Source organism: Natrix helvetica, assembly GCF_964273705.1.
Source record: "Natrix helvetica genome assembly, chromosome: 3".
Lineage (NCBI taxonomy): Eukaryota > Metazoa > Chordata > Lepidosauria > Squamata > Natricidae > Natrix > Natrix helvetica.
In genome coordinates, this window is record NC_138549.1 from 89,874,834 (window position 1) to 89,925,710 (window position 50,877).

The 50,877-nt window shown below is 38.9% G+C and overlaps 1 protein-coding gene across 3 annotated transcripts; it reads right to left on the reverse strand.

Annotated features, from left to right (window-relative positions):
* Nucleotides 1–18,657: 18,657 nt before the first annotated feature.
* LRRC8C (leucine rich repeat containing 8 VRAC subunit C) lies at nucleotides 18,658–50,631 on the reverse strand. 3 transcript variants are annotated; one of them, XM_081946080.1, is made up of 3 exons: nucleotides 50,347–50,631; nucleotides 28,200–28,341; nucleotides 18,658–23,991 (listed from the first exon to the last, which is right to left on the reverse strand). In XM_081946080.1, the coding sequence occupies exons 2-3, from the start codon at nucleotides 28,335–28,337 to the stop codon at nucleotides 21,724–21,726; spliced, it is 2,406 nt and encodes an 801-aa protein (XP_081802206.1). In that variant the 5' UTR covers nucleotides 28,338–28,341; nucleotides 50,347–50,631; the 3' UTR covers nucleotides 18,658–21,723. The 3 variants fall into 3 exon arrangements, with proteins under 3 accessions (XP_081802206.1, XP_081802205.1, XP_081802204.1); XM_081946079.1 differs by lacking the exon at nucleotides 50,347–50,631 and adding an exon at nucleotides 49,333–49,720; XM_081946078.1 differs by lacking the exon at nucleotides 50,347–50,631 and adding an exon at nucleotides 29,967–30,101.
* Nucleotides 50,632–50,877: the final 246 nt, after the last annotated feature.

Sequence of the window (50,877 nt, forward strand, 5' to 3'; positions counted from 1 at the left end):
GTAATTTTGTAATTGTACTAATATTTGCTACAAAGGAAATTTGAAATTCTTTCTTTTGCCTTTTATTAGTTTACATTAATTTTAATGTTTAGTAAAACTTCAAAAGAAAAAAAGAACCTCTCCTCTCAGTTCTATTCTAGCAGCTTTGTTTATCCTTTAAGTAAGAGAACCAAAGACCTGTAGCTTCCACTTCAAATGTCAGCGACATGATGCCACAGATGCAGTGACACTGTCAAGTAAACAGCATAACTGTGTACTTACATGGGGTGACTGATGCAATTGTGTACATTGTGGCACTGATACCTGAGGGTAGAACAAGAAGCAATGGGTGGAAACTAATCAAGGAGAGAAGAAACTTAGAACTGAGGAGAAACTTCCTGACGGTTAGAACAATTAATCAGTGGAACAGCTTGCCTCCAGAAGTTGTGAATGCCCCAACACTGGAAGTCTTTAAGAAGATGTTAGATAGCCATCTGTCTGAAACGGTATAGGGTTTCCTGCCTAGGCAGGGGGTTGGATTAGAAGACCTCCAAGGTCCCTTCCAACTCTGCTATTGTATTGTATTGTATTGTATTGTATTGTATTGTATTGTATTGTATTGTATTGTATTGCTTACATCACCATATGTATGATATTGTTGCTCTTCCAGCTCCTTGTGAGGAGATCAGCGGATCTCAAGATTAATTGTATTAAAAGCATCAATCTTCCATTGAATTATTTCTCACCAACAACCCAGGAAGTGTTTCTAGATATTCCAGCAACATCTAATGAACTTTCTATTCATCTATATTCTACTGAAACTCTTGAGTCTGTTTGATTGTTTGAAAACTTCACTTGGGCGAAACAGCGCATCCGAGGGCAACAATTTCTGAATCAAAGAACCTCAATAGAGTTATCTTACAGAATGTGTCCGAAGTTTGGGACTCCTATGAGATTGAATTTGGCAAAAAGGGATGGCTGCTTCAATGCTGCTGCATTGTGGCACCACCATGTTGCCATGGTCAGCTTCTATCATGTGATTGTCATTTTCATTGCTCCCTGCCAGTTCCCTAGAAGGAAAGTCAATAAGGAAGTGGCAGGAAGTCGGAAGTCGCTCCTGTTCCCATTGCTTTTTTGCCTACCTAGGATAATTCTGTTTCTCTGTTTAGAAAAAGAAATGTATCTCTCAAACAATGAGCAAATGAATTATTGGTTATCTGGTCAAGGAGAAAAATGAAAATGCTTGAATATACCAAGTTGTTTGTAAGATAGTTGGCAGGAAAGCCAATATTGAAAGCTGTAAAATTACTCTATGTTGTTATGTATGTTCCTTGTTTTGTTTTGTTTTATTGTGTTTTTTCTCCTTGTTGTGTCTTCTTTACTGTTTTTAAAGATTAAAACTTTCAATAAAAATTAATTTTCAAAAAGATAGTTGGTTGTGTTGTGTTGGTTCTGTATGCACACATTTCCATTACTGAAGACTGAATGACTCCTTGCTGGCCTTCAAGATACTGTAACTGAATTAAAAAATAAATCACTTTAAAATTGAGCTCACTCTTTCTTGGAGTCCAGATCATTTAAGACAATATAACTTCCTCTCTGGCCTCAGGATAAACATGTTGTTGCTCTCTCTCCCCCACTTTTTTTCCTTTTGCAATCCATTTCCATTACTGGCACAGTTTCATCTTTAGTCAGACACCCGTCTTATTCAGTTGTTTATGTGAACCTCATCCTGTTTCACTTCATCTCATGCTTTTTAAAAAAACAGAAGATTTTTATTTCCAATTATCTCTCTGTGCATCGGCCTACCTTTTCCTCAACTAAGAAAAAAGATGTAAGCCAAACAACATTATTTCAAGAGTTGAAAGACATCCACTGGAGAAGGGAAATTAGGACAACTGAGGGTGGCTTATTTAAATGTTCACTAAATGTGGGAGTCAGAAATCTGCTGGAAGAATTCAGGCCAGATATAAGCCAAGCCTGGCTGTAAGAGCAAATATGTAAACAAAACTACATAAATAGGAATCTCCAAGTAAATATCTGACATCGGGCTAACCCAAAATGTTGTTTGCTTTTTACATAGTTTGTTGGATGAATCCTAGCTATTGTGGTTTATAAAGCATGGATTATGGCATGTTGTTTTAAACTTGTCATTGTGGCCTCAAAAGCTACCCTATGTGTGCATTATCATTATCCTATTGATTTTCTTTAGTCTCTTCCCTGACTTCTACATTTGATGCCTGTTGGCATTCAAGTTTCATGAGCCACTTAGGGTCTAGCAGTTAAGGCACCACACTAGTGATGAAAGAAATGTCCTTCTGGGTTCGGCTCCAAGTGGGGAAAAAGACACTGGAGACATGGAGGCTGCTTGGAAAGATGGTTTTAATGGTGGACAGGACCACATGGCCTGAGTCCTGAACAGAAAATGTGATCACATGCTTCAATGTTGGTGGAGAAGAAGAGAAGGAAAGACGGAGGGGCTTGCTAGGCTTTTTATAACCTGTTCAGTCCCACCTCTCTGTTTCCTGTTCCTGTGTAAGAAATGTATTCTGATTGGTTGTCAGACTCACATGGGCCCATGCAGGGGCAACCCTCTAGGCTGAGTTTTGAATCCAGGTTTGATTGAGTTCAGATGCCATGTGGTCAGTTGAGTAAAGGCTTATATTATCATGCCTTCATTCCCATCCCCCTGGAACTGAAGGGGAGAACTCTTTGTTATGTAAAGGGACTGCCTTGGCCTTCTTAATGGCCCATTGATAAAGTGAGGATGGCCAGGAAGCTGCAGGAATTTACTTAGTTTTTAAAATGTGTTTCTCCCTTTTTTCACCTCCAGGAAAATATAATATTCTGCCTTATCAATATTTCCTAGGATATTTCATTTTTCTGGGAGAGGGCTAGGTGATAACTTCCTACACTAGAAAGCAGGAGGCTGTGAGTTCAAGTCCCGCCATGAAAGCCAGGTGGATCAGTCACTCATTCTCCCTCAGCCTCGCTCAACTCACAGAGTTGTTTTTTTTGCTGGGAAAATAGGGGAAGGAAGGTATGTTGAATATGTTCATCACCTTTAGTTATTTGTAAATAAAAATACAATGAAGGTTGGAAATAAAATAATCGAAAATAAGTAAAGTAAAAGTAAAGTTATTCAACTTCTTGTGAAGCTTAGGTTCTCTCTCTCTCTCTATATATATATATATATATATCTATATCTCATGGAAAGCATACATTGTAGCCAGTGGTGAAATTCAAATTTTGTTACTACTGGTTCTGTGGGGCTGGCTTGGTGGGCGTTGCAGGGGAAGGATACTGCAAAATCCCCATTCCCACCCCACTCTGGGGCCAGCCAGAGATGGTATTTGCCGGTTCTCCAAACTACTCAAAATGTCTGCTACCGGTTCTGCAGAACCTGTCAGAACCTGCTGAATTTCACCCCGCATTGTAGCCAAGCATAATCAGATATGGCTACTCATACATTTCTAATCCCAGGTATGTATGCCTGTTTTCCTACAAAAAAGAAATGATGATTAAAAATAGATAGGAAGAGTATTCTTTACTGATGCCATATTCTACACCAGGAATGCAACTGGGTGGGGAGATGCTTGAGCTGCATACAACCAATGAAATAAAAGCTGTTATCTGTACAAGCTCTAAAATGTGTTGAAGTGGAAGGACTCCAAAGAACGGGAACATCAGTATGCTGTCTAAACCTAATTATTAAGATATTTCTCCTGTTTGGTCATTAAGATCAGTCCAGGAAGGGTATCTGGAGGACAACCATTTTGGGGAAGGTTGCCTTTTATGGTTATACTGTTGTTATGCAGCTTTTATGTGTTTATTTTATTTAGGTTTATTTTAGAGTAAAATATTAGTACATTGTGGGTGGGTGGGGGGGTACATTGTTGATGATTGGAAGGGATGCATCTTACATGAACCACATGAAGTCCATTTAATAGAAAACAGCAGGCATAAATAGTAGCAGCAGCAACAGTACTTACTGCTACTTCTCTATTTATGTAGTTGTATGGTAGTAGCAGTAGCAGTAATAATAGTAATAATAGATTCTGGCATAGTCTTTATTTTCCTTAATGATTGGTTTAAATCAGTCTGACTTAAGAAGTCAGTTTTATAATGTGCTGATATTCAATTGCTATTTTGTTTTTGATGCATATTATTGTATATTATTTTAATATTTAAAAGCAGGTCTGCAAGGTTTTGGCTAAGAATATATCACAGACACTTTCTATCAGAAAATTAAAATGCCCCTGCCAAATACTGTAAAACAGGTTATACAAGGTTATAATTAAAATGTTATAATCAACATAAGGTTGCATTGTAAATTAAATTTCCCTGGAAAATGACTCAAAGCTATATCATTACAGCAAAGAGCAATTTTTAATGAAGTGCAAGATTGCAATCCTAAAACAGAACAGATGATATGACAGTTAGGACAATTAATCAATGGAACAACTTGCCTCCAGAAGTTGTGAATGCTCCAATAGTGAAAGTTTTTAAGAAGATGTTGGATATCCATTTGTCTGAAGTGGTGTAGGGTTTCCTGCCTAAGAAAGGTGATTAGACTAGAAGACCACCAAGATCCCTTCCAACTCTTGTTATTCTATATTCTACAGTATATCACACACAGTTCTCTGAGCTGCTAAAAAATAGAACCTACCCAACCCCCAACTACTCATTTGGCAATTATTAGGACTTAATTGTCAAGAATGTTACATGAAGCATTATCTTAGTGTATCTTTTAGCAGCTAATACAGCACCCAATCAGTTGGACATGTATTACGTGATGCCTAAATTATTCTGTAAGATAAAACTCAATATTTCAGCTTGTCAAAATTATATGTGGATGATAGATGTCAAATAATAAACTGCAACAAGATAGATAGAAATTCAGCTGCAGAGAATCCATGAGAATTAAATGTGAGCTTTGTAATGAAAAAATAAAATAGAGATATAATAATTTCAGTAAGTGACTTAGAGACATGTTTTGAAAGAGCCAATTGGTTTGGGCCTCAGATTGTTGGTAAACTATGAAAGAGTTTGCTGACTACATTGCTGCTAAAGCAAAATTCCTAGGTTAGGTACATATTTCTTTTCAAGCCATAATATAATTTGTTGGGTTTCAAGATAAATGATAGCTTAAGACTTTATGTGCTATATGATCCCAGCCCATTGTAGTCTATTTACTAAAACATGGTTAAGTGATGTGTGAACTCAGTCAAGAGGATCTAATATATCACCGCAAAAAATACAAAAATATTTATACTGGAGCATTCAAATAATCGATACAACTAATCTAGAGACTTCATCTCTACAACTTGGCTGCAAGATTATGAGAATTGAAGTCTACCATAACTGGAATAAAGTAGGTTGAGAAAGTTTGACTCCCACAATCAGCATTGAGGCTGACAAGTCTCATGCAGCCGCGCCCATCACTTACCAATTCTGCACTGAACTCGGCCTCCCCTGGATAGCTGAGGTGTGCCACATCATCGTTTTATTAAGATGAATGAAAATGGGAAGTTGTTTAAGTGTCATTCTGTTGATCATTGCCTGGCATAAACTTCAGTTTATAATTGCAAGGAACAATATTATAGCAATAGCACTTATATTTATATACCACTTCATGGTGCTTTACAGGCCTCTCTAAGCAGTTTACAGTGTCAACACATTTCCCCCAACAATCTGGGTCCTCATTTTATCACTCTTGGAAGGATGAAAGGCCTGAGTCAACCTTAAGCGGTGAGAATCGAACTGCTGGCAGTCAGCAGAATTAGCCTGCAATACTGCATTCTAACCACTGCGCCACCTTGGCTCTTATGGCACCAGAAAAAAAATCGATTTTTTTAACCTATAGGAGTACGTAAATATTTTAGATGCCACAGTAAAAATGGCTATTATCAGAGTCATCTGTGGGAATGAGGCAAAAAAAGAAGAAGATGGCCATTATAGCCCTGAAACCAAAGCCCAGTTGGGATGTGCACTCAAATGGTGAGGGACTTTTGATTATTCAGGTGTACTTGCCATCTTTTTTTTTTTTAATCACTAACATGGTTGCAGAGGAAGTGAATTTACAGGAATGCAGATTGGTGTAGTGGGAAAGGCACCAGGCTAAAAACCTGGAGACTCTGAATTCTCTTCCCATCTTAGGCACAGAGTTAGCTTGGCGACCTTTGGGCCAGGCTCTTTTTCTGGGGTCCTAAGAAGGAGGTAGAGCAGTTGCCAGGAATCAAAAACTGACTTGAAGTCATAAAAGAAATTAATTAATATACAACATTTAGACATGAGCCATGGTGGCGCAGTGGTTAGGATGCAGTATTGCAGGCTAATTCTGCCGACTGCCAGGAGTTCAATTCTGGCTGGCTCAAGGTTGACTCAGCCTTCCATCCTTCCAAGGTCAGTAAAATGAGGACCTAGATTGTTGGGGGCAATATACTGATTCTATAAAATGCTTAGAGAAGGCTGGAAAGCACTACGGAGTGGTATATGAGTTTAAGTGCTATTGCTATAAGATTTTGCTTTGCTTTATATAGATTTGTCCTGTGACTATGCATCCAACCCAGTGCAAAATGTTCTCTCTCGCCCCTTTGCTTTTGTCCACAGGAGAGGTCCTTGTTGCCCTCTTGCCTCACTGTTCATGGTAATGAAGCTTTTCCAGTTGCAAAGGTGGAATTGCAATGTTCAATAGCTGGGTAGGTACAGATCCTAGGTAAGTTTGGGAAATCTACCACTCTCCCACATTCTGAGACTCTCAATTGGGGCAGCAAGCAGGAAATGCTGGGTGATCCAACCAGGTTCAACAAAGGCAATAAAAAAAGAAACAGCTATCATGTAACAAGCAGAGAGCATCTTAAGAAAAAAAAAACATGTGTTGGATGGAGCTACGAAGTAAGCTGAAGAAGAAATGTTACACAGAGGAGCAATGGGGAAAAAATCTCTTTATATAGAAGTAGCAATAGAAGATGTAAGGGTTCTTGATCATGAACTACCTTGCACTTGATCTCAATGACAATCCCAGTACAACTATTGGGGAGAAAGTGGCCTCAAAGCAGTTATAAAGCCGCTACTGTAATATGTGTAGCACTTTCAGACAATCCTGCATCTTCAAATGAGTACAACATATATAGGCTTTTGCTCAATTGCTCGATGGAATTACTGTTTTCTGTTAGATGGGAGAAAGATCTTGCTGTTCAGGTCAACTTTTCTAGCAAACAAAAGGTTACACGGGAACAGTTGTTGTTTATGGAAAACAAGGCAGGAAGACAAGCCTCTGAACACAGCTGTGTGTAAAAGATTTGGATACCTGCAGCCATTGCATCTATCAAGAGTCTCCTTACCCTCTTTGCCTGAGAAGGAGATAAAAATAAAGAATTGGAAGGGAGTACTAAGCTTACTTCTATTGTAGCATTAGGAAAAACAGCTATAGACTGATAAAAAGCCACATAACTGTAAAAAGCATATAAGCTGAATAAACAATGTCTCCAATAGTCAGAAAACTATTCATGATAGGGATTTAGTTAGTTATGTATGTATGTATGTATGTATGTATGTAGCCAGCCCATGAGGGATTGGAAGCCTGAGCATAAATTATCTATGAATTCTGGCTAACCTTTTGCTGTTATTAGCAACAAATTAGCACTTGACCTGGAATTGTCACTGTAAGCGGTTGGTCAGTTGTTTTATTATAATACCCTGCGAATTGGATGTGTAAATTGGCCGTTTAGAAGGTCAGGCAAATGAAACATAAATCTCTGTGTATAATGGCATGATCTTCTATTACCCCTTTGATTTACTCCCTTCTGTTGAAATTAATTATACAACTAGGATTTTAAAAACATTTGAGAAGTAGATAATTGAACATCCCTTTAAGTCCGTAAGCAGCTTTTGCGTGCCAAATGATTTTTAAAAATCATCTTAAACAGCATTTTATATTACTATAGGGCAGATTCTATTATTTGGGCCTTACAAGGTAGTAACAATGTGAAGGACGTACTTCTGATAATTCTATTAACCAGCTGAACTCACAAATTAGGTTCTCTCCCTGATTGACAGCTATTTTTTTATCATCACTGCTTAATTGGTAGTTGAAAAAAATTATTTTGCTTTTCTTTAAATGATCAGTTTGTTGTGTCTTTTTAAAAAAATATTGTCAGGCTCCAAAATCTGAGAAATCTTGCGACATCTTGTGAGTAGATTTCAAGTAGATTTCTTCCAAGTAGATTTCTTTCCTGTTCCTTACCTACAGACATAATCTTGCCAAACTAAAGCAAACTATCACTCCCATAAAGCATATTGGGAACTGTTAAGGTGGAGACATTGTCACCCCTTTTTCCTCACACAAGTCTGAATTGTCTCTTGTTTCTTTGGAATGCAGCCCCTCCTTCTGTGAATCCGGATTAAATGCCATCATAATTATAAATCTAAAATCAAGTAGACAAAGAAAGCAAGGATCCCGCTCTTTTCATTGTAGCGACTACAGCTTCTCAAGGAAGCTGGAGAATATACAGAAAGTTTTGCTGTGACTTCATCTACTCCTGACTTACAAATGATAACTACAAAAGAAAATATGTGGAGTTGCTTATCACTTGAAAAGTCATTTTCCATTATTTATAATTGTTTAGAGTGACTGACTTTGCATATTATGTGATCAGATCTTTGTGTAACTGAGGCAGAGACTTGATGCCCTCTCTTGGAAAATGGTGAAATTAGAAACCTTGTTCGCTGATTCACACAAGACAAGAATTATTCCGTTTGAAAATTCAGATTGACAATGTCCACCAATGCTGAAATACTGTTGAAAATAAATACAAGTGTAAAGGGTAAAGTGACCTATTTACAGAGTCTATTTCATGGAAATATGAAATATGATATATAAACATCTCTTACAATGGTATATTGTAAAACTATTCCACCTAAATCTAATACCTACCCATGGAAATCCTATGAGCTTATACATTGGAGTGCAATTTGATGTATATTTAGTATTTTTAAATCCTTCACAGCAAGCTTTTTTTGTTCAATTCCATATTGCATATTTGAATGACCGTTTAATATTTTAACCCTTAGTTAAAAGGATAGATAGATGTAATACAAATGCTATTGCAATATCAGATTTTGCTCCAGCAGAATTAAGTCTAAAAAAAGTGGTCTTATTTTTCTCATGAAAGGTTCAAATACATATTTTTTAAAGATCTGCATTCTACAAAACAAATGAGAGTTGAATTTGAACACACAGGCATTTTAATACACAGGCATTTTGCCGACATAATGTTTGTTTGGGAAGTTTTAAGGAATGATTTGTTCCCATGTTATTGTATGTACTTCATCAGAAAAGAAAAACAAATCCATATTAAATTCCTTAGAAAAAGCACAAGAGACGAAATTCTGGGTGTACAAAGGGGGTAAGCACTGACATACCACGACAGGGAAATAACCATCCTGAAGCAGATCCCCAAGAAAATTAGGGAAAAAAGGAAAAATTATTCGCAATTGGCGAATAAATTATACCAGAAGGGGGTGTGGTTTAGATGGTTGATGCCTGAAGGTATGCTGATATTCTGGGAGGAGACAAGAATTAGAATCAATACACCCATAGAGGCACAGGCCTTTATGGAGAAAAACAAAATAAACCTAGAAAAAACAGAAGACTCTACAACGGTTATGCAGGACACGGGAGGGGCCGGAGCTCTGTCAGCGGGGGGAGAAGGGGCAATACCAAGAAAGCTCAGATCACAAAAATGAATAAGAAAATCACATTGTTATAAACAGACCGAAAGTAGTAATGAAATTATATGTAGATTATATATTACAATATATAAACTGAGTGAAAATATTTCTAGAATTAATATGCTGATTTTATATGATTATGTATTAATGTTTTATACTCAGATGTATTTTATGAGTTTGGAGGGAGGGGGCGCATACCACACTTTGCAACTGCCAAAATTTGTATACCCTTCCATCTACCTTTTTCCCTATAAACGTTAAAAAAACCAATAAAATTCTTTGAAAAAAAAAAAGAAAAGAAGAACAAACAAATCTAGATGAGACAAACTGGGAGGAAAATTGAAAGAATTTTTGAATGGATGTTCCAGGCCGCTTAATAAATCGTTTTATGTCTACTAAATTAGTACAGCATTCCAGCTAAGCACTTCATATAGAATATCCAATGAATTAAATAAAGCAAAGATATTGTCAGAACCTAGATAGATTTGGCAAATTATTGGACTGAAACAACAAAACAAAGTGATCTTTGTATTATTAAGGGTGCTTAGAGAAATAGTATATAATAATATATTTTTTTCAAAGTCAATATTTATTTTTAATTTTTTTTATAATTGGCTTTACAATATTGAATAATATCACTGAGGAAGGAATCAATAACTTAAAAATATATAGTTCTTCTTAAGATTACATATGATAATAAATGCTGTTAATGCTGTTAAAAACAATAAAAAAACTTCCTGATTGTTAGGGATGTAACCCTAGTCTTGGCTTGGCAATGCATATATATAAAGCTGCCATCTTTCTGTATATCTTGGTGGGAGGGGATGGAGTGCTGGCTTTGTTTCAGTAGGTGGAATGATTGGTTGTGTGGTTGTATCATGATTGGTAGATTGGTGCTGATTGGTGCTGGCTGTGTGTGCATTGTTGTTTTGTATTATAACGGCTTGGGTGGTGGGTGGTGTTCGTTTATTGGCTAGGGATATATATATATATATAGTCATACCAGGGGTTGTAACATACATACATACATACATACATACATACATACATACATACATACATACATACATACATACATATATATATATATATATATATATATATATATAAAATGATATATATGCATAACTCATGTTTGTAACAATGTAACTGTCACTTTAAATGCAAGTGAGATGTAATTGGATGCTGTTGCTTTAAGCAGCCATAAAAGGAAGTAGGATTTATTACTGATTGTTCCTGATTGTTCCTGGTTGTTCCTGGTTGTTCTCTGTACTTGGTATTGGGATTGAATACTGTGTATTGGATGGTGGCTACTCTGTATATTAGTTACCTGTCTACATGGTGAAGTGTGAGTTGAACAACTGTATATCAACGTGTTGTATCGTAGACTGTATATAATTCAAGACTACTTATAGCTTGTTTTTGGAGATTGTTTATCCTATTTTTGTTAACGAAAGTAAAGCTATCCTTGTTTTACCTTCGGTGGCTGTGACTGACTATTCAGAGGCACATTCCTTACTATCTTCTGCTACTCAGCTCTAATCTCCGAAAAGAGATAAACTTAACAATGGTCCTTGTAACTCGGGTAATATAAAACTTACCTTGATTTATTTATATTGTTGAGGAATTATAATGTTGCTTTTTTGGATAACCATTTCCAATTGTAATTTTGAAGGTTGGTAAAGTTTTTGATTTTCACAGCTATCACCTGCCATGCAAGTTCATAAAAATATATCAGGCTTAGATAATATTAAATGACTAACTGATCTTTTAGTTAGCCATTCAAAAAACACTGAAATCATAACTTTCATCCTCCAAATAATGTTTGTTACAGATTAAAGGAGTTTTAACTTTCTAGGAGCGAGGGAGAGAAAATTAATGAGACTGAGAAAGATAATCATCAGGCATATTTTTGACCTCGACATATTTTGACTACTGGAAACATTTATTTATAGAATCCAAATGATCAATTCCAAATTCATTCCAGACACAATTAGAAAGCTATTATATGACCCCTCTTATATCATTATTCTAAATAACTCTTTTTGTAATCATAATTCTATCACATTTCCAGCATTAAAAATGGCAAAGCATTTGGAAGATGTTGGGGTGGAAGTAGAATCCTGATCTTTTTTTCACATGGTAAATTTATACTGTGAGGCAATCTCGGTTTTAAAAATGCAAAATAAATAATTATTGTTAATATTATCTCTATTTAGGCCATTTTATTGCCAATCAAGTTTTCAAACTATCTCAGCTAGTGCAAGAAAACTTTGGATTGGCAGTATAAAAATGCAGAATCACCATCTACCCAACTACAGCAACTGTTGATTTCACAATTTGATCTAGATGAATTAACTGCATCTACAACTCTTAAATTGCAAGTTACTGTCACATTATTCTTGTTGAAATGGGTCCTGAATGTTTTCCAATTTATAGTATTTTTTAAAAAATTGGCAAATAATATTAATGTGAGTCTTTTCTTCCTTTCTTTCTGCATACTAAAGCAATAAAAATATGAAAAGTAAAGAGCTGTGGCCCAATTTGGTTTGGAAAAATTGATATCACTTGGCAAACTCAGGGATCATACACCTTCTAAAAAGACACCCTAGATTTATTAACCAGCACATAATTTAATCTTGTGTTTCCTGTTGAAATGTTTCTGTTGCTCTAGTATTTTTGAAAATCATATTGCAGCAACAAGAAAAAGCAGGCATTTCTTTAATAAATAATAAATAACATAGAAAATGAACATTGCCTGCAATACAGCATCTGAAATAATAGTGATGGACTACGAAGTAACCTTCCACATAAGTTTCTTTCAATAGCAACTTTACTTCCCTTTTCCGTTTTCTTTATTTTTGGAGGAGTCTTAATGGTTCACTTTGGATTGTCTTCACTGTTGTGCACATCTTTTCCACTACTTGTTCAGTAAGAACTCCTTTCCCCTTTTACATGAGCTTCACATAAATGCAGCTGCCATCACTCCAGATCTTTCTGTAACAAGTGGGAAGGTGACCTGCCTATTCTTGAGTTAGCACAACACTAGGTCAGCCTAACATTTCCTTATCTCCACGGCCAATTCCTCTTCTATTGCATCAGTTCCCAGTCACTGCCAGGAGGTTGGTGGCCTGATTTGGCAGAGTGCCACTCTTTTCATGCAAGGTGGTTAGTTTTCTCCTCTCCTTTTCGGGATGTTGCTAGCCAGTGAGGAAGACATCAGGATCCAGGACAATGTCTGGACTCAGCCAATCTTCTTCAGGCTGGTTTGTCTATACTGCCTCCATTTGGGCATCTTCCAAATTAAAACCGTGCTAAATATGGAAAAATTACAGAGTAGAAAGCCCCAGGGAGGAAGGTGGCGGTCTCCACCATGATTGCAAGTCGGTCCTGCAGAGCAGCAGAACTGAAACTGACAAGATGCTGGCAAGCACTTTAAGGGGAAGAAAATGAAAACTGACAAACAAGCAACAATGACTCATGATCAGAGGGCAAGGGATGGACAAAGGCCGCCAAACATTCCCAAAACATGTATCTGATTAACCCACAACAGGTTAGTTCCATGATAGCGAACCTATGGCATGCGTGCCACAGGTGGCACATGGAGCCATATTTGCTGGCCATCAGCTCTAGTGCGCTTGCGCACACCGGCCAACTGATTTTTCATCCTTCCAGAGGGACGGGGGAAGCCATTATTGCCCTCCCCAAGTTTCAGGAAAGACTTCAGAGGCTGGGGAGGGTGAAAAATGGCCCCAGTGGCCAAACGGAAGTGGCATGCATGTGTGAAATTTTGGCACACCATAAGAAAAAGGTTCGCCATCACTAGGCTAGCTGATCTCACCAGATGCCAGATGTTGGAATAAAAGGGTAAAATGCTACTTTTATGTGTCCTTCTCATGGGCTGGAGATGAGATAAAGGCAACCTCATGGAGAAAGTGAACATTATTCTCCGAGTATGATTGTGCCATCTTCAAGGACAAATGGGGACAGAGCCTGCATCTATTTTACTTCCTTGTTCCAATGTTAGACACATTATAAAAATGTTTTAGGTACCTGTTTCCCCGAAAATAAGACCTCCCCGGATAATAAGCCCAATCGAGCTTTTGAGTGCATGCGCTAAAATAAACCCTCCCCCGAAAATATTGCAACACAGCAGCAGCCATGAGGTGACCACGCTCGCCGCCACCTGAACCTCAAAAATAATAAGACCTCCCTGAAAATAAGGCCAAGTGCTTATTTCGGGGGTCAAAAGAAAATAAGTCCCTGTCTTCTCTTGCATAGATTTGAGTTTACCCTCTGCATTCAAAATTTCACCATATCTAACCGTTTGTTCCTTTTTGTATATTATTTGATAATGACAAAAATGGAAAAAAATGACATCAGAAAAAAAATGCAGTGATAAATGCTCTAAAGCTTCACATTTAACAGAACCAATTTTATCCAGTTTTCCCTCCCTAGTCTTAATTCTATTCTGTTCCAGATTGGCCTAATTCCATTAAAAGACAATTCTTCCACACTATTCAATTATCAAATCAAATCTTTATAGCATTATATTATCTGGTGGAACTACCATTCTATAACACTTTTGCTGCGTTTGAACTGAATTTAGCTCTGTATTAAAAATACAGAAAGCGGAGTTCAAAAGAAAATAATGGTTGCATTTGCTTAAGAATGGTCCATTGGCAATTTTCAAATAACAGCTATGACAGTGATCACATATTAATCACCCAAAAGCCATTCTTACATTTACCTAACATCTTTGACCTAACATCTCAATTAAGGAAACTCTTAATTATGGAGTTATTATTTTATGAAAATAAAAAGGACCTAATTTTATAACAGATACAAATTTTGAAATCTCCAGTAGAGCAATATATTTATGAAGCACTCAAGACTGCCCAAATTGCAATCTTAATCAAAGAGCAAGTGGACAGTTTTGATTTGACTCTGAAGTCATGCATGGTTATCTGTCTATATGGTGGAAATCATAAAATAGAGTTAAGATGACTACAGATACTCAAATTAGATTCCACCACAACATGGTGATGGCTTCAAATCTTCAAGACTGTTGAGATGAAGAAGCAAACAACAGTTGGGATTGACAAGAGCTGTAATGAAACAGGTTTGGAAGGTACTAAGTTAGGAAAGTTGTTCTCCACCTTTCAGAAGATAAGATACCAGTGGTATCATGTTACAACTCAATTACAACTTAATATCTTTGCATTACTCATGCGCTGGTGACGTCCCGCCTGGATTACTGCAACGCTCTCTACATGGGGCTGCCCTTGGGACGCGCCCGGAGACTGCAGTTAGTTCAGAATGCAGCCGCGCGGGCTGTGATGGGGAGTACGAGGTACTCCCACGTAACACCTCTCCTGCGCGAGCTGCATTGGCTACCTGTGGTTTTCCAGGTGCGTTTCAAGGTGCTGATTACCATCTTTAAAGCGCTCCATGGCACGGGACCTAGTTACTTGCGGGATCGCATCCTCCCACATACATCCCTGCGGCCAATACGCTCACACAGGGAGGGACTTCTCCTGGTGCCATCCACTGGACAATGCCGGCGGGCGACACCGAGGAGTAGGGCCTTCTCTGTGATGGGCCCAACCCTCTGGAATGACCTCCCCCCCGACATTAGAACCACTTCTGACCTCCGCTCCTTCCGGCAAAAACTGAAGACTCACCTGTTCCGATTAGCAGGCCTGGCATAATTCAACTGTCCCTCCTGGCAAACGTACTATATCTGGTTATTTTAGGGGTTTTTTAATTTACTGTATTTGTTTTTAGGGGTTTGAATTTATTTTATATCTGCTTTGTACAGTTCTTTTAACGGCATTTTAACCTCCTCCATGTCAACTGTCAACTGTACATATTTAATTTTATTGTATCTTGTTATATTTTGTATGAACTGTACACCGCCCCGAGTCCCTTTCGGGAGAGGGGGCGGTCTAGAAGCATTAAATTAAAAAATTAAAAAAAAATTATCTTTCTATTCTATTTCAGTTAGATCTCATTATTTGCTCATTATTTACTCTCATAATATGGAACTTGTTATAAAAATTGCAGTTATACTTAATTAGGATGGAGAAAAAGGAAGAATCTGATAGGACTGACAACATCCTGACCACCAGTAATGAATTCCAGATTGTGTTCCTATGCATTAAGGTAAGATATAGCATAATTACTATCATTTGAACCAATTCTAATACTGCTGAATAATAGGAAGAAAAACTGATTCAGACTAAATGGACATAATTTGCTGTATTGTTTAAATAGTTGATTAAATGCAGATTTATGTAATGTGATAGTGACTTCTTCACTGGTGTCATTTGCCGATATGGGTAGCATTTGGAAAAGTTACCACTTTTGAGCAAGCATGTTTTTTTTAAGTATATTTAGATAATATGACTTTGCACAAAAATAATTCTAAACTGAAGTTCAGTAGTCAATTTTCTTAAGCTTGTTTCATGAATATTACGCATCACTGTTAAAAATTATACATTTAAAATATTACAGATTTTTTTTTAAAAAACTTTTTCAACGTCACTTGCTATTTGAATAAAAAAAATGCTTGCAATATGCAATACAGTTTTAGAAATGACAAAGGTTTTAAATACATCAAGAGGATTTTTTTAAGCAAGCATGCGCTCCTTTGATTACTTGTTTTGAAGGAATCCTGGTCTTAATGAAGCACAGTGGCCCAAAGTCCTGTTGCTCAGTGGTCCAAAGTCCTCTTTTCTGAGGAGAGCAACTTTTGCATCTCATTTGGAAACCAAGGACCCAGAAGTATGGAAGAAGAATGGAGAGGCCAATCAAGCACAGTAATTCCACGTCATTGAACCAGGTTTTGGTGCTTTTGACAAAAGTTGCTCTCATCAGAAAAGAGGACTTTGGACCACTGAGCAACAGGACTTTGGACCACTGTGCTTCATTAAGATCAGGGTCAACGCAGCCGTCTACCAGGAGATTTTGGAGCATTTCATGCTTCCTTCTGCAGACGAGCTTTGTGGGGATGCTGACTTCATTTTCCAGCTGCCCACACTGCCAAAAGCACCAAAACCTGGTTCAATGACTGTGGGATTACGGTGCTTGATTGGCCAGCAAACTCGCCTGACCTGAACCCCATAGAGAATCTATGGGGCATTGCCAAGAGAAAGATGAGAGACATGAGACCGAACAATGCAGAAGAGCTGAAGGCTGCTATTGAAGCATCCTGGTCTTCCATAACACCTCAGCAGTGCCACAGGCTGATAGCTTCCATGCCATGCCGCATTGAGGCAGTAATTGCTGCAAAAGGGGCCCAAACCAAGTACTGAGTACATATGCATGCTTATACTTTTCAGAGGTCTGATATTGTTCTATGTACAATCCTTGTTTTATTGATTGCATGTAATATTCTAATTTTCTGAGATGGTGGATTTGGGGTTTTCATGAGCTGTAAGCCATAATCATCACAATTATGACAAATCACAGTTTGAACTATCTTGCTTTGCATGTAATGAGTCTTATCTCATATATTAGTTTCACCTTTTAAGTTGCATTATTGAAATAAATGAACTTTTGCACGATCTTCTAATTTTTCGAGTTTCACCTGTACAGCAGAGATGGGTTGCTATCGGTTCTCACCGATTCAGGGAAACCGGTAGTGGAAACTGTGACCGGGTAGGGATGGCAGGCTTGCCACACCCCCGATCCAGTTCCCTGGTTCCCCATGCCATTGCCTGCATGGTTTTTTGTCATTTTTTAATGTTCTGCACATGTGCAGAACAATTTAATACAATACAATACAATAGGAGATTTGGAAGGGGACCTTGGAGGTCTTAAAGGCAACTGTGCACATACACGCAGCAAACCGGCAATAATGCCAGCAACAACCTTCCCCTGGTATACAGTATATTCTATATGCACAATGAATCATAAGACAATAGCCTCTTCTGGCCCTCACCCTGCAAATACCAGTAGTCCTCAACTTACGACCACAATTGAGCCCAAAATTTGTTAAGTGAGACACTTGAGTTTTGCCCCATTTTATGACCTCTCTTGCCACAGTTGTTAAGCGAATCAGTGCAGGTTTTAAATCTGGCTTCCCCATTGACTTTGCTTGTCAGAAGGTCGCAGAAGGTGATCACATGACCCTGGGAGACTGCAACGGTCATAAATATGGGTCAGTTGCCAAGCATCTAAATTTTGATCCCTTGGTCATGGAGATGCTGCAACGGTCATAAGTGGGGAAAAAACAGCCACTATTTTCAGTGCCATGGTAACTCTGGTCACTAAATGAACTGTTGTAAATCAAGGACTACCTGTATAGAAAACATATCCCAGCATAAATGCCCAATTTACAATCTCTGATCAGTAATATATAATATTGTAAGAAATTGCAATTACGGATGTGCATAGCTATATATGTGCCCTTTCATCTTATTACTCTGGATAGGAATAATGCATACCACACCCTTTCAGCAGATGTTATATCTTGTGCAATTACAGAAATGGCACCCTCCCCCTATAGGTGATAAACCACCCCTTGTAATATGCCCTTGCAGCAAAAGTAGACCTTCACCAGATTATAAGGTTAGGGCTGTATCAGTTCTGCTCTTGAGTGTAAGACAAGACTTCAGTTCTATAATAGATCTCTAAAGAAAGTCACCAGTTGTACTGACAACTTAAAATAGTTTGTTTATTAGCAACATCAGCACTTTGGTTTATAGAATAGATTTAAGACTCTGAAAAGAACATTTCTCCTCTTCGTGTCCTGGAAAATCTCAGCAATGTAGAGAATGGACTGCTTGTAAGACTCTTTTAGGTTGGGATGTTTCACTTCAAACCTTGACTTGTTTATACTTTTAAGCAAAGAATGAAGATGAGAGACAAATCAGAGTGTGAGATGCAGGGCCTGCATTTCCCATCTTAGCATAAGGATTTGCCTTAACAATAATGTAGTTTTCCATTAAGTAGAAGTTTATTGTTTAATAGCATCAAGGCCTGGGATTCCCAGCTTCATACAAAAACACTAGGAAATACTGCATAACCTAGGCTCTAGGCTATTAATTGTAGTTCTAACAGAATTGCATTTCAGAGTCTCTAGCAAACATCATTTCTCAAAGTTCATGACAGTTAAGCCACTATAAAACTGAGAACTGCTTGTAATACAGACAAGTCTTCTGAATGGAGGAAAAACCTCTTCAAGACTGTTGCTGAAAGATTAAGAAACAGTTTCTGTTGGTGGAGGTTGTTTCTGTTTTACAATGATGAGATCATGTCTGAACGGAGCAATGTAACCCTAAAGAACCCCAAAGGCGGCTTGAATAATTCAGTGGTTCCGATTCCAACATAAACGTGTGCAAAATTGAGCTGTGCCAAACAAACATACATACATAATCAACAAAATTGGAATGTATCAGTATGTATTTTTTTTAAAGACAACTGATGGAACTGACAATCAAGTGGTACCGATAAGGGGATCAGATAAATTGGAAAATAAATCAGCAACATGCCTTGAGTACCAATTGAAGGGTAACAACAATGGAAGGGCCTTCTGTCCTCCTGCTCTGGTGGTGATTATACTGAATATCACCCTAGGACAGAGGTCTTCAAACTTGGCGACTTGTGGATTGGATAGCTGGCTGGAGAATTCTGGGAGTTGAAGTCCAAAGTCTTAAAGTTGCCAAGTTTGGGGACCCCTACCCTAGGAAAAGAACATGGGTTTTGACAGGTCTGATCCTGGAGGCTTCCGCCTTTTAAGAAAAAGAGCACATGAGATTGCAACACGTATAATGAGGAAGCTGGTTTTTTTTTTTTACTAAATAACTAGTTTGATGAAGATTTCATTTGTTGTCTTAGACCGGATGCTTAGTTTGGTTAATCTACCAAGAAAGACCAATCTTGACACTCGGCAAACACTAAGTGTACTGTTTTCAAGTCAGATTCTTTGTGAAGGTGCTTGTAAAATAGTGGGAGCAGAAACCTTGTCATTGGCTCCATGGGATACGACAAAGCAGGTAGAATCAAGTCCACTCCATACTTAGTTTAGCTATACTTAATATTCATTTGTTCAGTAACCATTTGAAGGTATGACTGCACAATTTGTGACCTTTTCTCAAAGTTTCAACCGTTAGCAGTTCCCTCAAGTGAACAAAATTTGGGCCCACCTCATTTTTTATAACCTCATCTGCTGCCACCAGCTTTTATATCACCCAGCCCTGCCCGCAGCCATTCATGCTGCACCATGCCCCATTTCTACATTGTCTGAGGGCTTCTTTTGTGCCAGTTCAGCCGGGGCTTCTTCACATGCCACAGTCTCCATTCATGTCCTGCACACGGCCTCTATTTGTATAACAGCCAGGGCCTATCTGTGCCTCACGCTGGACCTCCATTCCTACCCACCCAGGATCTATTTGTGCCCTGCCCAAAGCATCTAACTGGGGGGTTTTTCACATGTCAGGCTTCTTTTACAACTTTTGGCTATGATGGAAAAGGAGATCAAGGTATATAAATCTGAGCCTATTCTTCTTTCTCATTACAATACACCAAAGACTCACTATGCTTGACTGCAGTCACAAGCAATTAGTTGTGAACACCTTGCATACCTCAAATATTAATCCACCCAGGATTTGGTGATAAGATGTTCAAGTGCAAATTACATCTGCAATGACTACATTCAGAGAAGACTTCTTCCTCTGGTAGACATATTTCTGGAATATTCTCTACAGTACAGAGCTCTGTTTACATTTTCTTTGTAACATACTGGAAATAAATCCTTCTGAACAGAATTATTTCTCTCCAACCAAGCATGAGTTTTTTTTATAAACTAGAAATTCCTTATTTCTTGACTTGCATGACTGTTTACTATCAAAATAATTGATTTGCATGCTACATTTTCATGGAAAACCAAGTCCAAAATATTTCACAACCACACATTTGTCACTTCATGGGAATCCAGGATGCTGTACTTTCTTAACAGTTAGAGAATCGGAGGAAATAATTAATAGAATTTTTAACCCTCCCACTCATTAAATTCCTATAATTCTTTGTGGGAAACCAGGATGAAGGGGAAAAATCCCTTATTATTAAAACAGCATAAATTTGATCTTTCCCTCTCTTTGTAGATAATTATGAAGGTATTCATGAAAGAAAGATTCATGATAGAAACTACTTCATGCAAAATTGTATCTGGTTGCAATTTGCAAAGACTTACTAATGTAGATTTAGGAATCAGAGTTAACATACAAAAGGAGAGCTGAAAAAAGATTCATAGTGTCAGAACATAATCTCCAGACTCATGTTCTGATTATAACTAAGAATACTAAAGATGGAGTCAAGAGACTCAAAATAAATTTAAATAAAACTGAATCCTAGCTAAAGTGCTATTTTAATTCAGTCTTCTAAAGAACAAGTTCTATTGCCAGCAATAGCAGCATAGGTTTGAGGAGCACAGAACAGTCACCACAAAGAAGTATCTTTTATCAATGATTGGTTGCTGTTTTGCTAGAAAGAAGTCCTAAGGACAGGGCAATCTGACTTGCAGAAGCCATTACCTGCAACTAGGAAACAAACAAGATAAAGAACACTTTTTTCAGTCTGAAAGCATTTAGATGATTTTTGAAAAGCAGAATAGAAAGAATCCCAGTTGCTACAGCAACCATATATTATTCTACTTAAATATGTTACCTAAATTATTTATTTTTAAAGATAATTATTTTCGTTTGAGCTAGGGCATTTTTTTAAGGCAGATGCCAGCAATTTCATCTCAATAAAACAGAGTAAAAAGTAGATACTTTACATACAATATAAGGCTGAAATTTAAAAAAAAATGTAAACATGGAAGTGGGTGGGGTAGAAAGAGAAAGCTTATATAAATATAAATGTTTACATGTAATACATACTGTATATTCCAAAATGATCCATATATAAAATGTCAAAATACATCAAAATAAGATAAAGATTTGAAGGCATATTAGTTAATGTACAAGGCATTTGGCAGAAAGTTTGCACTGAGTGCTGAGAATATTATTCAGCCTTCATCTGTTCTCTAACATCCAAAGGCAGAGTTTCAAATAAGGTGTCTTCAACCACAAGTCCACCCTTTTTAAGAGCTCTGCAGTCACCAAGTTCATGGGGAAGAAACTCCAGGTGATTTCCTTTAATGTCCAAGTAAGATAGCAACACTAGATTTCCAATTTTAGGTGAAAGAATAGACAGGTTGTTTTTCCCAATCTTCAATGTCTTGATTTTTTTGCAAAAGTACAGCTCATCTGGCACACTCTCTACTTTGTTGCAAGAAATGGAGAAATACTGTAAACTTTGTAGAACCCCAATTTCAGGGGGGATGAATCGTATGTCATTGTTAGATAAGTCTAAATATCTAATTTTGTTGCATAGGAAAAGGTGGGATGGGAGAACTTCTATCTTGTTGTGACTAAAAGAAAGCCGTTCTAGACTGGTGAGCTTCTTTATGTGCTCAGGGATATAAGTTATACTGTTGTGCCATAACTTAAGGATTGTAAGTTTTCTAAGGTGTTGAAAGCTAACAATTTCCTCTATTGATTTCAGATTGTTTTCCTTAAGATCCAGCTCCTGGAGAGTGTTAAGGCTGAAAACAGCATGAGGAATGCGTTCCAGATCACAGTGCACCAACTCTAATTCGGTCAAGTTGACCATTTTTTTCAGGTTGTTGAGCATTACTAGTTTAGTGCCATCATTATGAATGCACATTTTTTGAAGGTGACTTGAAACATCAACTATTGACTGTGGGACTTTGGACAGGTTGCTTTTAATGTGCAGAACTTTAAGGTTCTTCAGCTCTCGAAAAGACTCCAAAGTTATATTTTTAGAAATGTCGTGGCATAAAGAACCAATTAAGCTTAATTCTTCTAAATTTCTGAGCCCGTACATCCAAGGTGGAAGCTCTCTGAAGTCATCAAACTTGACATTCAAGACTTTCAGGTTTTCTTTTAGAAATGCCAAGGCTGCGCTGTGAATCTTTGCAGAACATTGATATAGGGAGAGCTCTTGGAGATTGTCAAGTTGCACAATGGTAGCCGGTATCATGACATTATTAATAATTTCAAGTTTCAAGGATTGAAGCTCTGTAATTTCGAAGACTGTATCAGGAAGTCCAGACAGCATAAACAGTTGCAGTTCCAAACGGTTATGGGCATTCATTTGCAATCTTTGCCGGAGTTTATCGGCAGTCCATTCATTGTTTAAATTCAGCTGCTTCAGTTTGTTTTCACTGACCTCTGAAAGAAACACAGCAAATCTCTTTGAGTAAAGAGGATCATACTGATCTATCATGTGGAGCATAAAAGCAAAGTCATTCCTGACATCTGGGATATCATCAATTCCAGTCTCTTGCCGGACGTACTCAAACGAATATTCTTTCAGAGAGCGGTAAAAGAGCCAGTACAAAGTGTAAAGGCACGTCAGTCCATAAATACTTACAAAGCATAAGTAGCAGAATGAGAGTTTAGAAAAAAGATGTGCCATTGTATGATTGCAAGAAAAGTGCTTATATCCTGTCATGTCTTGAATATCAACATTGCAATCCACTGTAAACTGAACTTTTGAAACCAGCGCACTGTTATATGCAATAATAATGAGAAACTTGATCACTTTCAGCACTGTTTGGCGAACATACATAGCATGTAGTAGGTCACTTTCCTCAACATGGAGACGGAATTTCTTCACCTTCTCAAATAACGCTTTAGCTTGTTCTCCTTCTTTTTTATCCAAAGCCCCCGGAGTTCCTTTATCCACAATGTATTTTTCAGATATGGATTTTAAGGACTGCGTCCTGACCAAATTGCCTTCTGTGCTAGGCTGGACCGTGTTTGACCGGTTGATATTGTTCTTCCTGTTGTCTTTCCCCTCAGAGTCTTCTCCAGAAACCTCTGACAAAGCCCTTGTAGTCCAAGGAGAGTCAAAACATTTCCCCAGAATGGAAATGAAATGTTCAATTTTTGAGCTGGAGCCTGGGAACTTGAACCAAAAGTTGCTACATAGCATGAAGATCAATGTGTGTATAAGGACAAGGTATGGAAAGTACTTTGCGTACCAATGCAAGGCACGCTCGTAGCACATTTGATTTATAAAGCTGTACTGCTGGAGGTCTAAGTCAGTCTTTAAGCCCTTCATTTCAACAGTGGCAGGAGGTGTGGATGGCTTGGGTGGAAGGAACTGAGCTGCACTGGAATCCATATCTGACATATTAAGGTGAGATATATTCGGAGAAGGCTGGACTCTTTTGGGAAGGCATATGATCTTATCCTGCATCGCCTGAAATGCAGACAAACAAAAATTGCATTTTGAAAATACATTTTGAGGCAAGTTTCTCTTTTAGCAAAGGAAGAAAAGGCCAGGCACCTACAGACTTTGAAACATTTCTACCTATAAAATTTCTAGATTTGGAATATGAACCATGCCACCTCCCTAATCACCAGATGTTCTGCAGACGTCAGTTGTGTGTAAAAATGATAACTAACTATAGTGCTATTATATTCTTCTGGCCACCAACATTTAAACCTGACCATCTGTTTCAAAGGCTATTTATCCTTTTCACTTGGTGTTGATTGTTGAACTAAATAACTGTACAAACAAAGAAAATCACAGTATTATAGATTTTATTGCATGTATATATTTGTTAGCCTGTTCCATTCGTGGCAGGTAATAGATGTTTTCTGTCTCTTGCAATATATATATATATATATATATATATATATATATATATATGTATGTATGTATGTATGTATGTATGTATGTATGTATGTATGTATGTATATGTATATGTATATATATATATATATATATATATATATATATATATATATATATATATATATACATACATACACACACACACACACACACACACACACACACACACACACACATATATATTGCTATCCGAGTTTGCAAGTCTCCATTTCACCACAGCCTGTGGGAAAGGAGACATACAAATATTGTGGTTCAAATATTGAAATATACAGAAATATAGATGCACCTTTTAATAAATTTGGCAGCCTGGGGTTTCAGATTGGAAGCCTGGATGGTTTGAAAGGCATAAGATTTCAAGCCATGGGCAAAAAGTTAATACTTTCTCTAAACCAGGTTTTTCTGCCATGAATGATGTTTTGGAGCATATTTCCAACTGTATTTCCCAAAACTAGAATCAGTTTGGGAGGGCTGACTAATAGCATAGATCAGGGCTTTTCAAATATTTTATATTCCACTATATTCATGCAGAATAAAAATTCCAAACCATGAGCCTCTGTATTTGGGTGGCATGAGTCGCTCAAAGGCCCCCTTTATAAAGTCTAGCATTTCAAAAGGCAGCCGTGTTTACTTCCAACGGAAAAATTGGCCACAGATGATTAAATCTTTACAATGAACAGCAACTTTGCTCCTTTCTCTTCTGTAGCTATATCACTTCCCATCTGGGCATTCCGGCAGCCTGGGGGAAAAAAACGGCATGCAAACTATGTCCTGTAGTTGCTTAGCAACAAGGAAGCAAATCACAGGGCCTTCTCTTTACCATCAAAATGGCCAGATGGGTGTTCCAGACTTTTGTTATGGGCATCCCTTCAACCACCAACAGGGGCATGTAAACCCTACATTTATTCAAAGGAGAGCATGAAGCTAACCCTGGCACCTTAAGGCCACCTTAACTTCAACAACAGGAATGGACTGCCAGGCCAACCTATTAAAAGCAGCTGTAATTACACTTTGCTCTATTGCTCTATGGCACTCTCAAGCCTCATAACAGACAGGACAAATGAGGCAGTCCTGCAGAGGGAAAGGACAAGGAGCTATTCTCCATCAACCTATAGGAAATATGCAAGTCAAAAGGTCCATATAGTGGCTTAAATGTTACCAGTTCCAGTTTTAACAAAAGTTTTGTTTTAGGCCACTTCTACCCCTGCAACCCAAAACACCACTACATTTATCAAAAGAAGGATGATTGTGAATTTAAGTTGACTTCCCACCCCAAAAAGAAAGATACAACATCAATCTGCTTCTAATATTATATTCTCAATAGAAGATAGCTCACACATTTTAAGGGGAAAATATTAGGGTGGGGGAAGTTTTAGTTTTCTTTTTAGGTAAACAGAGAACAACAATGCCCAATTACAGAATGTTTGAATATATACAAGTGTTTTCAAATTCTTTGTTGTGGACCACAATACTTGGCAGAAAATAATTCTTTATATTAAACAATTAGTCCCATGATTAGTAATAAGAATACCGCAAATGACGCATTCGTCTGAATTTCTGATATGATCTGAATAATCAGAGTTTTGTGCCAGCAAAGCAGCTCTGTTTGCAGAAGAGGAAATGAGCAGCAGTATAAATTCAAACATTTGCTTTCTTACTTGCTATTTTCCGGAGTTTTACTCATTAGCACACTGTAGCTCAATGGTCCCCAACCTCTCTAGCTCCACGGACTGGTGGCAGGGAAGGAAAAGGGGATGGTCTTGCACATGCATGCTGCTTGCACTAATACAGCTTCAAACACACACTTGCCCACTGTTTGCATGGCCCGGTTCCTAATGGGCATATATATATAATTTTGTGTTGTATTTGTACTGATAAATAAATAAAGGGAGACTAGTATAGATCTATTTCGAGCTAATACTAGTCTCCCTTTATTTATTTATCAGTACAAATACAACACAAATATAAAAAGGCAACATTAAAAATAAAAATATGGTTTTCTGCCTGCATGGTCTTCTGTGATGAGCCAAAAGGACAGAAAGAGGGAGTGGTGACCTTCCTCCCATATTTAGGCATACCAGGGGTTGTAACACAAATACATATATAATTTTATATATATAAATTTGTGGGACAGTATTTGAAGGAATTAAAGATCAAGATTTTCAATATGTTGTTGTTTCTGGTAGCTTTTAATGAAATGTTTCTTAAGTCTGAATGACAAGGCTTTAAGGATTTGTTTATAGCAATGAGATATGATATGGGAAGGGACTTTTGTTGTTGCATTTTTATAGAAAATTATAAATCACTGGATTGATTAGGAAAGGAAATAAGTTGGTTTACTTGTTTAAGATTGTGTGTATATGTATTGGTAACTGAATGGATTTTTGCTCATTGATTAATGAGTATTATCTGCTAATCGATAAAAGATGAGAATGGATGAAGAAATTTTTGTACAAAATGTTAAAGAGATTAAAATGCTAAACTCTTGTGCAATTATCTTCATATCTGTTCCAATCTAAAGCGACTTATAAGAATAACAGTGGAATGTGTTTTTTCTTCGTAAACTCCTACATCATAACTGCTTATTTTGTAAATCTTTAATACAATCTTTTCTCTTCTTGTCTTCAAATTATTTTTTTTCTCATTCTTTAAATTTAAAAAGTTATGTTCCCCTCCCCTTCCCAAATTAGCACATACCAAGAGCATGAATCTTATTAGTTTTGATCTAAACATTTAGATCAAAAGGAAGCTATAGGGACAAACAAAATTGTATTTAATGAAATTAAATCAAAACAAAAGTAAATATTTACTACCTATGTATTCATTAAGTACCTTTTTTGTTAGCTGGATGTAATCATGTAGCAAGTTTTAGAGTTGTTGGGATTGCATACAAAGCCTGGAGCTGCAATCAACTCTGACCTCAAGCCGTACACTTGAGAATCTTTTCAATGTACTACAAATGTGTGGGCGCAGGTTATGAGAATGCTCCATTTGGACACATATAATTGTGCCAAAGATGCGTCATATAAAGGAGAAGAGCAGGAAAAGCCGGGGGGGGGGGGAGAGTTATACATGACACCAGTTTAGAGTCCTTGTGTCAGCACAAGAGATCCAACTCCACCTTCCTATGAATTCTATTGACCCTTATCTAGTACCACTTAGTGCTGACTGTTAGTTGACTAGATACTTGTGTATAGGCTTCAATACATTGGTTAATCTGCAATCTACACAATGGTCCTGGTACTTTGTGCCTGACTTGAATAGGCTCAAGTTTATATAGATCTATAATTTAAAACAGATGTTAACCTGGAACTATCAGCTGTCAAGTGTAGAGTAGGACAACCAGACCTTATATTAATATGATAGCTAAATAAAAAGGATTTTTGTCAAAGCAAAGAATCAGGACCATTCATAAAGTTGCAGCATAGATTTATACAAACCTATGCACAAGAATCCAGCACTAAATTGATCCTAGATAAGAATTAAAAGATTCTAAACTGATGACATTTTTAACTCCACCCACCAGCTCTGCTTGCTTTTCTCCTATATCATATTACTTAAATGACCACGTTATTCTGGAGCCCACTACTTCAAAACCTGAATAACACTACTGCAAATTGGTCTGCTATGTTACTTGAGCAGATGAACAAAAAACTCTTAATATCCATGATCTTAAAATCTTTTTTTAAAAAACAGCATTTAGAATCTGAGACACATCACAGTCCTGCTTCTATGATATTATTCATTTTTAACTTGGAGTTCTATTTATTTACCTGTAACGTGCAACCAAACACACCAACCATCAACATGGCAACAGAAAGATAGTCTGTAAATACATCCCACCATGGCTTCAAAACACGGAAGGCTGGCTGTTGTTCAGAGAATTGGCGGAATTCAGTGACAGGAATCATTGCTCTGAAAAAGAACAAAAGAGAGAATGTGTGAAATGGTTACTTTTTAATATGAAAAATGTTACTGTTTCATTCAGTGCAACCCTAACGTGCATGCATGCCAGTGGTGGGTTGCAGGAGGTACGCCACAGTATGGGTGTACCGGATCCTGCCCGGAGCACCGGGAATCGTTCCAGTACGGTGCTCCAGAGGGCCCGCCCTCCTTACCCGTGCTTTAAGCTTCTGGCGCTTCCGCACACGCGCATGGTGCATACAGCACCTGCGCGATGCTCCGCTGAGCAGCTGGAGGGTTGCGAAAGCGTCATTTGGTGCTACAACAGGCGTGCATGTAGGTGACTCCGGGGCCACTCCAACCATATCGGTTGGAACGGAATCTGGAACCCACCACTGATGCATGCATACATACATAGAGAGACTCAGTCAGTCTAAACATTTCCTAAAACTTGGCATCTTCCAGATGTGTGAATTTCAATTCCCCTGATTCTTAGCAGTGGTGATATTGGGGGATTCTGTGCATGGAACACTATACAAAAAAAGAGATGCCAGGGTAGGAAACAATAGTCTAGAAGTGATGATGGAATTTGAAGAACTATGGAAGTATTAATGTTTCCAAAGTTTCTTATTGATCACATGATCTCCTAGGGAATGATTGGTTGTTCAAAGCCTTTTAAGGACGGAATTCATCAGACACTGCTTCAAACCTGGATGTTCTTTCCATGACAAGTTAAGCAAATCAGTAACCAGAACATCTGTATTCCAATCTGTCTGACTAAGCTTCTACCATCAACCTCTTCTACTCCTTACTTAACTTTTACAAATTCAAAATTCTGTTTTCACTCCACTGATCTGCCTGAAGTACCTCATTTCAGAATCAAGTGCCAGCCCAACTGGAAAGACTTCTATTAGTTATTTTGGTAGCAAGCCAAAAGTAGAAGTAATAAATGCTACATAGATAAGGATCAACAATAGGGCAGCAAATTTGTTTGCTAGTTGTTTTCTGCCAATTCAAAAATGAGTGAATAGCAATTTAATTCAGCAATAGGAAAGCCCCAGACTCTTCTTGCCCAACAGCTATACGGGAAGAAGACACATCAAGAACACACAGGACAGTCAATTAAGTTAGAAAGGAGGGGAGTTTCTTGGAAATATGACTGATGACTTAGCAGGAGCAAAGGGATGGGAGCCAAGAGAATAAAAGCTTGGGACCCATTCTCTTTCTTTAAACATTAAACCACAATTTGAATAAACTACAACTGTCTGTGATCAGACAGAGAACTAAGTCTTAAGTTATGTCTTTGCATTCAAAATGCCAAGCCAATCAGATAAACCACATTATAGGTTAGACCCCATGTGTGGACATTCAAGAGAAAGGAATTCATTTACTCAGAAAGAATTATTCATTTCTTAGTCTCTAATCCCACTTCCCAAAAGTAAATCTTAGACTCCACCCAAGAAATGTAGAAATTATAGTGGTTTATGCTAATCAAGAAACAAACAAGCCTATCATTTCTTCTAGCTTTGCTTTCAGTCTTCCTATATTGCATCCTGAGCTGTTATTTTAAAATCTACCAGCCTAAAAACTTTGGTACAGATAAAATCAGATTATATATAAAACAATGTTTTGCCCACTTGTAAATCTCATCATGTCTTTTTACAGAATAAGCTATATAGGAAAACAGCAGGATCATTTATAGTACAAATGTTGCTTCTGCCCCAATTAACTTGAATCTTCGTATTTTTTCCCCAAGATGACATTAGACTTAAGTCTCCAACTGAGTAAACAGAAGCAGAAACATGGTTAATGTTTGGTAATTAAAGGCCTGGAAGTAGGCTTAAGCCAGGACATAGCACTCAAATGGGGATGAGTAATGAGGAAAACACACACACACACACACACACACACACACACACCTATCTTGATTCTACAACAGTTTAATCTTTGAATTGTTTTTTCCCTAATTGGTCTTCATCACATAAATAAAGTAAAGCTATAAGGTTGGTAGTACAGATAGCATTGCTTGAATAATGAAAGTCTATGTTGAATTCCAAAAGATTGAGAGAGCCTATGCACCAGGATATATTCTAAGTTAATTCGTTTACCTACTGCACACTGGCAACTCAGGAGTCACTCCTGGATGAAGGTTTGAGATTGAAATAGGTTGAGTAGCAGTTAAAAAGTTGATCAGGAAGAACACAGAATAAGAGAAAGCAATTGTATAAAAAAAATATATCTAGCAACAGCACTAAATTCAAGTTAAAGCCTATGCATCCTCAGTTTGCTTCAAACTAACCTGTATTATTAATAATTCCTATATATGTATTTTCTTTTTGTGACCACAGTACTGTTATAGAATTCTTTCAGATGAGTCCAAGCTATCAGGCTCAGCAGTAAATCTCAGGTCTCCAGACACTTAATCCTTAATTCGGCTTTCAACTAGACTTGGCAGAAGACTCGCAGACACAACTTAACTAGACTGGGAGTTTCAGAGTGAAGGCAAGAGTAGCAAACTATAGTTTAGACAATTTTTGATCAACCAAGTTCCCAGTGTTTCTCACATGTATCGCAGTGGTAGTGTGGGCAACCCCACAGAAATTTAAATTCATTTTTCGGCAGTTCTAGCCCAAATAGTATAATGTAGTATAAGAGCAGAGGCTGCAGAGGCAGAAACCAGTGGTTTATGGGGTAGAGATTGTCTCTAATATCTCATCCATCTTTTCAAGCCATTAAACACCTTGTCACTTTAAAAAGGTAGAAAAAGAATCCGAGAGTTTAAATTTGGTCAATAGCTAGCTAGATCTCTGGCTTCTTTGCACTGCAGTATATATACTCATCTATTGTGGTTGATTTTTGTCTGCAGTAAAGAGACTATTCTCATTATGGGGCTTCTCTACATGGGGCTTCCCTTGGGTCGCGCCCGAAGACTGCAGCTAGTCCAGAACGCAGCCGCGCGGGTAGTCATGGGGAGTACTAGGTACTCCCACGTAACACCTCTCCTGCGCGAGCTGCACTGGCTACCTGTGGTCTTTCGGGTGCGGTTCAAGGTTCTGATTACCATCTTTAAAGCGCTCCATGGCATAGGGCCTAGTTACCTGCGGGATCGCATCCTCCCGCACACATCCCTGCGGCCAATCCGCTCTCACAGGGAGGGCCTTCTCCTGGTGCCGTCCACGAGGCAATGCCAACGGGCGACACCGAGGAGTAGGGCCTTCTCTGTGATGGGCCCAACCCTCTGGAATGACCTCCCCCCCGACATTAGAACCACTACTGACCTCCGCTCCTTCCGACAGAAACTGAAGACACACCTGTTCCGACTGGCTGGTTTGGCATAATTTACAACGTCTGCCCCCCTGGCATATACTTTTTACGGGTTTTTAGAGGGATAGTGCATAAATTGTATGATATTTTAAATTCTTATATTGTTTATTTATTAGCTGTACAGTTTTGGCCTATTTTATCCTCCTCCTATGCATACATGTATTTTATTTGGTGTTTTTTAATATGGACTGTACACCGCCCCGAGTCCCTTTCGGGAGAGGGGGCGGTATATAAGTGCTAATAAATGAAATAATAAATGAAATTATATCTGATCTTGCGTGACTGTTGAAATTGGCACAATCCGCTTGTTCTCTTTCTCCTGAGATAACCAAGTTTTCATCAGCTCAAAGTCCTGAAATACTACATCAAGATTTGGAAAGGATTTAGAAGTGGGTTACTTTGCAATCACACCCAATGCAGCTATTGTACAACTAGAGGTAATCCTTGACTTACAACAATTCATTTACTGACTGTTCAAAGTTACAATGGCACTGAATATTTTTACACTTTTCCACACTTACGACTGTTGCAGTTTCCCCATCATCGCATGATCAAAATTCAGGTGCTTGTCAACTGACTTATATTTTCGAAGGCTGCGGTGTCCCATGGTCATGTGATCACCTTTTGCGACCTTCTGACAAGCAAAGTCAATGGGGAAGCCAGATTTATTTAATAACTGTGTTACTAACTTAACTGCAAGGATTCACGTAAAGACTGCAAGAAAGGTTGTAAAAATGGGGCAAAACTCACTTAACAAATATCTCACTTAGCAATATAAATTTTGGGCCTCAACTGTCGACATAAGTCATGTGCCCTATTTTTTTTCAGGAAAATGTAAATTTCGTACAACACACAGAAAAAAAGCATAGCATGGGGACATAATACAAACTGTTAACCACTTCACGAGCAGTCTGTCAAATTTGTGTACCCAGAGCATAGTACAATATTTGTACATAAGGTCTTATAATGCAAGCTTCCCTAAAGGATCTGCAAAGCCATTACTTCTGGCTTAATGCCTGAATTGATTTCAGAAAATCATTTGGGGATAGTTGCTAATTCGATGAAGTGGAAATTTTTGAATCCACACCAAAGTTATGATTCCACATAATATCAGGGGGCATAATTAAACCCATAAATGGAGTACTTTGTTCTTTGGGATTCTGACTCCAGGCAGCAGGTGAGGAGATTACATGACAAAGTGTTCTTTCTTAACAAAGAAACAGAATGTGAAGGAAAAGCTGGGAGATTTTTATTATCTACTTTTTCTGTCTACTGTGTGTGAATCATGATAGGTCCGCATAGAAGCAATATGAAATAGCGTGGTCTGGTAATAGAAACACCACATTATTCATTGTTTCGAAGGACTGGTTGATTATTCTGTGCATTTGAAAGCTAAATGGAGTTAATTACTTTAAAGAGAAATGCAACAACGTCAAATCTTCAACAAATACAAATCTTCTTCAACAGAGCTGAAGAAGCTTCTTGGATGAGAAGCGAAACATTTTCAAAGAAAAACCAGAAAGTCCAGTTGCCTCTTGAAAAAGCACCTTTGGCACAATCATGACCTGGATGACTGAGAATCTCCATAGACATTTAGTGATATACTTTGGGATGAACATGGTTAAAACATTTATTCTTTTTAGTTTACATTACATATAAAAGATAGGTAGGACATACTCCAGCAAAAATAAAATGCCGCTGGAATTTCTAGATTTCCCATTTGTATTAAAACTGTACCGGAAAGTATTTGTGGCAGTTTGCTGCCCAAACACACTTTTAATTGCCTGTCCCAACTCTGCCTTCCCTAACCAAATAATCTCTAACCATTTTAGTATTGCAATCAATCTTACTTTTGAACAGATACATTAATAATCACGTTGTTGGCTAACACAAAGGTCATTTCCACACTAGGGATTTAGAGCGTCTCCCACAATTGTTCACAATTGTGCCAAAACAACAACAGTGAAGCCAGGCTTTATATCACTTCAATGTTTGGGTGGTGCTCTGAACACATTATAAATCACTAGTGTGGAAATGAGCTACATTTCTTAGAAACTTATAGAATCAGATGCTAAAAGGTACATTGCTAGATTACAATTTGAAGTAAACATCTGTGTTGCTTCTTGCGATGTAAGCTTTAGTTTCCACTCAGATCACCTTTGTTCCTCTCTAGGTTTATTTTTAAGGCAAAAAAGAACCATTTGCTGTAATAAGCAAGCAAAGTGATGTTCTGTAATAAAATGTTCATTAAATACTAATACAAATCTTAATTTGTCTCAGCATCTGGTTTATTTTTCAAAAGTTGCATGTCAAATCAAATGTTTGCATTTCTTTCAGGATGCCCTTCAATGCTAAGGCGTCAGGTATAGTACCAACTGTAAGTGCAACAATGAACCAGACAACATAATTATTGTTACACCACAGTACTCCCCTATTTTTTAATTAATACAAAACAAGCTCACTTTATTGTAATGTGCATATTGATTTATAATTCACAGAGTCATCTGGAAAAGTCACTAGGAGTAGCACTCAGAATAGCTTCCTGTATTAGCTTTAACAATCATTTGTCTTAATTATGGAATCCAGAATCTTGTTTTAAAATTTATGGATTTGATCTACTATACAGTAAAACATGCATGACAGCCAAGGATTACAATGTTTCAAGTAAATTTAAAGTGGTAGCACCAATAGCTAATGAGATGACATATAAATCAGGGTTGAGCATTGTAACCTTTTAATTTTATTATTTACTAACTCCAAATAACTACTAGTTATTTATTTGTTAACTATTTTGGCTGGAAAAAGTAAAACCATTATTTCTTTTTCGCAATTACTGTTTACTTCTTGTTTTTAATTGCAATTTCCCCCTGTTGTTAACTATTAATCTAACACAATTTAATTTCTGGATCTGCTTAATTTAGCAAAATGGTCATTATTCTTTTCTCTCTTTAGACATTCTGGCTTCTTTTACAGTAGAGCCAAATAATGCTATCTACTATTATGATTGAAGGAGCTCTGTGGGATGATGAATGTAAGAAACAGTGTTAGGTTTTGCAGTACTTTCTGTTCAGAGCAGGATGATAAACGCTGGCAAGGCCATCTTGTTTTACAGATTTGTATGTTTTTTTGCCAACTTGTCACATATTTGATGAGCAACCCATTTTTGTTGATCATAACTAGAACATTCCAGAGTTTAAAAAGATCAACATTAAATGACAGAGACTATAAATGCTTAAAATATAAAAAATTGTTGGAGAAACTGGAAAGCTTAAAAAAATGTTTAAAGATCAGCTTAATTGAGCTTAATTCCTCAAATTATTCACTTTTAAGCCAACAGGCCAAATTTCTCCCCTCAGAACACCAAAAAGAAACATCTCTAATCTCCGTAGCATCTGAATACTGCAAAGGCTCATGGTACATCACATTTGGCCTGCAGAGCAAAGCGTTCCCCAAGGATTCTAGAATATTCCAATGACATCACATGTTATTTTCACATCAAGTGTTTGAACAATTTTTCAACCAGATCATACCATCAGGGCAATTTGTTAATCTGGATATTTCCTTTTAAACATAAGTATTGCCTTACACAATACAAACATCAGATAAACCTTGCGCATAAAAAATTGGTATGAAAGGCAGAAACATTTAAATACTTGTCAATATTTTGTTTCATTCTCTGCATTAGCCAATGGCATATTCAGGATGCCAGAAATTACAAAGAATCATTTTAGATGATCAAGACTTTTGGAGAAACATATTAAAAAGAAAACAGAACTAGACTAGAATTAAGGAATCCCAAATTCAAATTTGCATTTAAAATCAGACAGGGCATCATCACCTCTCAAAGCTATTATGAACATTACTGGGAGGCAATGGATGTAACATACCATGCATATATTTATTGCCCCTCTGCAATTTTATATAGGTAATTCTAGATAGCCCAGAGAGATTATAGATAGATAGATAGATAGATAGATAGATAGATAGATCGATCGATAGATAGATAGATAGATAGATATAGATGATAGATAGATGATATAAAATACAAATGAAAATAGACATAGTAGGGAAATGAAAGAGAAAGACGAAGAAAGGAAAAGTATAGGGGAAACGGAAAAAATATTAATTTCTATCTTTTTTCAGCTCAGTAGAATACAAAGTAAAATTATAGCCTCTACATTTTACTTTTGCATATTTAGTAAATATTAGCCATTTCCATAGCAACAAACTAATCTAAACAGCAAATCCCAAAATCAAGATTTCATTTTTTCCCCGTCTCGAGTACACATATTGCCCAGCTCCCAGATTACGTTGTCACTGCCACAAGATAAAAAACTAGGTCCAAAGTGTGATACTTCCCCCCAAGTCATTTGTTAGGACACAGGTAACTTTGGGTCAGTTGCATGCTAGCCATGAACTCCTCTGAGGAGGCACTACTCTGTGTCCTACATCCAGGGTCACTAAATAAAGCCAAGTCACTAAATAAAATTTCCATCGACCAAGAGTAATATATAGATTTCTCCAATTGAACTCCTTAAAATTATATCATAATGCCTGCTGATGACAACAAATACCCTAATTAGTTGCAAGCAATGAACTGAATTGGAAATTAAACAGACTATACATCTAGCTGATTTGTTCAAACACTATTCTCTAAAGATGCAATTTAACTGGCATATTTCAAAATCAAAAGGTCTTCTGATCAAGACCTTTCCTTGTAAGAAACGTTAGTTTAAGATTACAGGGAGCTAAGGAGGGGTATGATTGATTTCCTGAGGGTTTTTATATAAAGGATACATTCTACCTTACGTCTGCCCTTTTGCAACTTGCCGGTAGCATTTTTCAAAAGCCCTTTACACACATGGATTAATAAAATATTTCTTCAGGCATCTAATGCATCTTAAACATTTATTTTCTTAAAAGAAATTTGGACTCCAGAGCGTGATCCTATTTGTGCTCAGAAGTAAGTCCAACTGAGTTAGAATGAACTCATGCATAGAAAATGCATAAAGTTGTAGCAAGAGCGAGCATCGTGTTTGTTATGATTTCAGCTTTACAATAACAAATCTAGGAAGTAACTGAGGTGAAAGATGGTAATAGGATCCAAGTTGTTTGGTAAATTCCATAGTTAAGTAGGAATTGAACCTTGGTCTCCTCATTTAATATCTTAACTTTTACACCCAATTTGCTGTTCTCCAAATAAGTTTAAATTACAATGTCTGCAATTATTTACAAGCACTGAAAATTCTAAGACCCTAGTTGCAACCAAACTGCAGATACCAGGCTGGGACAAGAAACAATGGATGGAAACTAATCAAGGAGAGAAGCAACCTGGAATTAAGGAGAAACTTCCTAACAGTGACAACAATTAACCAGTGAAACAGCTTGACTTCAGGAGTTGTGGATGCTTCAACACTGGAGGTTTTAAAGAAAAGACTGGACAGTCACTTGTATGAAATGGTATAGGGTCTCCTGCTTGAGCAAGGGGTTGGACTAGAAGACCTCCAAGGTCCCTTCCAGCTCTATTGGGGTCGGGGACACTATAGAAAAACTCAATCATAGGGCTTCTAATTTAACATTTTTAGGGCACCTTTCTCCAAATGTATTAAGAGGACAACTTTCCCATTGAGCACGACATTTTGGGACAGACTGTTCAAAAAAGCCATCCAATGTAGCAACCGTGCATAGAACTGCTATTTTTTTCACAAATAAACCATCCTTTAATAAAAGCAATTGCTACAATTTTCTCATTCACCTCTTGCTTTCAACTGACATGAGAGTCTGTCCTGTTTCATCTGTGGATCTGCGTTGGAAATCGTTTTTGATTCCTCATGTTTTAACTCTGCAGTACTCCACCTTTTAAGAGTTAAGATAGAGAAACTGGATGAAAGTGGAATCAAACATACATTCCTCATCTGTTGGTTGGATTTTGGCATATCTTGTTCTTTAAAGCCTTTATTGTGGTTGTAAACAATGGTTTATGGCTCACCATGAATCCAGACAATTGTAGCTCGTTACTCAAACCATGATAAATATACTCCACAGAAGCCCTTGTAATATACTATTTCAAATACAAAGCTCTAAAATATTATGAAATATGAAGAAACAAACAATATTGTTATGAATTTAGTGCTAAGTACCTTCAACCTACTACTTTTCTACAATTCAGTATGCAACATCTCATAAAGTTGTAGATAATTAAAACACATACTGGGAATATCTCAAACCAGGCCCAAAGTTATGTTTTATTCTTTTTAATATTATGTATTGTTTACAATAAGCTTATAGGATGTTTTTGTTTTAATATTTTAAACACTAAAACAGAGTGAAAACAAATGCAGGGATAGACCAGAATTATTTTTAAAAATACAAAAAATTAAGACGACTGAAGTTTAGCATACTGCTACAATTTAAAATAGTTTTCTAGCAAGTTGATAGAAAAGGTTAATGTAGATAGACATCATCTTGTTCTGGACACTCTGCCAAGACCAACTGTGTCACAAGGGCCACAGCTGTCAGAAAAAGAGGAAGCCTCATGTGCTAAGCAGAATAACCTATTGTGAGTATCAGTGCTACTGGTTAGCAAAACGCCCTTATTGATTGCACTCCTAAAATGCATTTCCCAAAATATGGTTTCTTAATAGAGTAGCTTACATTTGATCTGGTGGGATTTACTTCCCAGCCCATATAGATAGGAGCGTATTTTTTTAAATTGCTGTAAAAGAAACAGAAAATGAAAACAAAGCAGAAAGACAGCTATAATGCAAATATTAAAACCATACATAAAAGGTGCTTAAAAATGAAAAAAGAAACAAATAATATATATTTATAGCAATTGACAGTTAATAATCTTATCCAATATCAATATTATCCAAGTAGATAGATATTAATTTCCAACACATTTATGTAGCTTCCTTTTTTTTTCTTTAGCCTACCGTACTTAGTATAAATGAGTTCCAAATTTCATTATACCAGTCCATGCAAAATCTGTATCTATAGCCAATTCGCTCGTAGATTGCAATTGTAACCAGGTCTTCAAATCCCTTCAGTGATTGGAGTTATAGATAGGGTTGTATTGTTACAAGGTTATAAGGCTTTTCTCATCATGAAAGAATGCATCACTTCACAAATTTGAAGCTCAAACCTAGAGATCTGTCCTGAGAGAATGCCTCACTGAACCAGGGATGGAGGCTATGTTTCATAGTTACTCATTGGTTTTCGCTGTTAAATGTCTTTTGTAACCTCTGGGCTTCAGAAACTGCAGCAACTGGTTCACTGCCCTGTTGCTGGGTGGGCATGGCCTAGTCAGCCTCCAGCACCACAGTGGGGGACGTTTTTCGTCCTCCCTAGGCTCTGGAGGCTTTTCTTGAGCCTCCGGGGAGGGCGAAAACTGCTTCCCTGGTCTGAGGAAGCCTTCCAGAGGCAGGAAACAGGCATATTTCCTGACTTCCGGAAGTCCTGGTAGGCACATTTTTTGCCCTCCCCAGGCTCCGGAGGTTTACCTAGAGCCTCCGGGAAGGCAAACGTGGTTTCTCCCATTTTCGGACTTCGGGTAGGCCCGTTTTTAGCCATGCAAACCTCCAGCAGCCCAACCCTGGCTTTCATTCCAAGCATCTCATATAATGTAATTCAACAAACAGGAACAGAATGTGGCATACAATCAAGACTACTCTAACTAAGTAGAGGATGAAAACAATATCAATTTAAGCTATTCTTTCCAAAGACGATTGTCAAAATTAATTACTTATGCTGTGTCAAGGGAAAAATTTCACCCTGAAGAAAGTGAGGTTTAGGATCGGGCTGTTTTCCAACAGCATATGCATTAAGATGTGAAGAAAAAATATAAAAGTCTTGGGAAGCATATTCTAGTTAATAAACAAACTTTAATACAAAAATAATAAATGGAAATAAAACAAAACTAACTAATTGTTACATTTTGATAAAAAATGTTCCGTCTGCCAGCTTTCCTGGCAGCTGGACAAAAGTTCAGCAGTAGCTTTCTCTCTCCTTCTCTGGAATGTGTGAAGACATGCGCAAATACATCAATGTCAGATAAGACTTAATGACCTGCGCAATAACTCTTTCTCAGTTTAACTCTTTAGTGTCAGTTCAGTCAGTTCATGTCTAGCAAACTTTTTAACGTAGTGACATGCTGAATGTAAACAGTCTTAAATATTTGTGGGAAAATAGAATTGAAATAGTAAGGTACAAAGGTAGTTAATGCTGGATACTGTCTCTGGTAAAATATTTAACTGTGGAAGATATTCCAGGTAACATTGATTCATAATTTAATAAAATGTATGCATATGTATGCACATATTACACAGACACATACGCCAAACCTAATTTACTTAAATATTACTGAGGAGTTCAGCCCTCTTTTATTAATTCTATTTACATACATTTCAAAACATCATCTGTTACTGAAGATACTTGGCTAAGGGATAGAAATGGAACCTCACTCTGCAAGTCTCTTATGCGTATTTTACTCAGAAGCAACTCACACTGTTCTTTGTATTCTCAGATATATGTACAGATAGTCCTCAACTTACGACCACATTGGTGCCCAAAATTTCTGTTGCTAAGTGAGGGATTTGTTAAGTGAGTTTCTTGCCACAGTTGTTATATGAATCACTGCACTTGTTAAATTGATAAACAGTTGTTAAATGAAACTGGCTTCCCCATTGACTTTGCTTGTCAGAAGACTGCAAAAGGTGATCACAGGACCATGGGACCCTGTAACTATCATAAATATGAATCAGTTGCTAAGGTCTGAATTTTGATCTCAGGACAATGGGGATGCTGCAACGGTCGTAAGTATGAAAACCGGTCATAAGTCACTTTTTCAGTGCTGTTGTAACTTTGAACGGTCACTAAACAAACTGTTGTAAGTCAAGCACTACCTCGATTTACAACAGAATTATACTTCTAACTTTTCTCTGCTTTTTTGTGGAAAGTAAAATGTTTTTTGATCAAGAATAAGAAGCCAGTCAAAATGTAAGGCTTAACCCTCCCAACTCACAACACGGAGAGAAGATTGTCATCCCCACATCCTAATATTGGAACAGAACTGCTTCCTGTAAGAATTTATCTTTATCATGTACTATTTCTTCTAAAATTAAGCTGCTGAAATTCTTGACTTAAAATGATTCACTTTTGTCATTATATGCAAACTTACCACACTAACAAACTCACAAAAGAAGTGGCAATCAATGCCCTTCCAGAATATTATATTACCAGAAGTCATAACCAAAAGCTAAAGATAAGCTACAGAAAGAAGCCTTTTGATGTATCATCATGTACACTTCCAGTGAGAGAAAATTTGATTCCCTGTCTGTTCAGCAAAAAACCAAAATAGTTACTCATACTTGTGATTCAAGTAGAATACTTTGAACTACAGGTAGTGCTTGACTTTCGACTGGTTGCTTAGGTCCAATGGACCCCCAAAAGGTACTTACAACCTATATTTGAAGTTCTGATGGTATCCCCCCCCCCATGCAGTCACATGGTTGAATTTTGGGTGCTCAGGAAACAGCCTGCATTTATAAACATGTTTGTGTGCCTAGAAATGAGGAACTTTCTGACAGTGAGAACCATCAATCCATGGAACAGAAGTTGCCTTCAGAAGTTGTGGGAGCTTCATCACCGGAGGCTTTCAAGAAGAGATTGGACTGCCATTTGTCAAAAATGGTGTAAAGTCTCCTGCTTAAGTGGGGGATTGGACTAGATGACTTACAAGGTCCCTTCCAACTCTTAATTTGTTCTGGTTTCCAGCAAGAAACATCCATTGCAGACAATGGGTTCACTTAACAACCATGGTGTTTGCTTTACAACTGCCACAAAAATGTCATAAAATTGGGTCAGTCAGAGTGCCTTGTCTTACGACAGTCATGACATATGATGAAAATTCTGGACTCCACTGCAATTTTAAGTCAATGATTATCTGCATTTAGGCCAATTCAAATGGTCCAAAGTATCTCCATTCATAGTTCCCACCTAGTTGGCACAATATACTTCTATAATGATTGGCAGAGGTTACATACGGAATGGTCCGTGAAAGCAACGAAGCTTTATGTGCACATGTGCAGCAGTGATGGGATTCAATTTTTTTTACTACCAGTTCTGTGGGCGTGGCTTGGTGGGCATGTCATGTCTTGGTGGGCATGGCAGGGGAAGGATACTATAAAATCCCCATTCCCTCCTGATCAGCTGGGACTTGGGAGGCAGAGAATAGATGGGGGCGGGGCCAGTCAGAGGTGGTATTTACCGGTTCTCTGAACTACTCAAAATTTCTGCTACCGGTTCTCCAGAACTGGTCAGAACCTGCTGAATACTATCTCTGTTGCAGATGTTTACTTTTATTTTAGGTGAGTTTTTTTCCCTGAAGTTCATTATTTTTATGAATAACCTAAGCCTAACTCTATATACTCCTTCCTCCTCCTATTTTCTCCACAACAACCACTCTGTGAGGTGAGTTAGGCTAGGAAAGAGTGATTGACCCAAAACCAATATTTCACACCTAAGTGGGTATCAGAACTCACAATTTTCTGGTTTCTAGTTAAGAACTGGTCAGAACCTGCTGAATACTATCTCTGATATGCAGGGTCTAGGCTGCATGTGAAATCATTTTCCTCTTCCTCCCCTCACCCCCCCCGTCTGTGAGGAAGACAATTTTTCTTCCAAAATCAGTCCCTGGCACCAGAAAGGTTGGGGGCCACTGTCTTAGACAGCCTCAATGGGGGAAAATGTACAAATTTGCCTCTACATTTATGAGATGGGGGTGAAACTAACTATCATCTTTATAGCTTTTGATATCACTGTTGGTAAAACCTCATTACCTTTCACAGTTCCTTTAAAAAAAATTATCCTGGCAATAAACATATACCGTATATACTTGAGTATAAGCCGACTCGAGTATAAGCCGAGACCCCTAATTTTACCCCAAAAAACTGGAAAAAGTTATTGACTCGAGTATAAGCCGAGGCTGGGAAATGCAGCAGCTCACGGTAAATTTCAAAAATAAAAATACTGGTAGATAACAATAAAATTGCTAAAAGTGTGTGTGTGTGTGAGTGAGACAGACAGACAGAGGAACAGAGAGAGGGAGAGAGAGAGAGAATCAGAGAGAGACTGACAGAGACGAATCAGAGACGTACTTTTAACTACCTGGCAGCGGCGTTTTGCCTTGGGGGGCTCCTCAGAACATCCCAAGACTTCGGAGGGAAGTTTACAGCCCTCCCTCGGAACGCTTCGGAGGGAAGCTTCTGCAAAGGCGAGTGACAACAAGTCTCCCAGGCTTTAATTTGCCGAGCTGTGCGCACGCGCCTGTTTTCCACGGCGTGGAGCAGCGGCGAGATTCTGCGCGGCGAGCGATGATTCCAGGGGCCATCCGGGAAGATGAGGAATGCGAGGGGGGACCCTGCCCCCCCCACTGATGGCCCCCGGAATCATCGCTCGCCGCACAGAATCTCGCCGCTGCTCCACGCCGTGGAAAACAGGCGCGCACGTACAGCTCGGCAAATTACAGCCTGGGAGACTTGTCACTCGCCGGGGTTATGCAGAAGCTTCCCTCCGAAGCCCGAGAGGAGGGAGGGAAGCGGGCGCCCGGCACACAGAAGAGCCGCATTAAAATGTTTAAAGAGCCACATTTTTTTTTTTTTGTTCACTGGAGTATAAGCCGAAGTGGATTTTTCAGCCCAAAAAGTGGGCTGAAAAATTCGGCTTATACTCAAGTATATACGGTAGATAGCCAGTTACAGACTCTAATTGGAACTGTTGTGCGATTGCAAAGAGAAAGTCTTGTGACTTTCAACCACAATGTCACACTCAACTACAATGTCACTTCTGCTGTGGTTATTAAGTAAATCACCCATGGACATTCCTTCCAAATTTGGAGCTCACTAAAATTCAACAAATATTTATTCATGGAGCTATCAGCAAAAGCTACATTAGAATCACACTTTCACACCAGTTTTCTCCCCATCCAAGCATAAAATAGGAATAACTTGCAGAAATTCATAGATATCAGGCCACAGCAATAATTTTTCCTCTAAGAATGAAAAATGCCGCCTTGAAATTTTCACAGAAAGGCAACTGATGAAACATGGAGAGAATAAGCAGCACTGAAGTCTACAAAGTTTAAGGATCTACTTCTTTTTATAGGTGTGTTTAAACCGTGGATTTCTTTCTTGCAACTTTGTTGAAAAGACACATAGCTACTCTTGGGAATGGGTGGGGGGCTTTTCTGTTTTGACCATCTACAAATTATTTATAAAACAGACATCTCTGTTCCAAGACATCCTATTTCCTGCTTTGACAGCTTCCTCCGTGACAATAAGATATTCTTTTTGTGTTTCTGTGAAGGAAGATCAAAAGGGGTAACAATGAAAACATGTTGTAAAACAGACACAAAACCTTGCCAAACCCCACAGAGGTGAACAAGACTAAGACTGCACAGAATTTTGTACAGCTCGTCCTCAATTTACAACCAATTGCTTAGTGATGATTTGAAGTCACTAAGCAATTGGTTGTAAATTAAGGATTAACTGTACAAAGGGTACTTCTCACCCGATTCCAAAGTTCCAACATAACACATGGCAACAATTTGGGTGCTTGGCAAACAGCCTAGATTTACAGCCATTTGCAGCATCCCACATTCACTTAATGATCCCACATTCACTTAATACTCATGTATACTGAATTACCATATTTTCCCATCTATAAGATGCACTTTCCCCACCAAAAATGGGGCCTCCATGCATCCTGTTTTTGGCTTGTTCCAGATGACGGGGATCCCCGCTGCCACTGATGTTCACTGCTGGCGGCGACGATCGCTGGCGATCCCCACCACCTGGAATGAGCAAAAAATGGGGCACACACAGGCCAAAAATGGGACACAGAGGTGGCAATAGGCAGCAGCAATCCCCACAGCCTGCAACAGCTGATCAACGGTATTCTGGGAGGCCAATCCAACTGCAAATCAGCTGTTCGTGCTAAATCTGGCTGCGACAACATGCTGAAGCTGTGCAGACTGATTGCTGTCTTCTGCAAGGATGCTAGCCAGATGAGTACCGATGGATGTTGGGAGGCAGATCTTTTTTCTTGTTTTTCTCCCCAAAAGCTAAGTGCATCTTATGGTCCAGAGAGCCTTATAGTGTGAAAAATACGGTAATTGCAGTAGAGACTTTTTGCATCTTTTCAGCAACATCTTCCCAGATTTCTCTTCACCTGGGGTGAGTTGTAGTTTATGAGAGAAGCTGTCAACTGAAGCCTGGGTGGCTATGCCTTCCCTTCCTTTCTTAGCTTCCTCACAATCTCTCTTACACCTGTAAGAAAGAACCCCATTTCAGGACAGTGTACTATGCAACTGATTCCACTGCTGGCATTTCTGCCTAAAGTTGAAAAAGATCTATCTGAAACCAAGGACTTCAAGAGCAATTAACACTAACTGAAATGTGAGCCAGTTGGGTCTAGTGGTCAAGGCACCAGGCTGGAAACCAAGAGACTGAATCCTTCTCATCCTGCCTTAGGCATGAAAGCTGGCTGGGTGATTTTGGGCCAATAATTCTCTCTCAGCCCAACCTATCTCACGTGATAGCTGTGGGGAAATTAGAAGGATGAAAGAGTGTTCACTGACTTATTTATTAAAATATTAATAAAGGCAGGATAAAGATAAATAAAAGTTAGTTTTCATATAAGACAATTACTTTGCTCTACTTTGAGTAGAAAAATAATTGTGCACGAGCTACAATAAACTGAATGGAAAAGCAGGAAGAAACATCAGTGTGTTCTGACTGATTAAAAACAACAGGGAAAAAAAGGAAATGATTCACAAACCACAGGTGCTTAAAAGAGCTGTTTTCAATCCTAAATAGGCACACAAACTATTTTTTAAAACCAAATATAGTTCCATCTTCCAGCTCTGGATGTGTCAATACAAATGAATGTATTGTGATAGACTGATAGTAAATAAGATGAATGACCAATGTTAGTCTATAAAGAGAATACTGCAAGTTTTCCAGGAGCTGAAGCATGGGCAGCCTAATCAATGTCACCAAATGTCAGCTTCTTTCCATAAACTTCCTTACGGTGCATGATACTATGATCCATGTGTTATTATAGCAGAAGGAATGGCAGAACCTGGTGGCAGGGTGAAAGAGGAATCAGCCTAAAATCCCTATGTAGCTACAGGCAAACTAGGTTCGACCACCTTAAGTGCCAGTAACTCTTATCTAACTCTAACCAGGTGCCAATTGTTAAATAAGATTTTGGTCAAAAGGCTTTTAGCAATAAATCAGCTTCATTGGATTATCACTTGTGAACCTGGTCTTTCACACTTAACATTTGCTTAATTGCAAACTGATGCTGCCACTAAGGAAGTATGAAATCAAACCGTGCCCTTGATGCACAATGAAATAGCAATAAGAAAACTAAATGGAGTTCGGTGATATACACTGAGTTGAGACCAAACAACTCTCTTGGTGCCTACCTACTAAGTATCTGCTCCTCCTATGCTGAGCAAAAAATGGGATTTATTTTAATTTTAATAAGTTTTTAATAATTTTTCACAGGGCTCAGAAGCAATATTGGAAATCATTGTGATAGGTAGATAGAGTCCATTGCTATATTTAGAAGCTTGCCCAGCTAGGTTGAAAAAAGGAAGGAAGAAGGGAAAGGAGAGGGGGAGGGGAGGGGAGGAGAAGAGAGAGAAAAGATTAAAAGGGAGTTGAGAGTTTGTTGGAAAGGCAGATAGGATGGTTAGCGCATGTCCTGTGCCAACAAATGGAAAAGAAGTTTTTATGGTGACAATATAAGAAGTAAGAGGAAAAGCCAGCTATGAGAAGAATAGCCACCCAACATCAAAAGCCAGAGTTCCCATGCAGGGAAATCTAACACAAGGCATCAGACCTGAGTAGAGTCTTGTACTAGTTCACAGAACAGTTACAGAATCAAAAAGAGCAGACAATCAGGAAGCCAAGTCCAAGGCTGGAAAATTATTTACCTACAGCAGTCTGACTCTCAAAAAAGCCCTCTTTTATAGTCTGTGTCAATTTCCCTGTATCATGCCTCTTTCTTCATTAAGCCAATGAGATTTCTTGGCTCACTGAACAACTACACCCTCTCCTCACTTAGTGTCCTTAATCTGTTCTAACAATTTGGTCATTAAGCAAAATGGTCACTATATGTCTCACATGTCTGAGAAAGAGGGGGGGTGAGGAAGGGAGGGAGAGAGGCAGAGAGGGAGAGGCAGAAGGAGAGAAAGAGAGGGAGAGAGAGAGAGAGCAAAGATCACTGGTTGCTGCCCTCTCATTCATACAAAGTGCCCTGTGCCCTGTTTTTGTCCCCTTGCAGGGCAGAGAGATGACTGCTTAGACAAACTATCTCTTCCTGAGCTGCTTTTCTCCCACAGCTTTCCTAAAAAGTGTTAATTGCAAGCTAACCAACTCAGGTCCCTGACCTCAATTAGTTGAGTAGAACCCTCTCCTGGCTGGTTCTGCAGCCTGAATCAGTTTTATACTGAAGACTTTTGTTGTCAAGGGCACAAAATTTGGCCGTAAATGAACGCATTGGTCAGAATGGATTTTCTTTCCTTATTACCATCATATTTGTGAATAGTTGCTGCTAAATGAGGAGTGGCTGCACTCACCTGACCTCTCTTACATGTGTGAGAATCTTTTTGCGATCAGGGTCTACTTCAGGTATCTGCTGTGCTTCTGCAGGGGGGCGGGGGGGGGAGTGGTTACTTGACTGTTCCAGAATTTCAGGCTGATCCTTCAAAAGGCTCTTCTTCCTGAACTTCATCTGGGACTCTACTAGCTCCTGAGCTGCAAGGTGAACATTCAGCAGTCCTTGTTCCTCCAATTCTGAATATTACAATCAGGCAGATCCATACAGAATAAGGGGAAAAACTGATAATTGTGATGGGCTGCGTTCATCCAGGGAGTTATTTGGTGGTCATACCAGCTCCCTGGAGAAACATCCTAACTACCAGTTTTTTCTGTGTAACAATTTGAAAAAAAAAATCCAAATGTCTTCACGTTGTTGTTGTTAATTACAAAGTCACGTCCAACCCATCACAACCCCATGGACAACATTCCTCCAGGTCTTCCTGTCCTCTACCATCCTCTGGAGTCCATTTAAGCTCACGCCTACTGCTTCGGTGACTCCATCCAGCCACCTCATTCTCTGTCGTCCCATTCTTCTTTTGCCTAGAAACGCGTCCTGCCTCATCCTTCGTCAGAATCTAACATTGCCCTCAATCGTTCCCAGCATTAGGCTCTTCTCCAGTGAGTCCTCACTATCCTCCCAAAACAGATAAAATACCCATACAATGCTGCCCTACTAGCCTTTTCTATTGCGTTCCAGTGAGTTATAAAAACTGCAACCTACCAATAAGCCTGTCAAAAACATATAGGCAGGCCTAAATTGAAAATTCAAAATCTTCTGTTTTACACATGAAGTAAGCTTGCCTTCCAATAGGAATAAAACATTAACATGTATATGCGAGCTTTTACAGTACACTCAGTTTCCTTAATGGAATTACAAACGATAAAGAAAAGTGGCAGCCAACACCCATCTCATATCAACAGTAATAAAAACAAAACTCCATTACACAACTCAAGAAACTATTTTTAAGTGAAAGGAAAACAATCAGACTTAGTTACCTCAAGGCTTTTCATTCTCTCAGTCACATCCATCTATTCATTAGGGTTGCATTTCTCACATATTCTGAAACCGCATAAATAAAGTGATGACTTATCTTAGATACGGTTATCTTAGTCTGTAAACAGTTAAAAGACTGCAAATGAAATCTGTTCCAAAAGCACAATCCTTTTTATGCATCTTCCAAATAGATACTTAATTAGTCCTATTACCAGATAACTGTAAGATTAGAATTTTAAATGAAGAAGGCAGGTCAGATGCACAGTAAATTTTCCACCACTTCTGAAGTCCCACTTTATCATAATTTCCACTACATCCTTGGGAGAAGCAAGAAGCATATAAGGCTTTTGCGATGTTACTGGACTTCGGTTCCCATAAGCCCCAAACATTAGCTGAGGATGAGGAAAAATAGAATCCAAAGGTTTTCCATTGCCAAGTTAATATTTCCCTATTTCTGTCTCACTGCAGTCACTGTAGTGAGGGATGCAGTGGCTCAGATGCTGAGCTTGTCTATCAGAAAGGTTGGCAGTTTGGTGGTTCGAATCCCTAGCACCACATAATGGAGTGAGCTCCCGTTACTTGTCCCAGCTCCTGCCAACCTAGCACTTCGAAAGCATGTAAAAATGCAAGTAGAAAAATAGGAACCACCTTTGGTGGGAAGGTAACAGCGTTCTGTGCGCCTTTGGCATCTAGTTATGCTGGCCACATGACCACAGAGACGTCTTCGGACAGCGCTGGCTCTTCAGCTTTGAAATGGAAATGAGCACCGCCCCCTAGAGTCGGGAACGAGTAGCACATATGTGTGAGGGGGACCTCTTACCTTTACAGTCGCTGGAAATGTGAGAGCTATTTAACATTGCTCTAATAATTCCATTTCCCCCCTTTTCCCATTCCCAGGAATGACAATAACTATTCAATATGACTTGATAGCACGTCTATTTTCATCTTTAACAGATATATATATATCCTCTATTTCCCAGGAAGAGATGTGGGTGGAATACATCAAGAGTGCCTTACTCATAGCTCTCTTAGATCCCATCTGACATTCTCAGTCGTTGGAGTACCTCTCCCATCATCCTCAGCCGGCCATCCAGAGGTATAGAAGCGAGATTAGGAAGGCGTCATAATGAGCCGAGTACAAATCAGCCCGCCAAAGCTAGGCGTTGCAACTTTTCTACTCCTTCCTATCCCCTTCAAACTACTGCGCGGTAGAAACCGCTACTTTTCGGCTTCGGCTTCTGCCTCCGTCTTTTCTGCCTGTAAAGACGCGTCGTCGGCAGCGGCGGGAAACGTCCCCCCCCCGGGCCTCAGCAAAAGAGGTGGCCGCCACCCTCGTCCTCCTCCCTCCCTCCGCCGTTTCCTTCCCTCGCTGAAAGCGGAGTCTAGGGGGGGGGAAGTTAACTGCGAGGGACGGTGTGTCGTTGTTGAAAGTTTTTCTCCAGGGAGCCACGGAGTCCGCCCAAACGGAGCAACAACGCGCAAGCGGAGAGATGCATTTCTCCTGAGAGAAACTAACGGGCCGCTGGTATTGCACGTCAGGAGGGGAGACGAGAGGCACGGCTCGAGGCGATGAAGGGGGACGGCTTTCCCGACTCCCAAGAACAGCCAAGGTTGAGGGGGGGGGGCAAAGGCTGCCCAGAGGAGACAGGTTTCCTCCGGCCGGCCCCCCTTCCACCTCCCCGCCGCCGCCTTGAGAAAGAGAGGAAACGCAAGCAGCCAAAAGCCAAAGAAAAATAAATGTCCTTTATTCGTTGAAGAAAAGAGGGGGGGGGGCGGGACTCAGGACGGCATGCATAAAAGACCCCAAACCCCCCCCGCATTGAGATGTTTTCTCAGCGCGAGACACTAATTAATAACTCCCCCTGCCCCAATTTATTTTCGAGGAGAGCCTCCTCTCCCGCGCCCCCCCCTTCAAGGTCCCCCATCCGGAGTTGCCGCGTTCCGGCTCCTGAGTCGCCAAAGGGGCCGCCAAGTGTCTGCGGACAAGGGGCTCTCCATCTCCCACCCACCCTCCACGAACGGTGGACTCACCTCGCTGAAAAGAGCGCCGCGCGCGCGCGCTGGGACGGGGGCAAACAATCACGGGCAGCGACGGTACTGGAAGCCGAGGCGGGCTCCGGCGCCCTCCATAGCAGCCCAATGCGGCGTCCGGCTGATGGTCCGCGGAGAGCTGTGCGCGGAGAGCGGTGTGACTCGAGGCCGCGGTCCCCGGTCGCTCCTCTCTCCTCCTCCCGCCTCCACTGCCGGCCGCCACCTCCGGGCCACTCCCTACTTCGACGCTGAGGCGCACGTGGCTTCTGGAGGCTGCTACTGCGCAGGGAGGGGGGGGGGAGGTTTCCGCCCTTTACCCTGGCCCGACGTGGACCGGTGGAGAGTAGATGCGGTGCCCCGGTTTCATTGCAACAAGGGAGGCTGTAGTTTTCGGGAATGCCCGCTCACTCGCCCTTGTCTCCACTAGAAAGAACTTATGCCCAAATATGCATTGAAAAAGATTGCAGCCGAGCTATGCAAACCTATTGGGGGTCTATTCAGAAATGAACCTCACCGACCTCGTTGATACTT

Bases quoted from the DNA above. Each gene is read 5' to 3' on its own strand.
- LRRC8C (XM_081946078.1), bottom strand. From the start codon at position 30,025: ATGATCCTGCTGTTTTCCTATATAGCTTATTCTGTAAAAAGACATGAT. The intron at 28,342-29,966 runs GTGGGCAAAACA...GTTCTTTTTCAG, and splicing joins AGACATGATGAGATTTACAA to AGCAATGATTCCTGTCACTG. The intron at 23,992-28,199 runs GTAAATAAATAG...TCTGCATTTCAG, and splicing joins TGTTTGGTTGCACGTTACAG to GCGATGCAGGATAAGATCAT.